Here is a 59679-nt window from a genome sequence, read left to right as displayed (position 1 = left end):
CTATATATATAAATTTAATTCTAATTAGTGGAAAAACAACCAAACCTGCAGGATGGCCAAGAGTATCTTTTTGTCCTGCTACAGATAACCAACTACTGCTGAAATGCTGTGTTATTTTAGTGTAGCTAATGAAAGAAACTAAGGAGGGTTTCTTTCCTTCCCTCTGCCGTTTCCAGGTAGCTGTTGCTAGTTAGTCCAGAGTTAAATGATTTCTTGTGCATCAGGTGCTTGCTTACAAGGGCAGGAACTTTGCTTTGGTACACATCTGTAAAGTGCTATGGGTACTTCTGGTCCTTTAAAGAATAAACAACACTATTATGCTTCATTTAACATGTCTAAAAATATTTTTCCCCCAGGATCAGCATGCAGGCACTCTGTAACTGGCCATAAGGCCAATAAAGTGTGATGCACAGAGACATTGAGGATTGTCTCTCTCCATCTCACTGTCCATTGCTGTGATCCCTGGCTCCTGCTTAAAGCCCTACCATATTGGGAACTGGTTATTCCAGTAATTAATAATCAGGGTTAGGTACTGGTATGATACACATCTTGACAAAGCAGTACTCATTTTGACATAAAATAGCTATTGAACTTTACTCTTCCCCTCACTGAGGTCCTTTGCTAAAACAAAACACACAAACAAAAATTCCTTTTTAGTCCTCAGCCTGGTATATTAAAGAAAAATGCATTTTTTGTAGAAAAGGCAAAAAAAATCCCAGAGAAGGGTATGCTGTGTGTAAAGATAAGTGTCTTTGCACCTTTCTGACACATCACATGACAAAAAAGAGGTTTTTAAACTGTACCTTCCCTGGTTGCCTTTGGCTCCCCAGCACTGACAGGATTTGCTGCTGCTGCCTGTGCTCTCCTCCAGGCTCTCTCCATTGGCAGAGTCCGGCTGTTCCTCCCATGGACACGATTCCCTCTCTGGCCCTCCTGCAGGATGTTTGATCATCATTGACAGCTGCCCTGCTGCTCTCAGAAATGCCAGGAGGGAGAGCTGAGGGGCAGAAAACTTCCAGATTCCATTCCTATAAAGGATGGCCACAAATCCTGCCTCTGCAGAAACCCACGAGCAGTGCAGCATTTACAGAACTAACAGAGCTTCTGCATGAGGAAACCAACATGTGCTTGTTAATCAACAATTTTGCATCTTAATTGCTTCTGATAGAAGTTAGGTTTACCTTGTCACTGCTTTTGGTTGGGCATTTTTGGTTTTGTTTGTGTTGTTATTTATTTTTTATTTGTTATTTTTTTTAATAGACATTTTGTATGAGTTCTTACTATTGAAACCACTTGTTTTCTAGAAAAAATATTTCCTACCAGTCACACAGCACCTAGTCAGGTATTTCTAATGATTCAAGTCCCCTTACTTCTTTGGGAAGCACTCTGAAAGAAAAATCCAGCATAACTAAGATGTGTAGAGCTGCATTAAGATGTTCCAGTTATACAAGGTACATCCCATCCCCCAGAGCCACACTTAGACCCCACAATTATTCCTAAAGGGAGGAAAGGACAGAAAAATTTGGGTTGGTTTTGTTGTGGGGTTTTTTCTCCCCCTTTGTTTCTTAGAGATGAAATGAGAAGAATCATCAGGAGGCTTCCCTGAGAGGTCTTTAAAGCTGGGAGTGGATTCTGCATGAGGAATGAGGGAAGTGTCTGCTTTAGATACCCTGGAGCAGATCAGAAATGCTCTACCCTACTGCTGCATCTGTTTCAACTAATCTCAAATGGAATGGTACTTCTTAAAAAAAGGCAAATCCATACCTAATCTGAGCTGCAGAAGAGCAGCCAGTGGAATGGACAGAAAAGAGAAGTGGAATTAAGGCGATTTTATCACTTTTAATAGTGGTGTTAGTCAAACCATGGGGTATTTCTGTCAGCACAAAGGAGCCATGGGCAAACCATAATCCTGTGATGCACAGGGTCAAACATGGATCTGCCTTGGCTTCTTCATGAATCTCTGGGACAAGGAAAAAGTCAATCATGTAACAGATCCTGTGGCCAATAGGTAATATTTCCTGAGCTCAATTATTAATCCTTAAAAATACAGGTATATTTTTATATAAAATTATTAGGAAATTATTCTATTAAAATGTATAATGAGCAAATCAGTATCCAGGAGCATGCTGGGGACAATCTGTCCCATATACTAAGATTATTTGTTCACTGTGGTTTATTTTCCATGATTACCAATAATTTACCCATCAAAAAGCAGATAAATATAATCATTTGTTTGAAATAAAAATAATTTAAATTTTATACAATGTAACAGGAAAAAAGTACAGGATTAAAACTATTTTCACTGACCTCCAAGTAGAGAAGTTCAAGGCTTTTGGGTGTTTAATGAATTAAGCCGTGGTTTGTTGTTAAACATGATTTTTAGCCACACTGAAAATTGTTTCTTGGTAATAACAGGTTTTGAACAAAATGTGCTTTTTTTTTTTCTTTCCTGTCTCTCATCAACTGTTATTTTGTTTCTCTTTTTCTCCCCAGCTGCTCATGTTTTTACCTGCTTAATTTTTCCTGTTTCTCTTTCGATCTTCCCTCTCTCCAGGTGTTTCAATGCTGGATTTCAACTATTCTATTTGTAGTAGATTTCTCTAGGAGGGATTTGTTTCAATTGTATTGCTAGATCTTATTGTTGCTGTTTCAAATTAAAATAATCTTATCAAATCATGATTATTCCTGTTAATCTTTGGTTGGGATTTTTATTTTGCATAAATATATGAGATTAAAGTGTGGCTGAGCACAGCTTCACTGCACAGTATAATATCATCTTTCTATTTATTGATTATCACCCTAAGTAAAGTAAATCAGCTCACCAAAATCAATACATAGTTGTATTTGTGTTCGAGAAGAATTGCCTGGTAGCAAATAACTTTTCTCTCTTAGTACATATAAGTTGCAGACAATCTACAGACTGGAAACCATATTCAAGTTAAGTAGCAGAATAAAAAATGCACAAAATACATGAAAAAGCTTTTCTATAAAACATATTTCCTTCTGTAGCAGTAGGAAAATCCATTCAGTGACCAACCCTGGTGGACAAGCAGAGCTTCTGTTACTTGGACAGTTCCACTAGTGAAATCAGACATGGACTGAAATGAAACAACCTGTTAGAATTATATGAATTATAAGAATTATATGAATAACTATTTCCCATGCCAAATGTACTCTCTCAGATTTGTTAATAACCAACTGTGTAGAAATAATCTGATTTTCTGTTATGCTTCCACTGTATTTTGCCACATTCTTGTGATGATATATTCACTAAACAACTGCTAGAACCTAATATATTCTGGGGTTGATATCACCTCAGAGTATTTTGACATCACTGAGAACAACAGGCACAAATGTCTGAACCTAGTTTCATTCTTTGCATAGATAGATTGGGGAGCTACACAGGGATGGAGAAAAAAACCTGAACAGCATTAAATTTGCCTCCTTACACAGATTTTATATTAGTATTTTAGCAAATAAAATTTCACCAAAGTAAAAATGTAGCTGGAATTTCACTTTCCTCTATACTGTTGTTTTTGTAGGCTTTACTAAGAAAACTGATGAGCTTCCAGCACCAAGGTCTAACAACATCAGCCTGATAATTTCTCTGTAAGGTTTCTCAGCTGTTTTTATTGAGGAGTTCCTGTGCCAACACAGAGAAATAAGAGTCTGTGAAAAGTAAGTCCCAAAAGTGGTCTTTAGTTACAGTGCCTTAAATTGACTAAAGATACAACAGATATCTGCTGTGACCAGACTACATGAATCTTTAAAACTGCATTCAAATGTTACTTGCCACACACGAATTCTACCCATCATTTCTTAGTGCAGAGGGATTTACATGGACTCATACAGCAAAAGAAACAGCAGGAAAAAAACTGTTTGCCTAAAAAACCCAGCTTCAGTAGAGGAATCCCCTCGTGGTCTGCCAAGGGGCTTCCTCTTCTGGGGAAAAAAACTGCCATCATCCTACCTGGGATTCAAATCAAAATCAGATTACATGCTCACTGTATGCAATGCTCCATCTTTTCTCTTCTGCAAGCATTTATAAGGCACAGGGTATCCTTTACAGAAGAAGAGAACATGTAATGATAACATATTTATGAAACTTAAGTGGTTCAATTATTTTCATCCCAGTAGCTTTATGAGAAAGGTAGAAATATGAAACTCCACGAAATTATATAACTCAGAGGAATTATTACAATGCTTGTGCATCGATACTAATTCCACCCTATTAGATGATACTATATCTTTTCATAATGAAGATTAAATGCAGCAGAAACCATATAATGGCAGAACTGCTGTAGATCAAATTGGGTCTACCATGAGAAAAATGATCGCTGATCCCAAGACGTTATGGAATAGTAAACTTAAATTGTGCCGCTTTTCAAGTTTATGTGACTATGATTATTTAATTTCCCTTTGTGCGAGCTCAAGTGTAGCTGTTATGCGACTACACATGAGAGAACCTGAAATTAATTTGTCTGTATAAGATCAGTGACTGTACAAATTCTTATGAAAACTAACATGCCATGACAATAGTAATTTTGATAAAATTACAGCAAGAACTGCAATTCTCTGCCATCTGGCTGTCTCATCATAACTACTTTGATGTGCTTTTTATTACTTATTTACTTACTTCAACTACTTTAGCAGTTGTTTCAGAGCTTAGAAACGTTAACTGCAGAACAATATTAAAGGAACAGCATTGCCAAAACTGAACATTAATTCCTTACAGAAGGCTAAAGCAGTCTACAATCATCTTTAATTAAAGCCCTAAAAATAACAGAACTACTCTATAATAGATCTGCTTTATGAAGCAGACACATTTTCTATTTCATATTTTAAAATGCAAATACCTATCAGTTTTCAGAGTAGTCTGATTAGTTTATTCAAAAATCTGAATGAACTGCCAGACCCCTTTCATCTTCCTAAATAAAACCTTTCAATTACTTTTGGAATTGAGTTACATATTTACTTAATATATGAACACAATTAACAGACTAAAAGAGAAGTATATCCAGGTACATTTTTATAAATAAGGAACCCATTTACTTGAGGTCAGGGTATCAGTATTGTGCATTTCTAATTCAATCATATTTATTCCAAGGCAAATCATCTCTTTGGTGACTTCTTATGAATACTAACTAGCCACCATAATTTATTTCCTTTATAAGGGGTGGAGAGTGTTGGAGAAGGTCAAATACTGCCTTTATGTTACCACTGCAAATTTGTTTGCTTGCTAAAGGTCCTGATCTGAAAACACAGAACTTTTGTAATTTTATACCATAATCTTGCAGATTCAGGTTTCTGAGATAAACCCCAGCGTGTCCAAAGCTTGAAGAATCTTTGCTTTTTTTCAGGAGCTACACATATTTTCCACATCCCTTAGAGAATTATTAGATCATGGTATGCAATATGGTTCCAAATGTGTGGAGGTATCATCTATGACATGGTAATTTAGCACAGGTAGATTTTATAGAAATGCTGAACTTCTGAAGCCTAAGGCTAAAAAAGGATATTACAGAGTACACAACTACCGAGAGTCACACCGTGACCCTGAGAGAGAAGTCCCAGTGCTCCTTGAGCTCTGGCAGGCTTGGGGCTGTGACTGCTTCCCTGGTTCTGGGCTGTGAGGGGTGAAATCCTGCTCCCACAAAGGCCACATCAGGCTAACCCACATGGATCTGGGGGTTTTTTCCACCCATGAACCCATAAAATCCATTTCCACTCTGGCCAAACCACTCTCCTGGTGTGAAGTGCCAGCTCACAGAGTTGAGCTCAGTGAAACTGTAGGAATTAATGCCATGTTAGAGTTCAAATCTGTATCTTGGTGTCAGGGCAAAGACCTGGAATGGTGCAACTCTGCTAACAATGCTGTGTTTCACCTCCTGTGAGCACTAAACTTGCAGAGAATTAAATTTAAAATAAAAAAAATAGAAGAAAGAAAGAAAAGAAACCCAAAAAAACCACCAAACAATACAGATAGAGCTACCATCAGAAACTCCTTGCAGATGGCATAAAATAGCTTAACTACAATTCACTGGGAGCTAATTTCAGTCATTGCTAATACATGCTGGGTAGAAAATTAGTGTCAAACAACAAAATGGCATGATTTTTTAAAAGCATTTGGATTCAAATTTCAAATAATCTCTATTAACCAGCATTCAAGTTTCCAGATTCAAATCTCCCCCATAGAATTACACAGTAGCAGCTATTGTTTCAGTTTTAACAAAAAATACAGAGGATGTTGAACATTATTGTTAGATTGTAATAATTAGTGAAACATATGGCTATATAATGCAGTCAGATATTTATGTAGTGACTGGACAGATAAAGCATTTTGCTAATTGTTTGCTTATCTGAGATTTTTTTTTTCTGCTGAACAGAGTGGAATGTTTCTGCACAAAGGTTTTCCTTTTACTCTGTATTTGATCCCTTCACAGATTTATTAGCACAGACCTGCCTGAATAGGCCATGATACTGAAATTATGGAGACACATCATGATAATCAGATTTTTTCCTCTGTGTCTGTTTACTTATTTTTGTAAAATTCTTTCTTCCTTTTTATCAGAAGACCTAAAACTTAAAAGATTATCAGTTGCACCATAAAAGGGTATATCAGGCAATCTGCAGATTTATCTTGGAGACAAAAATTAGTCTTATTGCAAAAATACATCTCAAAAGCACCAGAGCTATGCTTTGGTAACACCAAAGACTTAAACAACACACTGCATTATATTTTTATTGCGCTTTCAAACTTCACAGATCAATAGCATGTTGAAAAAGGCAGTAATGGAGGTACTCTGTATATCTAAGATGTCAAACTACAGTTTGCATCTGTATAGAGTTAAGACTGCAATATTGTTAATTCTACAGAGTTTCTAAAAGTTGAGAATTTTTTTTTTTTTAATAAGAAGGTGAATAATTTTTGGAAAGAATAATGGATTCATTAAATAAAACCAAAACCTGTAGGTAATAGCAAGAGTCAAGCAGTGGTTTGCATAACACTGGAGATAGGTACTTGAGATTAAAAAAAACCAAACAATTTTTGCTTTCTGTTACTGTAAAATTAGAGAGCTTTCTGATTTCTTTTGCACTAACACACATTCCTAAACTTGACCTGTGTTTATGACATCCAGAATACATAAGATGTACAGGAAAAAAGCTAAAGACAGAGGCCAGGTAAAGGAACTAACAACAATTTAATCTGTAACTTTCTAAGACCTTTTGAATATTATACATTCTACATTAATCTTGAACACCAGTATTGTTATTCCGTATTAAAACTCAGTATTCTCAAGTCCATGGTTTAACTCTATATTTGAAATCTCTATATTGGGCTTTATATTTTCTCCCAAGCAAACTGCAGAAGGATAAATACTTGTTAGCTAGAAAGCCAAAAATGTTCTAACTCTAAATAAAATTAATTATTTTTCAACCGAGTTTTTGCTATGAAATTAATAATTAAATGGCAAAAACATTCAAACAATTATGCTGGTTCAAAACTATGACTTGGGAGATAATGGATAGAGCCAGCAGGGACTAAAATGTGCAGCATTTCCTGGTCATTTACTCACTGGAAGATTTGAAAATCAGTTTATTCATGGGAGAAAAATAACCTATTGCCACCAGTCCTTGATCCTAAAACACATAGAACTTTAAACTCTCAGCGCAATATTGAAAGGAAATAAATGTGTGTCTAATCAGCTTTGCTCTTCATAGCAGGTATCACTTTGGCAATCAGGTGCACACTGTGGATAGCAAAAATAATGGGAAGACAATATTCTGAGTGGGGAAAAAAAAAATAAAAAGGCCTACAGGCTTTGCAAAATACACAGAAAGAGTGTAACCACAGGTGGCTATTTCTGCTGACCTAAAACAATTCCCTAAAACGGTGCCTGTGATGCTGCCAGAACACGAAGGGCATGTTTTCATTTTAACTTATGCATTCTTCTGGAATCCTGAGGTCTGAGTAAACTGCACCATCCCAAATAACCCCTTCAAGAAGCAAAGGAAAGCTCATACTGACAATCCACAAAGAGGGTGCATGAAATGAGCGCCTCTTAGTACTGAAATCCCAAAGAACCATTTCTCTTTACACATCTATATCAGGAATTTTATTCACTTCCACTTGAGAGAAACCTGACAAAATGAAGCAACCTTAGCGAACAGAATGGTAATTTTCATAAAATGCACAGTCAAACTGGTAAAGGCAAAATCATCTAAATTCTCCAATTTTTACTTCAATTTGAAATAAAATAATGTGAAATACAGTCATTGTGGGTTTCTTATAATAAGACACATTTTACAGGTACTAACACCAATAAGTAATGTATATGAATTTGCTGGCAATTCTGAACTGCTTGTCTTTCATAGGATTTCTTATGGCTATTTACATTTTCACTCAGTGAAAATCAATTACCTTCCTGCAATAAGCCTCATTTGCTACCTTTGAGTATAATAGAAACACCATTAGGATGATGACATTACCCAAAAGAAGGGCACCACACAGTTGGTAGACATAAATTAAGGACCCTTTCACATATGCATTAGAAATACTGCTGTGACTGAAATATGCATAAAATCTGTATCTATTAGAGCTATTAGCGCGTGCCGGTGATGATTTTGAAGGAGGGAGGGGGAGATTGTGATCCGCTACTTCGACAAAATTATGTATTTCCTTTTTTAAAAAAAAAAAAAAATTTTTTTTTATTTTTTTTTTATATTCTCAGGATGTGCCACTGATGCAATAAGCAGAGGCCCCCAGCTGAGCTGCATTTGGAAATGCCACTGAGCATGGCGTGCGCGCTTCACTTGGCTTCGCCGGAGCCGGGCTCTGTCGGAGGCGCAGCGAGCGCGGCCGCTCCTCCTCCCGCCCTGACCTCCGCTGCTCCGCGGATGTACGCCTGGCTGAGGGCCTCGCTCATGTGGAAAACAGCTCCTGCCGATCAATTCATGGGATTTAGGGACATTTAACTTCCATCAGGGCCGCAGCATCTTATTGATATGGGAAGAGTAACTTATTACCGAACGCTAATGGGACTAACGCAAAGGGCTTTGTGTTTGCTTGGGGGGAAGAAACTAATTTAGAGATTCCTCCCTTGGAGTCTGTTAAGCGGAGGAAGCTACTTCTGAACGCAGTTATTTTTACCTGGGTTCTTATGAGCTTAAGCAAAACAAAATTAGAACACAGTGTGATGATGTATTATGTATTAAAAGTGTAAGACGCAATTCCCTCCTTCCTACTTCCGTACTCATCTGACATATCAATGAACCCGTTAGGAATAAGGAAAATATTGGGATGCTGTTTCTCCGACAGAAGAAATCATTTTTGTCATGTGGCTTCTGACAGAAAAGCTTGTTTGTCTTGTAGACATATCAAAAACTATTGGAAGGCAGAGTTTAAGATTGCTCTCACCACTCAAAAGTCAGGATAATCTCAGTCCTACAGCAGGCATTCTGCTGACAGTGCTATGAACAGAGAGTAAATCCACCAAATACCCAAGACAAATGTATGAAAACTTGCCTAATTACCAAAGATAGAAGTATTTAATATGCAGAAGGGTGACCCATAGCTTCTGGCATTCCATGATGAAGAGCCACGTTAGCCATACAACAGAAGCAGTAACCTAGGGCTCCCCTGCCTTATAAATTTGTCAGAAAAAGGTGCTTGGGAAAAGGCAAAAGAAGGGGAGAGGAATCAGATCTGGGCACCACTCTGCAGGTCCAAGTTCCCTGTATTTTGAGCCTCCTTCTCCACTGCAGTGCTACAGCCTGACAGATCAGAGAAAAGTCCTACACCGAGTGCATGGTGCTGAGCAAATGGGTATTGTCAAACAAAGTCTCCCTAAAAATCAAACATTCGTGCTTTTTGCTTAGCCAGATGTGCGAAGGTTTCACGTGTTTTGAAGAAAACTGTGCTGAGAATCTCACAAGGTAAAGCCCTTAGGTCAACAGGAGACTTTGCAAGATTTTTCAGATTGCCATGAGTAAAAAAAAAGAATCTCCTTGTTGTAATTATAGCATCTCCTGGAATCCAACCTATTTTTACTATTATTTTCATAAAGTTGCCATTAAATCCTGACCACACTGGAACAAAATGAACATGGGGAATTTTCTAGGTAATTTCCCTTCTATTTTATTTCATTTTTCCCTTAGGCACAAAAATAATGTTGTTATATGTTTGCCACATGTTATTTCCAAATAAGCATGATGGGAATAAGGTATTACTGAGTTCTTAAGGAAAATTCAGTAAGGAACTAACCTTTTCTATTTTTTTTTTGTCTCTAGGAAAAAAAGAAAGACTAAATAGATGAAAAAGTCATCTTATATTGTTTATTTACAATGTTATCTATTTACATTAAAAATTCTGATTGGCAGAGAAATGGTCACATCTCTTTGGGGCATTTCTATTGCTCCAATGTACAATAGAAAAATATGCAGAATGGATGTGCCTTCAGATTAATCATTTAGACACTATACATTTCATAAGGATAAAGGTCATAACAGCTGAGCAAATAATTTCCATCAACATTCTAAATAAGATTATAGGATACATAGAATTTTTATTCAAACTAGCCGGGCAGAATCTGTGCAAGGTACTGTGGCATTGCAAGAAATTATCTCTCTGAATGAAGAAAAACACTACAGAGGTAAATACAGAAGTTCTTCAAATAAAAAGCAAATAAAAACACACACTTAAATATTAGATGCTTTTTCCATCATCTTGAGTTGAGGCAATTCTAAAGACCTGTTTCATTTTAAGGACATATGTAAATGTTACATTTATTCAAACCCTAACTTAGTTTTTTGAGCATATTTGATCTTTTCTTAAAACACACCTATAGAGTCCTTTAGAAAAGAAAATTAAGCAAAATGTGAATGTCTTCTCAGAAGTCAATGAAAGAAATTAGCAAGAATTTGGAATTACAATAAAATTTACTATTTATTGCAAATTTATGTATCTAAATACAAAACTCCTAAAAGTACTACATATATAAAAAGTACTATATATATATTTTCTTCCTCAGATAATTACATTGTTCTGATCTTTATATAAATATATGTGAAGATAAACATTTCTTGTTTTCTGGTTAATATGTTCTTTTGCATCTAATTATTAGCAATGCTTAATAAATTACTTGATAAATGCCTTAATTAAATAACTGATGGATCTCAGCCTTGAAATTACATAATGATTAATTTTCTTGTGAAATGTACCTCTATATTGGAAACCAGGACCTGGTGAAATCAATGCATTTCCTTCCCTGCTTCTCCTTCATTCCAATCTCTCATTCCCTAAAGTAGAGGAGAATGAGTAAAAATTCAGATTATGAAATAAACAGCCTAAGAAAACATTAGTTCTATCACAAATACATTGCAAAGTCCAAAATAAGTATGCTTGATACTAAAAGCAGGGAATAAGGCAGGAAAAGCCTCCAGGAATTTAATCTTTCCAAAGAATTTGGAAGAAGAAAATATGTCTTATTACACTTACCTTAATTTACTTATTTTATTCCTATTTAATTGGAAGTGTTTAAGTTATTTGTGTTTAGTGTCACTTCCTGCTGAATGGGAGACAAAGAGAGCAGAAAATGGAAAGGGACCCATCCTTCACCTCACTGCCACTTTACAATTTCAATCAGGAGCTGTGCCCAGTCCTTAGAGCTCAGCCAAGCTACCCCATAGAACAAAGGGAAAATGCAAAAGCAATTTTGATGCAAGCCTCCAGTGTTCCAGCAACGCTGGGATCCCCCAAGAACCAAATTCATCACCTTCACAACTTCTCTGCAGTACCAGACAAGTTTAGAGCACAAAGAAAAAAACAGAGGTCTAGGGGCGTAATTTTATAAGAATAACACTAAATTCCTTCATTGTTCATAAATTGATGTAAAATATCATCTACACTCTATGAAAAATTAATATTTTGGAAAATAAAACTGCAGAATGAAAGTTAAGAAACTAATGTTGAATGTGAATTCCAACCTTCAGCCCCTTTGCTTTGTTTTATTTATAATGGATTTTCACTTATTTGTACTAAGAAAATTTCTTCCCAGTGATTTAAAATACCCCATTGATAAGTTTAGTCTGAATACTTTGATAACTTAAATTTCACTTCTTCAGCTTATATATTTTATTCTTTTCCTAGCACTTTAGAGGTGCTGGAAGATTCTGATTCCAGGAAATTGCCCTGATAGTCCTGTAAATCTCATACTGTTCAATATGACTGAATTATTTCCAAAACCCAGCATTGCAGCAGTCCCTTTGAGAAGTATAAAATAGAAAGGAGTACTTGCTGCAGTGTCTCATACTATCCCTCTCCTGGCTTCCATTGCACCCCTCTGCATATCACAGCCATCAGTTTTAGTTTAGATAGATGGTGCAGAAATACTTCTGCAATGTTTACCAGGCTTTATCCTTCTCGGAACAAATCTTCATACATAAAGGGGAAAAAACCCCAAAATAAATTCTTTGTTCTTTGCTGAGGCTTATGCTTCATTAAAACACATTAATGTGTTTTCTGCAGTGTTTGTAATTATTTAACTCTGGCTGCCTGCTGAAGAACCAGTTACTGCAATAAGAGGTCCCATGGAAGTCTCACCTCTGCACAGAGGATTAATGTCAGGACAGTAGACCATAGTTTGGACAGTTTAGGAAAGAAACATTGGACAAAAATGAAAACACCCCTATGCCACTGTTAAACCCATGAACAGAAGCAGTTCTGGTTCTTGCCATATGAAAAATAATGTAGAGGAAAATTAGGAGAAAGCATAAAGAGACACAACAAGAGGTGTGCAGTGTTTTGTTAAGATATTGAGTACAGTTCTTCCACGCAGAATGAGAAAGCAGGGAGTGTCGTGGCAGTGGGTGAGAATGCAGAAGGGACTCAGAGATGAGTGCCTGGCTGTTCACTGTGTATTGCAATTTAAGAAGTAGCAGCTCACCAGATGGAGCGAGCTGGTACATGTTTCAGAACAAAGAAAGGAGTAAGTGCCTAATTAACCTGTGGAATGACTTGACATATAATGCTGCAGCTACTTAAGGATCACAATTTTTGAACAAAGTCACAGTGGGCTTCTAAATTTCTTATGCTAATAACTCCTTGTAACGTTTCATTTCGACAATATGAAGCAAATTGAAATATATATGTTCTAACACACACAACTGCAGCGTTCTTTTGAATTATTTCTGTTATGGATTCATTAGGCATTAAGCAAAATGCTTTTTTTAAAAATTCTTTTTAATGGACTGGAATAAACATAATTATCATCATGAAGAGACACCACCACCCCTCCTCTCAAAAATCCAAACACATTATCTTCATCTGCCTCAGAACATATGTATACACTGTAGTTCAAGACACTGTCATGGTACGGTTATCTCACATTCAGGGTACTAATAGGATGATGGTACTTGTTCCTGGGTCAGTGAACAAGCCAAAGCTGCCTAAAGTCAGACTCAAGCTTTGAGAGAAAAGAAAGAGGGCTTTGCCTTTTTTTTTATTATTATCATTATTTTTTATTTTTTCTTTTAAGCAGAGGAAAATACAGAGAGCTGGTTGGATTTTGCTGGTTCCAGACTGTTTCATCTTTGCGTGCGCTCTGCTTTCTGCCCCAGCATAGCTGTGCTGGTAATATTCCTGCCTCTGGGCCACGAGGTCAGGGGTTGAAGGACAACATAAAAACTTAGGCTCTAATTCAGTGATGACACAGAGGCACAGTGCTCGTAGGGGAAGAGCAACCACACTGTCAAAGGTGTCTTCTTTGGATGAAACACTGAACAGAGGTCCCTACTGGCAAAGTCAAATGAAAAAGGAATAAAAGCTCCACTGTGAAAAATGTGTTTTAAAAATGAATGCCACAGAGTTCAAAAAGAAAGTTCTGATAGCTTTCTTGTTTGGCTAAATTTTTTTTTTTTTTTTTTACTTCCATCTTCAATATTTATGGAGGTCTGGCAAAATTAAAATATTTGTACTTCCAATTTCATTATCAATTCATATTAGTATAATTAAACTATAAAACCTCTATCTTATTTAAAGTGGTTTTCATTGATGAAAATTAAGATATATAATTAAGTAAAAAACAATTTCTATGCTTTTTTTGGGAAACAGATTCAAATGGAGTCTTAGTTGTCCCATTTTAAAATTTTTAACTTACCATCTTCACGTTGGCAGTTGGTTATTACTGCCAAGAGTTTCTGCTGGTAAGCAAATAAATTAACCACTTGCAAAGTGGGATGCAAATGATAAAAAAAATAGATAATTCAGTGAGCACTAAACTAAGCTTTATCTGAAAGCAAACAGCTAGTATTATTTTGAATCTCATAATACTAAGCTGAAAGAAGAAAAATTTTAAATAAAATTCCATACTCTAGCAATCAAAAGTGCATCTGAAAGCACAGTTTAACTTTAATATATTTATAAATAGCTGTAATGATATTGGTCAACAGCAACAAAAAAAAGAAATGTTGAAATTCCTAAAGTTGGGGAAAACCTGATATTATTTTACAGAAGAGAAAGAAAGTCATATTTTTATTCTTAGCTTCGTTCCATGTAGCTGTGGCAAATTCTTTATGACCAGAAAGTAAAGTTATTAAAAAACAAATAAAAATACTCATGATATAATTTCTGAGTGGTTTTCTGTGGTAAAGTGTTATTTGCAATACTGTGATAGACACACCAGCATTGAAATTAAAGCAGAAATTAGGCTTTCATCAGTGGGTTTTTTTCTTCAGTGTGGAGGGAAATTAAAAAATACTATTATGTTGACACAAACCTAAAGTTGTAAACCTTGAGTTGTAATAAATGAGTTTGCACTAGGAATACTCTGCTTGTATGTACAGTTCTCTCATAGGAAGTCATGGTCAGAAAAACAAGATATGCTAAGGCCAAAGTTTATGTTAAAAGAAAAACAGTCCAGTTTATCTAAAGATGTTATCGAATGGCATTACAACAACAAAATATAGGCCCAGGCCTATTAAAAAGACCTGCACTGTTTTTATTAAGAGGTTTTACAATTATTTGCCAGTCCTTACCTTTTACCATTCACTTTGAATATCATGCAAATGTTTAAGATCCCATAGTGTCCTACTGAAAACTCATTCAAGATGTTCATAAGAGTGCTGACCCCACTTCAGAGTACTGAATTTTGGATCCTACATGTTCCAAGTGTATTTGGAAACCTGAGATTTTTTTAATAAAAAAAGCATTTTCTGTTAAAGTTCTAAATATCAGAATTGTCTCTCAAACAAACTTACAGTTTAAAAGAAAAGGGATGTGAGTTGGAGTGCAAAAAAAGAAAAAAAAAGGGGTTAGAGTATTTCAGAATGCAAACTTGGTATTTCAGAATACAAACCTTTTCCTGGTGGAAACACCTGTGGAATGAAACACAAGATTCCCCTGGAAATGAGGAGAGCCAAGGTATTGCAAGCAATTTAGACAGAGGCATTCCTCATTAAACAGGTTTGCAAAACAACCACGTACAACTAAACTAAACTTCACCATTGCACTGAGAGGGATAAATTCCTATCAAAAATATTGGAAAGGTGCAAAGCTATGTAGTACAAAGGGAGTGATGGGAGTAAATTGAGCAGACAATACTTTTTGGCTGAATGTCAGAAAAAATATTCCTAACAGAGAAGATGATTATTATACTGCAGAAAAGACACCCCCAAGGGAAGTGATAGAAGTCTCATTCCTTCAGTCCTTTAAAAAGGAATTAGGTAATGTAGAAGATACTGTAGAAAACCATTCTGTGCTTTGAAAAATATTTTTAATATGACTGTTACCCCTTTCTTTTCTCTAATTTTTGTTATTTTAAGGATATGACTAGGGGAGCACAGAGCACACATGGCAGGGAGGGAAATCTCAGCCTGCCTTTGGTTTCCCTCCCTGCTCACCTCCATTCACACCCTTTTCCATCATCTACAGATGGCTGGAGGAGCAGGGGGCAATTACAAATTACACAATTACAAATTAATCTCTATTATTGTTGCAGAAGCCTCGAGTTGTGCTCAAACAGCACAGAACTAATTTTCCTGTCTTTGGGAGTGGGAAGATTGGTTGTGCATTTGTCAGTTTTAACTTTGTCAGGGTGTTTGTGGGGGTTATGCTCGGTGTAACGAGATAAGTGAGTAAAACAGCATTTCTCTATTTTAATATCCCAAGACTTTTCACTGATATGAGGATTGCTGGCTTTGAAGCCTTCTTTTAAAATTCTTTTGTCACGTACTGCATTATAAACCTATCTCTCCATTTCAGTCACTGACACATTTTCTAACCTTTTTTCCCTTTAAGTCTCAGAGTTTTCACATACCATCAGAAGGAAAACACCCACCAAAAAACCAAAGCCAACCCAAATCCCATCTGTTGCATTTAAAAGCTCTATCTCAAAAGAAATACAGTCCAGTTCCTCAGAGTTTCACTGTCACTTCCAGATACACAGACTTTTAGCAAGAAAAAAGGGTGATATAACTATTTTTCAATCTAATAACTAAATTTTTTCTGTAATTTAGGATAAATTTCATCTTTTACCTTCATCAATTAAATTCTATCTGGATAATAAGATATGTTTACTTCAATATATAAGCTGAGAATAAACATACTTCTTCTCTCTTAATCACTTTATCCAGAAACAAAATGTTATTTTGAAAAAAATACAAATCCAAACACACAGAAAACACCCCACACTTGCATAAAACCCCTCAGGAGAGGGTGTTTGTGCACTACTCCTAAATTTATTTACTGTTTAGTTATTTTGTACTCTGTACATCCCATCCTTCTTCATAATTAAGTCCCTTCAGTATTTTCTATATCTGCGGGTGAGGTTGTGTTGTTTTTGAGGGTTTTTTATATTCAAAAAGAGTTGCTTTAAATGCAAATAAATAACTTGGTGTTGTCACTGCTGGGTAATGAAGTACCACACATCCCAGAACCAGGTGAGAGTAGAAAACCCAATCCTAAAACCTGACTGGCGGGAGATGAGGGGATACAACTCAATATTTATATTTTAATATTTATTTGATCATTCTGAGGATGCAACTCATTTTAGACAAGAGTATGGTGACATTGTTTGTGAGCGTAATTCTCTTCCAGAGTCACCACATAAATCCCTTTCAATTCTGACAGATCAGTAAGGATTCAGCAGTGCCTTGCTTTATACCTGACTGGGAAACCATTTTTTATCCATCTGTTTCCTATTCCAACAAGTTAAACATTAAAAAAGCAGCAACCTTTGCTAACCACAGATTTGTTTGCAGTGACTCAGTTCCTGCTGTGGTCTCCTTTATTAAATTTCATTAACTCAGCTTGTTTTTGTTATCAGCTGATAATAAGTACTTGGTAAACAGAAGAGCCTGGATGAAGATTTCAAATTTTCAAGTACAATTTACCTAAAAAGAATTTGCCTATTTGAAGCTAATTTGAAAGAAAAGTAGAGTATTTCATACTATTTAAAGAAATTACCTCTGAACTAGTGATTGTGAACATGATTGGACTTTGTACAGAACCATGATGAAAAATTGTTTGGAGGCTGAAAAATATTTGGAGGATAAAAAATTGGACTGCTACTTAATCAAGTCATATTTTAGTTCATGTAGACTTATACACTTATCTGTGGAGGAATTGTATCCTGTAAAAATATGAAAAACTGCCACTGAAAGACATTTCACCTTGTGAAATTTTTGAAATTTTATATTACCTCAGATTATATCATCATAATTTTTTGAATAAAGGAAATTTTTGAAGTTAGCATTTTATATGAAAAAATTAATTTGTACACAATGTAGAAATGTGCCCAGTTGTTGTGAAAAAATCCTCTTGTAAATTTTTCATTGAAAATTTTCATTATCTTTTTACCCTTCAAAAGTGACAGATGAAAGAGGCAATTGTTGCTCTTTCTTGGGAATTTAAGGCTGACCTTAAATTTTACATTTAATGTAAATTTAATGCAAATTTAATATAAATTGAATTTTTCATCTAATTTAGAAAAGCTGGAAACAGGTGGTTAAGATTGTTCTATTAAGACAATGATAGCAAAAAAAATAAGTTTATATGAATGAGTGTCCAACCAGCAAATAAAGGTTGCATTTTTCCCTCAAATGTATTCTTTATATAACAATCTTAATTCATACAAAAAAAATCTAATGAAATGGATTTTTTTGTTTCCTTAAGTCCATTGGACATGCAACTCAAATGAATATTAAAAGTCTCTGAAAAAGAAGGGATAGGGTTTCCAAATAAAATAGTCAAAATGTGTAAAAGTTGGTTCCCACCATCTCTGCAACTTTTCAATATGTATTAATATACCATTATTATTTTTAACAGTAGTTTAGTACAAAAAATGCCTTTAACCATCTTATATGCATACAAATACATGTAAATAGATAACAGGGTGATTTCTCTGCTAACAATAAACAAGTTCTAAGATCTGATGGATGTTTCTCTGCAACTCCATGGCTTCAAGCAGCACCTGTGGCATTAACCCCTCTTAAGAGAAATAAAAGATTTCAGTGAGACTGAAAAAAAGCTTTTTGTGCCAGAGCTCTCATTTACTTCCAGAAATAATAATGTATCATTTCAGATTTTGGCAATACATTCACCTTCCTCTCACAAATGCTTGTAGAGCTGAAGAGCTTCATGCAGAGCTGTGGAACTGATGTGTTTTCTCACACACTACAGAGAAATGCCACAGGTTGGAAGGCACCTGCAAGGCTTCCCTGAACTGTGTATGATGTATTAGAGAATTGTGTGTGCACACCTCCTGTTCACCACAAACCTCTGCACCGCTTTTAAGTAGGAAAGGGCACAGGATTGTGTTGGTGAGAAGCACAAACTGGGCAACAGGAGCCATTGTTGTGTGCATCCAATGGTTCCAGCACCAAATATTTGGGCAAGAGGCTGTGATCTGTATTCCAGAGTAGGCTGCACGCAGTTCTACAGCTCTCAAAGGAAGCAATTCACAAACCTGTGTCCTCACAGGTAAAATATAAGTCTCTTTTCCCTTGCATGTGAACACTATTGAAGACAGCTCGAACTTGGGGCATGAACCAGCTAAAGAGAATAAGAAAAGAATGTGTAAATATAAAAAGACAACCTAAACTCCTCCAAACAATTAGTAGTAAAAAGATATCAGTTCCACCACAGTATTCTTTCAGTCTAGAGAGTGAAGTCTTGGATATTCAACTCTACTACCAACCTCCTCCAAGCATATTGCAACTTACAACAAGGTATGTTGCAAGGTGTGCAAAAAACTTACACTTCTTTGAATAGCTTTACATTTTTACATTTTTAAGCAATTTTTTAGCCATTCATTTTTCAAAAGTCATGATTTCACATTGTTCTTAACAATCATCATTCACAAATCAGCTAATAACTCCATTATGAGAGAAGGGATGTCTTCAGTTAATAGTCTCCTACCTGAAAATGTCATAATGTGAGCAAAGTTACCCAAGATTTAGCACTGCTGTACCAGGAAAGACCTGAAGCTTTTGGTCAATCTGCAGTAGTAATCATTGCCTTTAACAGTAAATAAGTGGGCAAGGCTGCTGTTTATTTTTTTTTTAATATATAATTTAGCCATGAATAGCTGCCTAGTTTCATTGCATACTGGATTATTTAAAATGTTATTACCATGAAACTCAGTATTTCATTCAAAATAGTTAAGTATGGCGAAACATTTGGATGGAGGGGTATCAAGAAACACTGAATACTGCTGCAAGTTATTCAGATAAGTATTATAATCATATATGATTATATGAATAGTGATAATAGATCTTGTGTGGATTTAGAGAATATCTTCATTTACAATAACCCAGTGTTGTATTTTAATTTAATTTCTTGTCTTTAGTGATATAAATGCCAAGTAAATCATTAAAAGAAATGTCAGCTCTATCAGTGGCAGCTGCTGTTACTACAGAAAAAGGAGGGGAACTGTAGGAGCAGGGCAGCCAGCAAAGCCCACAGCGGTCTGCAAAGTCACTAGTGGGAAAACAACAAAGGCCTTTCCATGCAACTAACACAGATGTGCCCATAGCCAAACTGTCAGAAGCAGTTAGGATGACAGCTACTCACAGTTCATTATTTCCTTCTCACAGGTCACTGGGTGACAAGCTGGGTCACCATGCTTTGTCGGCTGCTACAAACTTCCCCACACCCCCTCAGCCCCCCACTTCTGATGCCAGTTAAATAAAGGTAAGCTGCTCAAATTAGTACAATAATGTAAACAAATATCTGCAAATGCTTTCTGCAAATGGGAAAGTGATGTTTAATATACCTACATTTTCAGATGGATAGATGACATTTCCTCTCTGTGATGAGCAGGGAACTGGATTTGTTTCTGTAGCAGACGCAGCTATTAGAATAATTTTGTCAAGATGTGACTAAAGCAGATAATGAAAGCTAATTTGTCACCAATTCGGAGTTTTAACCTTTAGAACACTTACATGGCAGATACATAATGAAAAATCATTGCAATTCAGTTAAAAGATGTTTTTCTCAGAGAGGACTTTCCTCAAATACAAATAAGAGGGGTTAGTTAAAATGAACACAGACCCCTAAAGTGCAGAAAATACAGTCTAAAGCACGTTCTCTTATTTATTAAAATTTTTTTTTTTTGTGGACTGTGTATTAATAGATTTTTTAAATACTCCAGTAATAAATTAGTGCTTCTAATACATTCTTATCTGTCTTCACATAGTAACCAACTTACAATACAGACATAGATCATGACTTTTACCTGTGTTTTGTCCATGTGGAGCTTAAAATGAATGAACAGATTACCAAGAATCAAGGTCAAGCATTTGCTTAGCTGTAACAATGGAAGTAGGAGAATATTTCTGTTTCCTTGGGGCTATTCCTTAGTCATTCTCCCTACACTAACAAATCTTACAAAAATGTAACAACTGAATTTGTCCAAGTGATTCAGAAAAATTAAAATGAAACCAAATGTCTCAGATGGAGCTGTCTTAGTAGTAAATATGACAAGGTCATAAACATTCTGACTCAGATCCAAGGATGCCTGTACCTAGCTTGTACTGAAATTGAAGCATACTTAAATGCAGGTCTGGTTCAGAGATCAAGCATCCAGAAACTTGTGAAACCAAGTTTACTTATAGAAACAAATTGATCCACCAAATAAAAAAAACCCAAAAAAAAAAACCCAAAAACTTTTTGAAACCAAAACTGCATTAAAACAGGTGATTAATTTTAGAAAGGTGACCAGTGCCTTTCCCAATTGAATTGAATTGAAGGCAATTCCCAAACTGAATGTATTGCTAGGACAACACAAATCTGTTGCAGCTGATACAAGAACACTTTCTTACTTTCCTCATTGGGCCCAACGTGTAATATCACAACAACAAGAGAAGTAATTTAAAACATTGCCAGAAATTACAGAGGTTACATTTCCACTATGCCTAAAATATTATTATCTTGATCCAGCAAAGGTAGTAAGTCATTTTTAATGAAAGTGTCCATTCCAAACTATTTTTAAGTGGAAGGAGGCAATGGATTAGCCATTTCCCAGACACAAACAGTGGGAATAAGGATGGTAAGGAAATCAGTGGTCATTAGTTAAGCCTCTTGTGCACTGAGGGAAGTGCATAAATCACAATCACACAGCTAAATGCTCTACTCAACCTCATCCTAAAAGCCAAGTCTCAGCAGCTTGGATCCTCCATGTCTAGCAACTACTTTGTGTTGGGTTTTGGTCTGCTTGGGACTTGTCACTTTTTCCTCAATGGTATTTGCTAGGATTGGATAAGTTTTTCACCTCCCACATGGAAACTCAGGGATTCAGTCAGGTAAATCAGGGATGAAGCTCATGTTTTTCTGTCTTACAGGCATCATGCTATCATGCAAAGTGTTAAAAGTGTGAGATGCATTAAGTACAGAACATCAGAAAGAACTCTTAATAAGATGTCTGCAAAGAGATTAAGAACTTGCTAAGACCACTAAGATAAGACACATACAAAAAAAAAAAACAAACCCAAAACCAAGCAACTTCATTTCATTGTTATCTAAACACATATCACAGGATAATGTGCAGCTTGCTGAACAATGTAAGAAAGGGACTGACTGCAGCCTTCAACCAGCAAAAATAAATAAGGAAAGAAAGTCTGAAAGTATGAAAATTATGCAAACAGCCTTACAATATAATTAACTATATTATTTGAAACTTAACCCTATTATAGTGCTCTCCCTATCCCATCTTTCAGATGGGTTTTCAGATAAGGTTTTCTTTGGCTGTTCTTCAGAAACCAAACCAAACACTGACATCTCTGAAACGCACATCCCTACAAAACTAAATTGGAATAAAAACCAACCTGTTTAGGGCAGAACTCAATAACTTTAAGGGAGACACTGGGTGGTATTTGAGACTGTCAGTGTACTCAAAGGATCTGCACAGGTCCCACAAATCCATCACAGTGCTGGCAGGAGACTTTCAGCACTCCCTGATGGTACCCCCTTAAACACCTCAGAATTATTCTGAACACCTGTGTCTGGGCAGCTGAGCCTCCCTCCCTTCCTCTCAGAGAGTTTTACAGAAGAGTTTTACAAAAATCTACAAACCTGTTGAGCAGGGCCATCAACCAAAAGATTTTCACAAGAACCAACTGAACTTTGGAGGGAGAGATCATAATCTTCACTTTATCAACTCATGTAGCTGGACCAGCTGAAAGAGTTCTAGAACACTGATATATTTTCCTCTAACACACAGTTCATACCTCATCTGTGCTCATGGCTGTTTTTCATGTTATTTTGTACAGGAAGACAGAATTTTTTGCTATTTGGAAAGCTTTTCAAATCACAGGAAATAAAACCTTATCTCCTAATCTTACATCACCTTTCAGTCACTGAAAGGATTCTACAAACTACAAAGTGGGATGTGGCAGCTGCTTAACATAATACATTCATGCTTGTTACAGTCTAGTAGAAAATTGCAATTAAGGGAAAAATTGCAATAAATCACTTAGTACCTCCCATAACAGTGGTAACTGTAGAAGTTTTGAATTCGTTATAACTGGTATTTAATGCCAAATATTTCTAACAGCAAAATAATGTTATTTTGGTATTAAAATGTATTTTTCTATATCTAATTCAAGTTCAAGAAAATGCTCCAGGCTGCAGAAGTCGCTTTTGGAAGATCTTGACAGCAAAGAGCTTTCTAAATCAAGTATGTTCATTCTGCAAGAAGAGATTTTTAGCTTAATATTTATATCCTGTTATCTGAGGCTAAAAGCATAGACATTTAGTTGAAAATTCCTTTATTTCATTGCACTTAACTGAATTTAAATAACTTTTAGTGACCCTGGCATCACATGACATATTTAAAGCAGAAAAATCCATGCTCACAGCACAGAGGTGCAAATGATGGTGGTTAAATCCTCACATTACTTTGCAGATGGCATCATTTAAAAGAGTCAATATAGTCAACAATAGCAAATTGAGCTGACATTTTAAACCTACAAGATTATTCACTAGTAGTTTAACCATTTATTTTTAACAAAGCTGTAGAGTTATTTGATTCATTGAATGAAAACAAAACTACCCAAAATACAGGTAAGCTCTCTCTACCTTTGCAGCTCCCCAAAAGCTACAGAGCCAACACTTTTAAATTCCCCAGACGTGTCACAGTCTTCAGGCCCATTTTGCAAAACATTTCAGATACAAAAAGATTTAATATTTGTGAAATAATATTATAAAGGAAACACCTGAAATTGAAGTACTTGAAGGAGGACCAGAGGAGCCAATCTATGGGTTCTCTAAGGGGAATTCTTCCAAGGGAAGAGTTACAGGAATTTAGGTGAACCAAACCCTCTTGTTGCTTGAATCATCTGCAAATTAATGTCATTAACTTACTGCCAATAGTAACAAAGACTTTAGATCAACTTTATTCCTGATAGCAAGTGATGTCTTGTGGCCTTTCATCTGAATGGAAGCTCCATTTTTAATGTATTGCTCTAAAAACATCCAAACCCATAAAGACAACTAGCCAAATGCCATTTGTAAAAGACAGTTTCAGTTATATAAAGAAAGATGAAGTCTTCTGCCAGCTGTAAGTAGAAGCAATTAATAACACTACTCTCTATCTTTTATTGAAATTAAAATCCAGTCCTGCATTGAAAGTTACTGTCACTTAGTATTTTGGCTCAGCATGACTTTCAGGTTTCTAACAAAACCTTTACCATTTAAATATAAGTCTTGTGCCACAAAATATGTCACAATGTTGATACAAGTCCTATTTCTTTATGCAATTTGCACAATGTGAGATTTGTAGATAAAAAATTTAAAAGTAAGCTTGCAATTACTACCAAACATCATCCACATCAATCTTCAAAATAATAAAAAAAAAAAAAAGAAAAGAAAAGCACATAAATGTCACCCCTTTTCATTAATTTTGGTCAAAATCCCTGTTTGCTTATCAGCCAGAGGGTTTCTGAGATATTTCAATAATATCCAGGAAATCAATCTTACATGAAACTGAAGGAAAACATCTAATGTCATTGAACAATAAATATCAGTTCTGTCAGTGGCTTACCTTTGAGCTGAGGCCTTAGGATGTTTCTCTTCTAGTTTCCTCACCAGTGCCACTGTCAGCTGTGTAGTCTCCCCCAGGGGATCTGCAGGCATTAAATGGGCGTCCAAAGGTCCTGAAAGTTGTTTCTGATTGGGGTTGCTGACATTTTTTTGCAGAACCTAAGAGATGAAAGTACAACCATGTAATTTATATATTGCTAATTAAAATAATGTGTGTCTACTTTTTCAAGCAAGGCTGTTGATTAGCAGAAAATGTCAGAAATACAAATAGCTATGTCAAGATGCATCAAGAAGCACAGATCTAGAGATCTAGTGGTTTGGTTTTTGTGGGGTTTTTTTTGTTTCTCTTTCTTCCTTAAGTTTTTCCACACAGAAAATAAGAAATTTCAGTAATTTGTTCTACATGGTCTATGAGCATAAACTGTTCTAAGACATAAATACATGTAATTTTTTATTCCTCTGTAATCCCACATGTAACTATTATTTGCCTAATATACAAATACTTTATTAAATTAAGAAATCAAATGGGTTATTTTTTTTTAAGGAAATAAGCTGACTTCCACACTGATATTTCTCTTTTCAAAATGTGTTTTTGAAAGGACTGTCTCTGACCTGCCTCTGGCTTAATACTGTGACCTCTTCTGCTGAGCTGCTGTCTATCTCCTGATGAGCTGCAGACCAGGCCCCATGGTGAATACAGTTTTCTGTCTGGGTCACCTCCTCTCTTTCATTTAGCTCCTCTAGGTAGGTCAGGACAAACTCAGGGTAAGCCTGAGGAAAGGACAAAGGCAGAGGAATAATGAAGAAAAACATCAGCTACATCAGCAGAATCACAACAGTCTAAACACCAGGGAACAATGGGAAAAGTGGCTGTTGATGTACCAATGTCATAGGAGCTCCTGCATGGACAGAACTTTGTGTTTCACGAAGTTTTTTAAGTCAGGGTGAAATAATGACCTTTTTATATGGACTAAAATGAAAAGCCAAAAATATCTGAGTATTGTAGATATCAATTTCAGAATAAAGACCAACAGTTCTCAAAATGAAAATTCTTATAAATACAAAGAAATAAAATTTTGTATCCCCGTCTTTTGGTAATTCTCAATTAGTTAAAGGCAATATTTTGATACATTTCCATGTGAAAATGACATATTCTGAAATCACAACACATCATGTACAGAAAAAGCTTCCCTGATGGTTTTGAAACCTGAGTAAATTTTACTGTTTTAATTCCTCAATTAAGTCAATTTGCCTTATTAATGCTCTTTTGCTCCTTGCTTATGTGGCAAAATAAAAAATAGACAGACGATCACAAATTACAATCTGTTGAATTTGAGGTGTTAACACCTCTTAACATCTCATTAGCCTTGTAAATGTGTTCAACGTTATTTCTTTACCTCAGTCCCTGAAAAGACATTTTCTCAGGTGCTACTTCAACTCAAGCAGTACTCAGTCCACTGTCCTCATGATGAAACTGGCAGAACCTTTGCTTACAGAAAATATTCTTTATTTATGATGGAAATTTTAGGTTCTGTGAGCACCTGCACCATTTCTTAACAGAAAATATATAGATACTAGATAGACTAAATTAGACCAAGACCAGAAACTATGAAAATGACAGGTAACACTTTAACAAATTGACATCAATAATTTATTAAAACCTTGTGGTTACAGAATGAAATGTACAACAAGTACAAGAAAAGCCACATTTTTCTGTTTCATCACTTATTAGTGAATAAACATAAGTAATTTCATTTACAGGGCAGGTAATACTACAGTAGTTAAACACTTGGGCATAATTTCCAAAGCCAATTCTGAGTGGGCAACCCAAAGATTCAGTGAACATTCTAAGCTCGAGTGGAAAACAAAATAACAAAACTTTGAGTTCTGAGAAGACTTTTTACTTGTATCTTAAAAATACTCATTGATAATAAAATATTTTGTTGTTTTGATCTTGATTTATACTGGAAAATTTCAACAGTTTAGCTTTGGTTGCATGACTTTTTCTTGAGCCTTCTCTCAGACTTTTCTCATGAGTGAAGTTATTTTCAATTTAGGACCACTTATATTTTACTTTAAAATAAATCCCTTCAATAGCAAGAATACAATAAACAGTGGGGCGCTTTTATTTCTTAAGGAAAAAGTTCTTTGCCGATCAATAACAGTGACTATCCTGCTGTTTATCAGCTTGTAGAGACAATATAATCTGAAACATTTATCTCCTGCTGCATTTTTCCACCCACATTTTAATTCTGAACAAATAAACTCAGAATTAAACTAAAATATTCATAGTATGTTTTTCAGTCTTGTCTGTGTGAATAATGATGTAAGATTGGATTTCTTTAGACAAATTCTTCCCCTACAAGCACTTCACACTTCCTTTGCCACAAGTGCTGCTAAGGAAAGTGATTTTGGGTGGTTTCCTCATCCCTTTTCACCATTTCTGCCTGGGCCTGTGGCATCACTGCTCATGTGACAGAAGAAAGCATTTGTCAGCCATGCAATGACTGCAAGCAGAACACAAAATTAACAGAGTGAAATTATACTCATTGCCCATACCAGTACTCAGATGCAGTTCCCTTTGTCAGGGACCAGTACACAGGTGCAGTTCCACCTGTGCCAGGATGCCAGCAGCATCCCTGGGAATTCCTGGGAATGCCTGGCACAGGACCACGTGTCTGCCTTTCCTTTACACTGCACAACCTCCCCAGGTGTTCCAGGGAACCTCACTTCTTCTTCAAAGTGAAGAAACAAAGCAGACTCCCAGTGCAGGATGCAACAAAAGCCTCAAACCTTCCCAGGATAATAAAACTCATTTTCCAGCTTGTTTAACCCTAAAGCAAATGCTATATTTTGGAAATTTCTATTTCTGGCCCAAAATATATTCCAACAGGTCTAGCATATATTTTCCTTTCACAGAACACCCTTATGATGCAATTTATTGTAAAATACGTGTTCAAAATTCAGAGCATGTTAAAGGCCTTGATTAGCTTGCTTGCTTTCTAACGTTGATAATTGACTAATACTTTCATTTATTTGTAGTTTTAAATTTACTTTTTAGCAACTTGTACTTTGTTGAAGTTGTCCATAAGGTTTACCTGAATAAGAGCACGTAACTTGACCTTTCACAAATATGGATAACAGTAAATACTGATATTTTGAGTAAAATGTAAAGGAAAATATCAAGATCAATTTGTTCTTGCTGCTTAAGAATAGCTTTCAAATAAGGAAAAAATATCAGGATTGAATTATGAATCGACATCTCAAAAACACTTGATGATTTTCCTGGCTTTTTTCAAAACAAACCTAGTTTTTTACATAAGTATTTCCACATAAGTATTTTCTGATTGCATGGGGTGGAATGTATGCACAGAGGAGGGGATGCTCATGGCAAGCACAGTAAGCAGTAGGTATTAGCTCCAAGAAAGCCAGTTTCCTTCTCAATCTGGATGTGTCACATATCATTACCCTGTATTGTGCTGCTTTCCTTTATGTCAGCTTTTGTTGGCCTACATATGCTGCAACTTAAAATAACATGACACTACAGATAAAGTGAATGTGAAATATATGGAGAAACACAGCATTTTCCAAAGAGATCTGCTATTAACCATTACCTTTTTTCCTTATAAAAAAACCACAGGCAAGAAGCAAGTAGTGTTATAGTTATTAACTCTCAGAAACTTCACAAATATCTCTCCTTGTTATATGCAAACTACAATATTTTTTTGTATAAATAACAATCAGTGTGCATTGAGAAACAAAGAATGGTGCAACTGTCAATTTTTATTTACTCATCTGGATCATTCTGGAACAATTCCAGATAACAGACAAAACAATGGGAACCATGGTCACCATTTCTTCAGACTGTTGGAGTTAAGCACTCCATCTGACCAAACACACTGGAAAGCAATATATTTTTTCCAGGAAAATATTTTTGTTTTAATCAACAATCTATTTTAAAAGGATTATTTTCTTCAGTCATGTAAGAGTAAGGACAACCAAACCTAACCAAAGAACCTTTCACTATTTACTACAGTTTGACCATATTTGTTCAATAAATGAATTCTCTGTATTTTGTGCTTGTTAACTGCTAATAGAAGGTGTTAATAACATATCCAGTTTGAGCTCAGTGGTCTTAATTTCTACCCCAGAATGAGTTTTAAGCTTTTGTTAATAAAGATGTATAAAAGCAGAGAAGCAAACAACTCATTTTTGACACTGCTCACTCTTTAGATTTTTCTAGTGGCCTCACCTCTAAACAGTGACCCTTTGTTATTTCACAGATTAAAGAATAAGGCCCATTTTTGCTACATAATTGAAAAAATAAATAAGAAAAGCACTGCAATTCAAGAAACAAATCATTGAAACCAAAATAAAACAAAAAATTCTCAATTAAAATTATGAATAGCATCTGTTCAATTTTACAGGCTTTTAATAAAACACAGTATGTTTCTGTTCTCTCATGAAATGAAAAATATTTATGAAAATAACATGAAAAACAAACAATGCAGTAACATCACAAGACCAAAACAGCAATTCATTGAAAGCTTCATTTTGAAAAAGGAAACACAAAAACAAATGAGAAAAAAACCTCACAAAAATCCGTTACTTGGGAAATGCAAATGTAATGTAATACTTACACTGTTTCCAAAACCTATATTTTACCAGAGCTCAAAAACAAATTAGCAGATAGAATAGTTAGTATTTATACTTCAAATAGCATGATTTCACCAGGAAAGAACACTTGATTTCTGAAGCTAACATGATAAATAAGCATCTAATGTAGTAAATAGAGATGCGGAGAAGAATAAAGTCCTCTGCAGCTAATTCTATTGAATAAAAGAATTGGGAAAGGAGTCATTCCTTAAGACTTTTTGGAGTGAAAATGAATTAATGTTAACAATAGTGCAAATTAAATCAGATAAACTACCTCAACCAGAACAGTTTTCCAGCTCTATATGATACTGATAACATTGGAATTTTTAAATCAGGTTCAATATTATTATATTTCCCATTATTCTTTTACAGCATTTGAACGCAAACCACATTAATTAAGGAAGAACAGATTTCTGAAAATATTTTTTTGTCTAAAACAGACCAGTTCTGTTGGAAATTACCTACAATGCAACTCCATAGCACTTCTGTGCTGACCAAAAGTCACAGCATATGATGAAGGGCATTGTCCAAATGCCTCTAAACCGTGCCAGGCCTGGGGCATCACCTGCCTCTCTAGGAAGCAGCTCCAGCACTTGACCACCTCTCCATGAAGAAATGCCTCCTCATATCCAGTCTGAACTTACCCCAGCACAGCTTTGAGCCATTTCTACTCATCACTGGATCTCAGGGAGAAGAGATTGCCATTGTCTCCTCTCACCCTGCCCAGGAAACTGTGGAGAGCAATCAGGTCACCCCTCAGCCTCCCTTTCTCCAAACCAGACAAGCCCAAACTCCTTAGTGGCCCCTCACAGCACGCCCTTTCCAGCCTTTCACAAGTTTTGTTGCTCTTCTTGCATTCAAGGAGATTCCCATGGGATCTGTGGGGCCCAGAACTGCACAAAGCCCTCGAGGTGAGGCCCCACCAGGGCTGGACTCAGCAGGATCATCAGCTCTTGTGCTGGGCTGGCTGAGCTGTGTTTGATCCCCCAGGATGGAGTTTTCCCTCCAGGCTGCCAGGGCACACTGCTGGATTCTACCCCCAGACCCCTGTCTGCAGGGCCAACCCCAGACTCTCCTCTCCCAGTTCACACCTGTGCCTGGTGTCACTCCATCCCAGATGGAGAATCCAGCATTTGGACTTGCTAAAATTCCATCACACCGATCTTCCTCCAATTCTCCAGTCTGCCTGGATTCCTCTGCAAGGTGTCTCATCTTTCAAGAGAGCCAAAAGCACATCCCAGTCCGGCATCAGCTGCAAACCTGCTCGTGGTGCATTCAAATCATTGCATCAAATCATTGCATTTGGATCATTGATAAGGATATGGAACTGAAATGGACCCTCAGGAACATCACTGGTGACTGCTCACCAGCCTGATGGAGCCTCATTCATTTTCTCAACATAATAGATGAACACTTGAAAATCCAAAGATATATATGTAGATACATGTGTAGCATTTTACTTCACTATCTGTGTTAACAAAATACTCATTACATACATCAGAAAGTAATAAATTTCCCTAGAAGAATAATCTAAACGTGATTTTCAACCTCAGAATTGCCTCTGTCTCTGAAGGTTTACCAAAAATATTAGAGTTTTGAAAGCCTAACATAATGGAATGTAAAGATTTTCTAGTAAGGTTCTTGAAACCAGTCCAAATTTCATTTATTTCTAGGTTAAAGAAAAGGTGAAAATCAGCTCATGAGTCAAACTACATAAAATGAATAAGTTGTCCCTAACTAGTTTCTTCTGGTCACTTCTTCACTACAACTAGTCTTTATAAAAGAGAGACAAGATTTTTATCCCAGATCTGAAATTTGGGAATGAGACATGCTAAGAAGAAGACACAAAGTAGGTATTCCTGACTGTAAGGCAAAACTGAAATCTCCCTGTCAGTCTGACAAGTTCTGCAACCTTAAATAAATTTTAAATTATTTTATCTCTATCAGCTAAACAAAAAAATCAGATAGTTACAAAATTTAATTTCCACAGACACATCTGCTAAATTTGTATGACATAAAGGTTAAATTTATCTTTACCTAAGCTTTTTTAAACTGAAAAGCAGCTTCAAGAAATGAAAAGGCACTTCACACATATTATACCCATATCAACATTTATCATCCCAGTGTTTAAAATACAACTTACATTCCTACTTTCTCTGAGATCTACATAACCTATGTAACAGGTTTTTTTTTTTTGAACCTTGGGTGAAAAAATATTCATGTAAAAAAAAAAATCTTTAAAAATCCCTGGAAAATTCAAAAGTCCAAATTTTAAATAAGATTTGGTTTATGCTGGTTTATTTTTTCTTAATTTCAGTTCTCCAGATTTCTTCGTTCTCTGTGGATTTTGATGTTCTATGGCTGTATAAATAATTTCTTTTTAACATGACAGTTGAACAGAGGTTTCTTAAATAAATGCAATTTTATCAAGCTTCAAATAGAAGCTGTTTTTGCCCTGTAGTTTCAGGGTGTTTACAAAAACACATTTCCAAAGTAGTGTCCTACATCAGGCAAGAAAGAATTCTTCACATGCCAATATGCAGACAGTTGCTTAAGGATATATCAGCCAGCCAGGATCATGCGTGTCTGACTTGCATAGCACTTGCTTTAAATGTAAATAAATCAAAACTAGGTCCAGCACACAATCTTATTCAGCTGGGACACATCTAGAGAATGTCTGGCAGAGGTGGGGGGTTATTTTTCCCCCTAAGTGTCAGCAAGTGACAGATCTCAATGACACCCCACGCTATTTTTCTACAGGGAGTACCAAGAAGCAGAAAGATACAGACTTCCTACAAATCTTGACATGTCTCAAGTCCCAGGGTATCACATCAGCCCCTTTAGGTTATTTCAATTTGATCTACATATCCATGAAAATAAAAATCAATGTGCCCAATGGTCTAGTAAAACATTCATCCTATCCCATGCAGCCATTTCTTTTCTGGAAAGTCCAGGCATAAAAGGCACAGTGACCCTTGGAGCTGTGCCATTGGGAACACATCCATCCTAGAAAATGATGGCATGCTGAATGAGGTAATAGGTCTAATTTATTAACAGATCTTCCCCCTTGACTCTTCTGGGACAGCACAGGCCTAGCTAGAGTGAATATTGTAAATACTTACAGGTGTTTTTACAGGAGCCACATAGAAAGAGAGTAGGTGGATTGTTTTTTCAATACCTAAATGAATATATTCCTTCCTATTTACTTTTTTTTTTTTAATAATAATTTTGTCACATCACAAAGACTTCAATTCACCAAAAAAAAAAAAAAGTCAGAACATTTCAATGTTTGAGACAAAAATATTAATTGATACAAGGAGAAAAGCCTTCAGTACTGAATATTAGATCTTTCATATTATTCAATATATGGGGCCCTGGTTGTGAAGTTCTCTGAAAGCAGTAAGTATTTTCTTCTATCACAACAGTGAAATTTGACAAGATTCACAGATTTTAATGGGGGAAGAAGCCACAGAAAAACACTTCACAAAAGAGAGCCAGCAATGCTGAAGATGAGCAAAATATTTATCCACCTGATACATTGCAGGTATACAAAAACACACTCTGCTCTTTGTTGGAGGCAGATAAAGTAGTCCTTCAAAATGTAATTTGCTTTCTACAGGGCCAGAGAAAACTTGGAGCTATCCAGAATATACTGTGCAAATAAAAACCAAATAAACACTGTTCTTTTGGAGGGGAACTAATAGAAGAATAAACAGGCATGGGTCCAAACCTGAGATAAAATTTTGTATTTCCACTAACTTAAAATCCTTATAAGTTCAGAGGAAGCCAGGTCTGTATTTAGTTCTGGAAACCAAATGCTGTACATTGCATATAATCCCTGTTTTCATATTTTGAACTATCAAAGTGGTTTTTAAGTGCAAATCTTTATAAACATTTAAAATATTTAATACCCTAGGTTTGAGATGTAATTTAGTGACTAGTTATAAAGCTGGAATTTCATTCCTATCAGTTTAAATATCGAATGTAAGCTGTAACATAATATAGATTGTTGTAGTATGGATTATTTACTACATCAGAACTGATGAAATCAAACTACACTGCAGATACATCAATTTTATCCAAAACACATATGTTACCCTATATAAAAGAAGGGTTAGTGCAGATGTAGAGCACCTTCCTTTCACATTTTTGTGTTCATTTCCAGATGTGCCACCACCACGTATTTCAGCTGCAGTTGGCTGACCAACAGCAGGCAGCTCTGTACTGCAGCTCAATTCAGAATCCTTCCAGCCTTCCGATGAATGGAGAAAAAGAAGGAAGAAAAAAAAAAAAAAAGAAGGTTTGAATAAGTTAAAAGAACCAGAAAATTCAACAATGTGTCACAAATAGAGAGGTCATTATGCCTGGATAACCCAGGATATTAACAGTTGCAGAAAGTGAAACACTATCCACAACTTAGCAGTCAATGAGCCCTGCTCAGAACCAGTGATCTGCTGTACAACAAGGGTGGCATTTTACAGTTCAGTGAGAAATGGAACAGACCCTTGATATCTTCATTTGTCCTTTTTCTGTGCATATTTCACAGTGCAACGATTTAGGGTCCATAACGTGTCACTTGTTATAACTACAGAGTTTACTTGAAATATGTATGCACAGAAAAAAAAAAGTTCAGTGAACTGCAAAGATTGCAACAAATCCATACTCTTCCAGCCAATATAAAGTTTTACTCCAAGTCTGAAACAATGTTGGTTAAACATGCCAAAAGTCCAGTTTGAACTATTTTTGCTTCAAATGTGCACATTTATTACAGAATTAGATCACTTAAACCTTGGCTACAGGTCAATAGCTCCAAAATATTTTTTAATTAAACCCCATTTTAAAATAGGAATGGCTATAGCAATAATATAATTAAAGTGCTTAGTCTTCAGCTTTTACTACACTGACTATAAGGTGAGAAAAATTAGGATGGAAGGAATTATTTTAATAAAGAACATAGTCAGTGATAAGTGATAACATTGTACATTTCAGTCTTTCTTAAAAAGCTGGAGTAGAAAATGCCACTAACAGCTGTTGTAGATTGGGAATACTGGTGGGTATTTCTATATACATATTTCTAAGAACACTTTCTGCTTGTACATTTTTTTCTGCACAACCATAAGTAACCATTCTGAATCACTGATTAAGAAGTTACATTAGGAGAATGTCAGTCTGCAAAGATAGTTTCTAATTTCTAATATTTGCTGTATGAATACACTTGGAAATGTTTCAGACAACTTCATGCTACAGAACAGCAAGGGATAAAAACAATTATAATTGAAGTTTACTGTGGACTGTAGAATGACAGAGAAACATTATTTTGATCAATTAAGCATGAAAAATAAATGTTTCAGCAGTATATCCAAGAACTGGACTACATGATTTTACAAGTCCTGATAAAGATTAGTGTCTAAACTTTCACAGGTTTCCACAGTCTCCTGCTACCAGAGTCCAGAAATGAAAACATCTTAAGTTTGTCCTGAGTTGCTGATTTGACCAGAACAGGAAATACTGAAAATCATAAAAATGCCAGTTTCATGAGTTTTCCATACAAAAACATTTTAGTTGGATCCAAAGGAGCTTTCAGACTGCCCTGTGCTTAAGTAACTCAACTTCTGAGGGTTCTATGCTCAATTTCAGCTTCCTGTTACATGTTCTGTGTACAGGTTGCTTCACATAGCTCCATAAATAAAAGTTTTCATGCAAGAGAAAGACAGGTGAACCTCAGTTAAGCAGTATATTAAGATGAAAACAGAGACCTTGAAGTATTTGGAGGGGAGAAGGAGGAGCAGGGAAGAAAGCTTTTAAACACAATTAGAATTTTCATTACTCAAAGACTATTGGTCATATTATACTCAAGTCTGATATGGACAACATAGCTGGAGAATGAAATGAGACATTGTATTTTGGGTCCCTAAAAAGAGCTGTATTACCAGATGAACTCTTCCAAACACAAATTTATAAAAGAAATCATCTACTAAAATGAGTTTAAGTCATTTTGCCAGTAGCACTAGATACTTCAGAAAATGCTTGGGGTTTTTTTTCCCCCCCTCCTAAATAAAAATCAAAAGAAAAAACAGATTGTGCTTAGGTCATTTCAAAAATCTATCAATATTCAGTTTTGATAGGATCATTGGAAACTAATCCTGTTTACTTTATATGTTTCAAGAGTAATGTGAATGTCCCTCTTAAACTGCAGAGAAAATGGAACTAAAAGGAAACATTTAGAAAGCACACAGACTGAGCTTTCAGTGACTTTGAATGGTCAGTCACATGAGGCCAACAAGGAGAATGTTTCCATTTAGGTGTATCAGTCTCCTAATAGCAGAAATAAACAATTAGGAGTTGAACTAAAATCTGCAAATCACTTAGACACATAACTTGCTGTGTACACACACTACACACCCAGAACAAGCAGTTTGTCCCGTAATTCTTGGCAGGTATCAAAACTCCAAATAATGGTTAGTGTAACACCATCCCAGGCTGAAGCAGCTAATTGGGTAAATATTCCTTGTGCTGAGTGAATGATGTGCTACTCACAGCATCAGCACCTCCCTTCAGATGGATCCCCCAGCACGAGGAGCTCACGTAGAGCAGGGAAGTTGGCAATATGTTAATGCACTCGATGAGTGGGGAAAGGTTCTGTTGTTGCCAGACCTTTGACTTGAACTTGATAGGGCTGATTTGGCATCCAGAGACTCGTTACATTCATCAGGAGGTGAAGCTTCACAACAAAGATAATGTGGTGGAAGCAATTAGTATTCACAACATCAGTAATAGGTCTTCAGCATCTGACTGTGGGCTAAGCAAGGCTTTAATAATATTTGGTATGTAACACGCTTTTTAAAAGTAAATCATGAAACTATTTTGATTTTATGCTGAAATATCACCTGGTTTACATGTAGAATTTTTTTTTTTAAATGTACTCCGGTTTTTTGTTTAAGGTTCACAAATTTACATTTGAAAGCTTTTCTAAGCTTTCAAAGAGGTTAAATACATTTGCTTTCAATTAAAGTGCATGATAAAGTGGCACAAGCCAAGTTTCTCCTTTTCTTCAAGAGTTCAAATGAAGTTCTTCACGTTTGCAATTTATGGCATCCAATTCTGCTATATAGCTCAGCCAGAAGTCAAGAAGAGGATAGCAGTGGCAATTTCTGTCCCATTTCCATCTCTCCAACATGGTCCCTGCCAAGAAATAAAATTATTACTCGGTGCTAGCTGATAACTTGGTTTCCAGGACCATGTTTTGACCCTTCTCCCTAGAATTTGGATCTCAATTTCCATTTGAATTTACTCCCTCTGCTGTCAGTCGAGAGAACAGCCAGCAATTCTCCCCTTTTGGACGGTAATTCTCCCTGTTTGGTCCATGTGGGCAGTCCAGTTCAAGGTATGGCAAAGGCCCTGCTTTACCCCATTCACATTCTAGAAGAGTGGAAAGCCAACAGGGAAATGGAGGATCTCATCAGCTCCATGGCTTCAGAAAATGTTTCATCAAGAAAATGCTTCTGTAAGGCTGTGGAGAAATGGGAGGAAAGAGAGAGAAAAAAAAAGAAAGATTAAGTCACAGAATCATTCATGGTGCAAGGTATAACTTTTTAAATTCTGTTTCTTTTTTTTTTCTTTCTAGTTTTGATTCTGTTGTGTTTCTGCTGCACTTCTCTTCACTCCTGGATTTCTCAGCTTCTCTGAGCTGAGCTCCTTCTGGATATCCCTCATGGGTAGTTCTGTTTATCTCAGTTCTCTGGGTCAGGACAAAAACTCCAAAGCCTGTTAGGATCTTGTTCCTTGTGTTTATTAGGATGTTATCTCAAAACTTGGCAGGTCTCTCCAGACTTTTGCTCAGGTTCAATTCATTCTGCCCTTTTGGATCACTTTGGGCTCTGAAGGCACAGAATGGCCCTGAACTACGCAGTTCTTTTATTCTTATACTTCTTTTTATTCAATTAACAATAGACCTGTAAATTATTTTTCTTAATGACCCAATGACCCAACACCTGTGTGCTGCACTGTGACACTTTCTATCCAATTACTCTACTACCCAAAAACCTCTAGGAGAAGAAGATGAAGAAGAAAGAAGAAGGAAAAGAGACAACATTCTAAATCTTCCATCTTGTCATCTGCTTTCTAAACTAAACTCTAAACTAACTTTTTCACCCAGTGACTTAAAAAACTCTCTAATTTACACACTCACACTTTTAGCTTTTCTATCTAACTTTCACAGTTGTTTTCATGTAACGCCATGAAAACATGCCCATAAATTTCATGTTCTATGAAATTCAGTGTTCTCCTGGATCTCAGAGTCAGGTATCAGAGACAAGGGCACACACTCTGTTTTAGACTCCAACGCAAGCAACTTTAGGAGTTTATCTACTCCAAAGTTCTGTTCAGAGCTGGGACAGCCCTGACTTCAAACCTCGTTGCTCAGTCATGAATTCTTTCATGTCCTGAGAATCTCCAAGGTCTGAGATTCCATAATTCCCTTTTGGTACCTTGTTTCAATGTTTAATCATCCTTAATGGGAACACTTTTCATCCTACAATCACTAAACATCCTCTTTCAAACCTCATCTTTCATTCCTCCAGCACTGACCTCCAAAGAGCCTCACTATTAACCTCCCACAGGTAATGCAAGGCTCCATTAGGTGTTCCAAAGCTACCCAATGAAACGGGACAGGAACACAGGGCTTCATTACAGAGGGGAAAAAACTCTTAGAAATTAAATCTAATCATTGAATCCTGATTTTGAATGAAAGATATTTGGAATAAAATCCTAGAACCAAGTGATTCTATGCTAATATAACCTGTTCTAACTTCAGCCTTGCCTGGGAAAACCTACTGATGGAGGTAATTTATCAGAACATCTGAATAGCTGTAAAGAGGTATTTTAAGTGAATAAAGTTTAGAATCAGATAGAAGTGGTAGCAGTTTCAAACAGGTTTATAGTTTAGGAATTGACTGTTATTCAGTCATATTTCTATATAATATTCTGATATCATGTATTTCTATACAATATTTCTGATATTCAGTTATATTTCTATTCCTTAGGTATTTACAAGGCATTCATAAGGACAGTAAATAGTCTGAAATTCCAGTGTTATTTTCTGCCATGTCTTTTTCAAGGAAGATTAGTCAGAAGTTTTCAGTTCTATCTTTACTTTTCCTTATGACTTTCATTCAGCACCTTACACTTCCATGACCACAGGGCATAGACATCACAATTCCTTCCAAGCACAGTAAAGATTTCTCTGTCACTTGATCAGAGTACAGGGATATAAGGCATCTAATAAAAGCCCACAGGGAAAAAAAAACAATTAGAGAATAAAAAGGGTTTATTCACTATTTAGCAGAGCAAAACCTTGTAATATTCCAAAGTATATTTGTATATAATGTATATAATATTACAAATTTGTATATAATATAATGTATATAATATTACAAAGGAAAGGCTTCAAAAAGAATGCCAGTGCAGTCAAATCAAAACTGTAGGCAGTAAAAGTTTTTTCATATTTTTTTATATTAACAAAAATGCTCTGGTTAATGTGTTTAACTCATAAATGGGTCTTAATTATTTTCCTCTATTATGCTTTCTCCTGTTCAGAATGCCTTGACTGTTGAATGATTATACATAAAATGCAACAGCATGATGGAAAATCAAACTTGAATTTTGCAAAACACTGAAAATCTCCTGGTATAAATGAAATTAGTAATCTTCAGGGAGAAATTTAAATTGTTCCACATTCTGCAACAGATCAAGAACACAGAGGTGTACACAACAATGCTTCTAAATCTTAGCAGAAACATGCTGAACTCTACAAAAACCCAAAAGCAACTCTCCCCCCAGGCCTCTAAAAAAGCCCCAAAACATCTGATAAAATTCTGAGAGATTATATCAGCTGATGATTGTCTATCCCAACTTGCTGGTTTAGAGATGATCTTCCTCAGTGACAAAAGGACAACAGGCTGTAATTGTCAAGGTTAGCTACAATCCCAGGCTTATACACAAGGATTATACATCCTGAATTCTCCTCTGCTGGATAGGTTTTATTTGGCAATAAAAGATTAAAAGTAACAGCCAGGGGCTCAGCTCTAATACCTAAATCTGAAGACATTTTTAAAGTACACACATCCAGAGCATGCATCGGAGCCGTTTCCCCTCTTAGTGTAATCCTCTTAGTGTTTTCTGTACCTCACTGAACTTGAAGCTTCTGAGAATAAAAATGTATTTTATCTGGCACCTTTATCCTAAATTTAGCTTCAAAGGGTCCCTCTTGAAGATACCACATCACAGTTTATGATACAGTGCTAATTCCAGATGCAAATCTGTTGGATCCTTTCATCCTGTTTTCTAATATCAAAGCCAGAACATACAAGAAAAATTTCTGGTTTTAAGTTTGTATTAGCTATTACTTTCATGGTATAACATATTTGAACTTGGAATATTCAAATGTTCCAGATCATAAAATGGCTCTGAGATATATTAAATCACAATGAGGTGATAAAATATAAAACTACTGCATAATAAACAGTGTTTAAGTTGACTATTTTCAAAAACTTGCTAAGCAAATTTACTATTCTGCTTCCAAAATGAAGTAAAACTCAAATATTCAAGTAATGGAGGTACTAATCACTACTTCTGTATGCATCCTCCCTGTGTCCCACTGAGAAGGGGGCCCAGCAGTCCCAGTGCTGCCTACCAAGATGTACAGTTATGGAATCAGACTGGGAATTTCTCCAAAAGGGATTGTGTTGATGTGGCCATGGTGACAAACTGCTGGGTAAAGACCCTCTAACCAAAAATGGGCACATTCCTCCAAGACAAGTCAGCTGGCTTCTCCACTGTGGTCAGGAACAGCCATGGAAGTGAGGCTCACCTCACATCACTTGAGACAGCAACCTCTGAGCCAAGCCAGCTCTCCAGCTGCTGAGAAATAAACACCAGTGGAGTGCACTGCAGAAAACCTGCCCAGAAATTGACTTCAGGATGAAATTGATAGCTCTTTACAAATGTGTACTCACCTCAGTTAAATATAGAAAAAGCCCAGATAACCCACAGTAGAGAACTACTTTATGCCACTATGGTTATCAATTCTAGTTCAGTACCTGTTAGGGATAAATGGCCTCTTAATTTGACATGAGTTTAATTTGTAACTAAGAAACATTGTGACTACCTGTTACACGTACAAGTATGAGGCCAAATAATTGTATAAAAACCATATTTGCTTGTGCAAATCTCAACTGTTCTTAAAAAAGACAGCCAGTGAGCAATAGCAACAAAAGACTTAAAAATTAATTTGGGTTATTACTGTGGTAGATAATTTTCTTTCTTGGCTAGTACTTAAGACTCAAAATGTACATATAATAGTACTTATATAGATCCTAATTCTCCAAAATCACATGCACTTATGGCTGCTTGTCATCCTGGAAATGAGTGAAGTTGCTCAAATGCCTGGTGTTGACTGCTCAGAACCTGGATGCCCAAACAGAGGATCGAGGTTGTATCAGGGACAAAAGCACACATAAGATATCACAAGGCATTAATAAACTCGTGTAGCCTCAGGTTTATCCTATTGGTAATTTTTGCTCAAGATAATTTTTAGCAAATGCCAAAGCAAGTGTCATTTTGTATCTCAATTTCCATTAAGCATTGAATTGAAATAACCTATTAAACTGCTGTAATCAGGAATGGAGATCACATTCCTATTTATTGTAGGACACACCCTGTTATAAATTTAGTTTTTAATCAGATTTTCATTGTTTCAACAGGTATAAAAATTAGTTGCATTATGATACATTCTTTCCAGTCACCAATTAGCACCAATAGGGAAATTCATTCTCGAGACCAGCTTTTCAGTGTTTGAATTTTTTCTTTTAAGTTTCTTTCTCCCCCCTGTTCCCCTAAGCCCAATTACTCTATTATATCAGAGAACTTTGACAAAGTAAGAATTAATGCACTTGTCACATCCAATCAGCAAATAAAAATTAGGGCTCAGAAAAGTTGTATAAATAAACTGTAACATCACCGTTTCCAGGCACAGTTGCTCTGCCAAAGGTCATCCTCAGAACATGATTTAAGGGAGACCTGGATATAGAAATCACATCAAAGCTGACCTTTGAGTAAAATCAAACAGCTGCAAAGCCAGTAATGAGATTATCTGTACAGAGCCAGTCCACATGGCAGCGAGTGCTCTGCAGAGTGAATTAAGAGAGGAAATACCAACACCTGGATTGCATTTTTATGTGCTGGGCAGAGAACTCACAACCTGATACTTGTCTGAGATTAGTTCACGTGCTTCCAACTCACACACCCAGCAGCCAGGTTTCTGTCTTCTTGAACCTATAGGTTGTGAGGAATAATTCCATGAGATTGATATCTTTGTGCTAGATTTATACTGTCAGAAATGAAAACTGTTTGTAAAGAGACACATTTGAACTATATGGTGGTGTTTACACCAGTGATAAAGGTGATGATTGGCTACTACTTATGATTTATAAAAATCATAAATGTCTTTAGGGAATTATGAATATTCTAGAATTATTTACCTGAATTCAATGAAGAAATTTCCACTGAAGACTGTTAGTGTTCAGTGACCTATTACAGTTACATATCTGAAAATATTGAATCTGTTAAAAAAGTAGGAACAATGTGTTCTCTTTTAATTAAGGGATATTTTAAGAGATTTGTCCTAAAATTCATTGATTTGTTTCAGATACAAGTCAGAGCTATGAAAAGTATTATTCAGATAAATTCTAATAAATAATTTTCTATGTCTTTTCCTTTAACATTTTCCACTGTGTACATTTTATTGTATTTTGTGCCTAAATTATTTCCACCACACTGGCATTTTTTTTCCTGCTGTGGATTTGGGTATTTCAGGCAGATAATCAGAAAATAAATGTTTTGGGAGCTTCTTTGGGTTTTTTGGGTGAGGAGGCTTTTTGTTTGTTTTTAAATCCTCTTTTTTTTCCCTTGTAATTATGTGGTATGTTTGATTTTTACTGCAGGAATACTGTGAAAGCAGCCTAACTTAAAAACTAAACAAACCCACTTTTAATTAGCTGTGGTGAAATAAGCCAGTATTAGTTGTCAGTTTGACCTTACAGTAAGATTCAATGGACTGAAATATAATTTCATAACACACTAAAAGAAACACAGCAAAATGTGTAAAACATAAATGTATAAATTGTACAAAACAGAACAAGTTATTTGCTGAATACATGAATTTCCTTCTGAGTAAATTGATGGGATAAGAGACAGGAGAGACAGGGAAAGACTGTTTTTGAAATTAGAATACTATAACTACTCATTATAAATCATGTAATAGTCCACCTCTGATTTTCCATTGAGTTAGGAACTAATTTATTTTATTGCTTTAACACAGGTCATTTGAGTATGGATAACAGAACATCCAGAGCAATCCTTTCCTGATGTAAGAAAGAGTCAGACTGGCTTATATCAATTATGAAATAAAAAAATAATTGTTTCAGTTAGAATCTGTTCTGAACAATGTCTGGAAGATTTGCCACTGAGTAATTTTTATCTTTCTTTCCAATTCTAATTAATTCTGAATTTACCCATAGGATTACTGAATGTAGATTTAGGACAGGAATTAAGGAAAAAAAAAAATCAATTAGCTTGATCATTTGTGTGATCAAATATTCAGATCACAGCCAGGCTTTTAAAGGTAACTCATTGTCTAGGGATTCAGACAGGTACCAAAGAGCTCCTTCAAAAGTGCCTTGTTGCTTAACACATTTAATTTCAGCAGATGTAGGCATTTCACTGCAGCACTAAAGATTAACAAACAGGAAAAACCCTCAAAAAATAAAACAACTAAAAATTAACAAACAAACAAAATACCTCAAAAAATAAAACAAACCAGCAAGTGCCTCTCACCCCTCATAGAGTGCCATTTTCATTTAAATGGACCACCCTACAAAATTATTTAATTGCTTCTCTTGAACTTGCTTTCATCCAAGATTTTAAGAAATTAACTTGGCTTTGATGCTTTTCTTCACTTTCATTCAGCTTCTGAGGAACAATGAAGATAATTAGTGTATGATTCAATTTCAACCTAAGAAAACAGCCAAAATATTAAATGATTAAATACTTCTGAAGCTGGTAATACACACATTTAAAAAAAAAAAAGTATTTGGGCTAAAAAACTTCTAACATTTAAATCTAAAAAAAAAAAAAAAAAAAAGGAATATTACTTCTGAATAGCAGAAGGGACAGTCAAATCCATGTACAAAGTTTTCTTCACACCTCAGAACTGGTGTCTTTGCTGTAAAACATCACAGTCCTGGCTTTCTGAAGTTTATTTGTGACCCAGTAAAAGTGAGAGCTTGTAACTTTTCCTCTAGAGATATGAAGGGTATTTTAGTATCAGGTGATATTAGACAGAAGTTTGTACACAGCTAAAATTTTCTTTGACTATTCCATTGACATATCACTTTTTTTAAGTTGTAATGATTTTAAGGCTTTTTTTAAGCTAAAAATTATTACTAAAACCAAAACCTAATTTCTCACTGATTGTAATTTAACACATTACATTCTAGAATCCTAATAAAAAATAATCTTAAAATAATACAGAAAAAACACTGAATTTGTGAGTTTTCACAACTAGAGTTTTAGACATGAGCCTAGAAGTTTCTTGTCAATATGCATGACCAAGACATATAGCACAGCAAAGAATTGATAGTGCCTATATACATGTCCTTAGGAAATAGATAAATCAGTGCAAATCAAAGATATATTGAAGGAAATAAACCATGATAAGCATGTAGCACAGCTTGGATTTATCCCAAGGAGGGAAAGGAAAAAGCTTTAGTAGGCCAATCTTTATAAAGCTTTACCAATTTAGCTTGCTTTCTACTCTTATTGGTGCTTAAGAGGTTAAGACTTTATTTGTGAAAACAGAGAGAGAGAGCGGGGAATCGTGTTGTCTGCAGCTTCCTAAGTCTCGCTTAAGATCCTTTTCAATTACCATCCATTTCTCCTTTAAAAAGGGACAAAAAAATAGAGGAGTGGAAGCAGGTCAGGGCAGCCTGTGACAATGACAGTGTGATGGGCTCGGGCCCCCCGTGGCGTTTCCATCTGCTATCATTAAGGTGACTATTCAGACATGAAAAAATCCCTCTCGCTGTGCTGACAGGCAGACATCAAGAACTATGACAAGGCATTAAGACAGAAAGTAGAGACAGAGATGTCATATCCCGCAAACAATCCTGCCTCAAACAAGACCTCTAAAATTTTATTGGAATTTAAAATCAAAATCAAAGGGCTTTTACCTGGGGGTTATCAAACTTCCCCTCGCATTAGTTTGACAACGAGGATGCTGCTGACAGCCACAGCCACACTTAGCTCCTACCTAGATTCTCTACCACAAGAAAACCAATTTTTAAATGGTTTTCTCTTTTCTCACTCTTCGATTAAAGCGGAGCTTTAATTCCTGCCCTTTTCCCTCCGGAAAGCTGAGTGAGAAGGAGGGCTGGCGGTCAAAAGCTCGTTAAGAGCCGAATCCAACAGTGATGATAATAATAAAAAAATAAACTAACAAGGCGATATTTTAACTTCCGTGATAAACCGGCTCTGCTTCCCGCCGGGACAAACGATCCCTGGATTCCCGGGATTCCCGGAGCAGGGAGCGGGCGCTGAGGCGCGGGCGGGCCCGCAAGGGGGAGCGCCAGGACCGCTCCGCTCCCGCTCCTGCTCCGGGCGGGAACCGCGCCAGGCCGGGCTCCACAGCCGCGCTCCACAGCGCCGGGCCGGGCTCCACAGCGCCGGGCCCGGCTCCACAGCCGCGCTCCACAGCGCCAAGCCTGGCTTCACAGCGTCGGGCCCGGCTCCACAGCGCCGGGCCGGACTCCACAACGCCAAGCCGGGCTCCACAACGTCAAGCCCGGCTTCACAGCACCAAGCCCGGCTTCACAACGCCAGGCCGGGCTCTACAGCCCCGCTCCACAGCGCCAGGTCCGGCTCCACAGCGTCGGGCTCGGCTCCACAGCGCCAAGCCGGGCTCTATATCCCGCTCCACAGCCGCTCTCCACAGCCCCTCTCCACAGCCGCGCTCCACAGCTCCAGGCCCCGCTCCACAGCGCCGGCCCCGGCGCGCCCCTCACGCAGCCCAGCCCCGGGACAGGGACAGTGTCACTGCAGCCTGCATCCCACACCTTTCCCCCGGCAGATCCCGCCCTGCCGGCAGCGCCTGCAGCCACCCTCGCCGTGCCGCCCCAGCAGGCGCTAAGGGAGCCCAAGGCAGCTCGGCCACGGTGCCGCCGCCCTGCCCCTGTGCCACCCCTCCCGGCGCTGCCACCGGCTGTGGGGGCCCAGTGCCGGGACACGGAGCTGCGGGAGCCGGGCCAGAGGAGGCCACAGAGGTGCTCGGAGGGCGGGAGACAGGCTGGGAGTGTTGGGGTGGTTCAGGAGAAAAGAGGGCTCCAAGGGGACCTTGTAGAACCTTCCAGTCCTGAGAAGGGCTGTAAGAGAGCTGGAGAGGGACTTCTGACGAGGGGCAATGGCTTTAAACCTAGAGAGGGGAGAGGTTTAGATGATGTATTAAGAAGTTGTTCCCTGTGGGGACGGTGAGGCCCTGACACAGGTTGCCCAGAGAAGCTGTGGTTGCTCCATCCTTGGATGTGTTCAAGGGCTGGGTGGGGCTTGGAACAACCTGGGACAGTGTGGAAAGTGTCCCTGGCCCTGGAACAAGGTCACTTTTAAGATCCCTTCTAACCCAAAACATTTTCTGATTCTGTGATTATCCTAAATCCTCTGGAATGATACTTTGGATCTTAAATCCTCTTCCTTTTGCCACTCTCTTCTGACTAAAAGGCAATTTCTTTGCAGCTACTACAGTGTCTTGAAGCATGACTACTTATAATTTGAGTTTCTTCAGTCACGGTGCTGGTGCAAGCTCTCGTCTCCCTTTCTGCTCTAGGTACCCACATATTGACTTCCAATATGTTCTTTACATCTTCACCTTCGTAACTGTTTCTTTTAGACATGAAATGAATCAGGCTGGAAAACTGATGCTTTGCCATTTCTTACTTAAAATAAGAGAAAATGGGGAAATAATATGTGGATGAGGCGTTAAAGACAGGGACTACTTAAGCTTATCTGTCACTAAAAGAAATATAAGTGTGTTATCATGCCCATCTTATCTACTCACACTCCATTTTACCACTTAATTAAATTGTCTCCTAATCACACTTAGCAGAGGCACATTGGGAACAAATGTGGGAAGGCTTATGGGGTAGAAGAATATATTAAAAATATCAATTCTCATTTGAGCTCAAGAATGGAGGGTATATACACACATATAGAGTTTTCTGTATTTTTAACTAATCCACCCACATGCTGATAGGAAATATTGGATATTAAATATTGGAGATTAACTAGACAACAAACAATGTTTTCCACATTGTTATGCCAATTGTCTTGCTATTCCAATACCCATGAATTAATCAAAATCAATATTATGTTCAAATATGTATTTAAAGTATGTAATGATTGATCATGGAAAGATAAAGACAATATCCTAACAGTTGAAGTTTCATTTATTGTTCACTTAATCTTTCTTTTTTGGCTTGTAGCAATATGAAAAAAAAATTAATTTTATTGTTTGAAATATGAGATTTTCTATAAACATATTTCTAAGTTTAGTTGGATCACTAATTTACATCATATGTGTATATATATATATATTTATGTATATGTTAGACACAGTAAAAAGAAAAAATATGGATAGTGCATTTTCCACCATCCAGTTAAAGAATGGAGGCTTAAAATTTTAAATTTCAGTAACCACAACAGCTTCAGCCACCAATTTAAGTTTTGGTTTCATATAGAAGAAATGAGACTTTAGAAGTCATCCAGTCTAAAGTAGTGGTTTAGGATTTTTCTATAATCTATAGGTTGAGATAAACAGCAGCCTGAGGCAATTCACACTGGTTTATGATAAACAAGGAATTTTGCATCATTCTCTCCTTTTATGGAGAAAAATCCAGTTCAGACAGCTGCCTAGTTTACATCAGGAACTTGATTGCTATTAGCAAGAACAAAAACCCAACCAGCCATCATGGTCTGTTAAATAAGGAGGATTGTAGCATAAATTTCAATGTAAAAATAATTTCCATGCAAAAACATCTGTTTATAATGAAAACACTGGAATAATGGGATATATGACACACATAGGAAAAGCATGAAAGTGCCACTTCAAGACTGACTGATTAATTCTTAGAGGTCCAAGGCTTGGAGGGAAAACAAGTAGTTCTATTTGTGATTAAATAAATTCAGGAAAAAAGCAGGAGAGAAATCTACATCTAGCACAGGAAATCCCTGAGCCAAACAAAGAAACAACCTGCAACATTTGGAATGGCAACCACATCTCCAATAGCAGCCAAAGGACTGGGACCACAGAAATCCCAGACATCATATTTAATCAGTAACAGAGCTCTCAGCCAAGCTCTCTGGAAGTTTGGAACCACAGAGTGGGAGAGCACTGAAGCTTCATCAGGCAAAATTTATGGGCAGAGGGCTCCAACCCTCACTCACTGTGACTGAACTGGAATTGAGACCTGAGCTGAAGAGGACCTGAATGCCAAGACCACTGAAACCTCCAGAGGCACTTCCAATTCCTGAAATCCTGAGCAAGGGGATGGAAAATAGGTGCAGAGAAGGGAAAAATAAAAGAGGAGAAGAAGAAATTCTCCAGTGGGAGGGGGTATGGGATTGCCAAATGCCTCCCTTCTCCCTGCTAGACAGGACTGACTTTTCCCACAGTGAATGTAGGACTGAAGATGGCAAGCATTAAAATGTTACCAAAAGCTTGAAGAGTTGGAGGAAACCATGAGGGGAAGTCAAGGGAATGTTGATAAAAGCAAACACACCAGCAAGGAAACATGCAGGCCAAGAAAGTGTGTGTTACACACAGAATAGTAAAGAAGCTGACATGAACTTCAAGAAACCATCAAGAAAAGATCAAAGTGTAAATAAGATCATAGAGGTCCTGCTTTATTTTTACAACAACTTGTTTTATGTGTCTTTTATGTGTGGAGAAAATAAATAAATAATCTTTCCTTTGAACCTTAATCAACTCACAGATCCCAGGAACAAAAGGGCTGATAGGTAGCAATCCTTGTTGTTTCAACAAGAGAAACAAGGGGTCTGTCCCCAGAGATTCCTCCTGGAAAATGTGGGATCATTCACCTACAGAAGCACGGGCTGCACCGACTCTGAGTGGAGCGCTGGCTCCCCGTGGAAAGGAATGTTTAATCTAGCAGATAAAAGTAGAACAAATCAGGCATAATTTGAAAAGCAAAGCAGCAAGTTTGTTTTCTCTTAAATGACTACGTACTAATATGATGGATTCTTTAATACACAAAAGCTGTAAAGTGACAGGTATCTTTCCAAGGGGAGGACTGTACTTCTAGTAGACATTGAGGTTCATATATCTGGGCAAAATTCTGAGCACAGCCACCTTTCTGGTCTCTGAATTGAGCATCTGAGGATGATGAACAGTCCCTTAAAGCATCTAAAAGTATTTATATGAAGAGTACCTTTACTCCTAAACACAACAGTTTCCCATCATGGCCATGCAGTGTAGTTGTCCTGTTCCCCATCCAAAAAGAGCAATTTAGGATTTGATAGTCTCCAAATGATTTTGCTCTCTGATGTATGAGAAGCATTTGAAAGCTCTGGGTTTCTGTTCAGTGTGAAACAGGTTTGTCTAAATGTGCAGAGCCTTCACATCACCACCCCCAGCCCAAGCAAACGCAGATACTGTTGGCAATCAATGGTGGCAACAATCCAGCACACAGTGTTGTGCGTCACGCAACATGATTTTGAGCAGATCTACTTAAAGCAAGCCTGACACTAATGGCCTGCAAAAATAGACTTCCACTCTTTACAGTATTGATAGGGCTGAATTGATATTAAGAGTGGCAAAGTTTAAAAATTTCCCCAGTGAAATTCATAGTAAAACGTCATAGGGGAAACTACTGCAAAAATGAAGACCAGCAACAGAAACCAAGAAATGGTGAAACATTGATAAAAAGAAACAATCTGGGACCAAACTAAAGGAATATGCATTTTCACAGTAAAATTCCTGGAAGCCTATTCACAAGTAAAAAGGCATGATTTGTAAATGGACTTATTTTACCTCAGACCTCAGAACCTCAAGTGGTTCTTATTTTATAGAATCAAAGAGTCATGGAATGGTTTTGGCTGGAAGGATCCTTAAAAATGATCCAGTTCCAATTCCCTTGCCGTGGGTGGGGACTCCTTCCACTATCCCAGGTTGCTCAGAGCTCCATCCAACCTGGCTTTGAACATTTCCAGGGATGGGGCAGCCACAGCTTCCCTGGGCAACTGTGCCAGGGCCTCACCACCCTCACAGTAAAGAATTTCTTCCTAATATCCAATCTAAACATATTCTCTTTCAGTTTGAAGCCATTTCCCCTTGTCCTGCCATTACACACCCTTGTAAAAAGTCCCTCTCCAGCTTCCCTCCAGGCTCCCATCAGGTACTGAAAAGGCTGCTATTACCCCAAAAACCTTTTTTCCATGCTGAACAAGCCCAATTCTCTCAGCCATTGCAGAGTGCCACTAGGCTGGTCAGCTGTGGACATGAATATGACACACTTGTGGAGGAGCTCTCAGTGGTTAATCTCAATTTAGAGAAATAGAATTAAACTACAGAAGTCAGGCATGTGACAAATGTTTACCAAAACAATTTTGAAAATAACAAACAACCGCTTTACAAAAGCACTGTAACAATGTGACCCTGGACAGGGCAAAGTGTTTTTCCATAAAGCAAAACAGGAACAAGCAGAACAAAACAAAGAGCCTCACTGGTGAAGGCATGAAGAGCCCAAGACATTCCAAACAGAGTATTTTAAAAGTACAACTACAATTTCTTTCTGATATTACCACACATTTGTTGAATTCAGCAAGAAGTTGCTTTCAAATATCTTAAAGTAATTGTTTATTAGATTATTTTACCCCTTCCAACAGATCTCATTTTGTGTATGGTGTTTATTATAATTTACTTAGGAGGTCTCACGTGTCACTTCTCAGTTCACCTGGGCTTTGTCTGTTAGAAAACCATTTAGTATTTTCACCTGGCTAAAATAAATATTAGGCAGACACCTAATTCTGAAGAAGCACAAAACAGAACTACTGACAAAAATGACATTTATAACCAATGTTATAGTCAAATATGGATATAGCCCTGAATGCAATTTAAAAATTAATTTTGGACAAAATTTTGTAGTTTGACAGAAATGAACTGGAAAAGAGTCTCAGAAGGAAAAGTGAAATTTGTCATGAGTTTAAAGAGATTTTCAGTAAAGAGCTCCAGGAATAGAGACAGATTCTATCATCTGCTTTGGAAGCAGTTGAATTTTTAACATCTAGCTAGAATGATCACTAGCTAGCTCTTATGCTTTATGGTGTTTCAAGAGCAATTTGATCCAAGTTTTAATTCTTTAATATATATATTAATTCCATTTTTTCAGTATTCATACCTGAGCATAAATCAGATTTGAGAAGATTTTACCAGACTTCCCTGGAGCCAGATATTACTGATCTGACAATGACTAAGGAAAATATGACTTACAGAAAATATGGAAATTTACACAGAAGCTGCAGGCTGACCAACTTTGTGCCTGGACTGACAAAATCTGACTGACTCTGTAGTTTACAGATATCTCTGCATGAGAATTGGCAACAGAACAGGAAGTACTATCAGAACTACAAGAAGAAAGTATTATTGTTATTAGGAATGTGTAAATAATTTGTCACTTTTGTAAAAGCTGTTGCCAGAAGAGGCACAAAAGGGAATCCAAACATTTTCAAAACCGAACACATTCATCTCTGGATACAAAATTCCAATTAATTAAGAAAGTGATATTATATGCCCATCTGGTCAGACAAGGGATGGAATAAAGAGATTTTTTCAATGTTGTTTTCACCACAAAATATGCTGGCTATGTCAGGAATGAGCTAAAATAACATGGCAGGAGATAAATCAGCTGCTCTCTGACTCGGAGGCAGTTGAGAGGGGCTAAGCCCATTATGCTCCTTAACTATCTACAGAGGAGAAATGCCAGTGCAAGCTTGTACCAGGGACTGGTTCCATTGTCACTCAGGATCCTCAGAGGATTCTCCTGCACATCAGTGTCATGGCTGGGTCTCAGAGATGTCTCAGCACAGGGAGTTTGCAGCTCTACCTGGCACTTTTCCAGTTGCACAAGGGGCATTGCTATGGGACAGGCCCTGCATGTTGAGCCCTGTGGGGATCAACAACCAAAGCTGTAAAAACCCAGTTTCTCTGAGTGAAAACCTAAAATCACTTAATTCTGAACAAGATAATTCGTGAATTTCGAGTCATCACTTACTTGGTCTTTTCATAATAGCTCTGGATTGGTTCTCAGAATGATTTCCCTGTTCTTTTTTGTTAATAGAGAACTGTTTCCCCTGTGCCTTCATCACCTTCATATACCCACAAAAATATATGCAAGTTAAGGAAGCAAATTAAACATTTCATTCTCAGTAAATGCATCTACATTTTAATTTAGATCTAGAGAAGCACTGTCAAGGCAAATATCTTAGCCATCCTCGCTTTCCATACTCCATTTCACCCTACAGTTTTGGAACTGGATTCCTTTCCTCTGAGCAGCAAGACACCTGATATTCTCCAACCACGAACAAGATGTTCTGCCCACAGATCACATGTGAGCCAGCCAAACACAACCTACCAAACTGCACTGAGTGCTGCAGAACCAGCAGCATCCACTCCTTCACTTTCTGGAGCCTCTGGGTGAGTCTTTGCTAGACAAAGAGAAACTCTCAGAATTTCTCCAGTGCTTTTTGGCTCAAAAGAAAGCAAGGATGGGCTTGAAAATGCCATAGATGATGTAAATTAAAGCAAAAGTTGATATTAAAATACTCTTAATATTTAGTTCACTTACAAAGTACTGTACTACTGTATAAAAAAATACCAAGTGTAAAGAGGCTTCTTGTTTATAAGATAAATATTCTAAAGTATGTCAGTTACACGAGCCTTACATTCCTTAAATACAGCAGATATTTCACAAATTTTAACTTCTGTACCTCATAGTTCAGGCTCAGAGCAACTATTTCCTTTTCATATGAAAAAACTTCAGTATGGTGTTTTAAGCAGGATGACTGAAGCAATGCAGGCCAACAAAAATTGGGGATTTGAGCACTGAGCTTCAAAATCAGCATATAAATGCTGACACCTTTCGATGTTCTATAGATAAGGATTATCACTGTGCACAGCACTGCCTTTCATAAATGCAATGCACCCTTTTTCTTTTGTATTACACAAATAATATCCAAAAATATATTTTTTGTATTATTATTTTTTGTGCTTTTTGTATTATTATTATTTTGTATTATTATTTTGTAATTTTATTTTATTTTTTTAAATTTATTTTATTTTATTTTATTTTATTTCATTTCATTTCATTTCATTTCATTTCATTTATTTTACTTTTGAAACATACCAAAATGGGAGCTACATTTCAGTTGTGTGCACCCTGTGATTTTATTCTGCATCACTTCACAAAAGCTGTAGCCATGCCTTAGAGTAGCACATCCCAGAACCTGAAAGGGCTCTGGCTGGAAAACAAGGAGGTGTGTTCAGCCTTAGGACCATCCTGATCCAGGACCTTCTGCAGCCCAAACCAAAGGATCCAAAGGAACATTTCCAGAGAGAAGATAGAGCTGTTAAAAAAAAACCATGCACAGGATTTGGGGAGTGCTTCAAGCAAGCACATGGGTTAAATATTGGCTGTATTTTTGCCACAACAATCCACATACTGAGAGCTCTTTAACATTTATCATTTCAGTCAATGAGAGGATTCTTTTAGGAGAGGGTAATCAAATATTTATTCTAACCAATTTAATTTTATATTCTGTTTTCCTTTCAGATTACAGCATCCAGGAAGAAGAGAAATTAGATAAAATTAATCCATCTGCTGCTAGACAGAACCTAATGTATTAAGAAAAGGTACAGATTATTTTCTATATAAATGGCCACATAGAACAACAAAAATCTAGATCTTTTAAACGTACTTTTTGATTCAAAAGAAAATTTAAGCACTTCATGAAGTCTTTCAAGTATCCCTGATCCAGATCATGACTGTGTGTTTAAATCCCTTCCTACAGAACAAATTCCTTCAAAGTAAAACTTGTTTAAGGGACCCTTTTCTGTATAAGGTGAAATACACAACCCAAAACAGGCACCCAGATCAAACATAAAGTTCATTCTTCAGAGATAACTATGTATAAATAAAGTGAAAATTCAAGCCTGAAGGGCAGTTTACAATCTTCAAATTCATTTCAGAACTGAAAACTATGGAAGTGGGATGTAGATAATTTCTTTATTGCTTTAAATAAGTGCGTACCACACACAAATCTACACACGCATTTGTATGCCCATAAAACCAGAAAAAGTGAACTCCATTTTAAAATGAAGGTCTAGATTCTTTCAGCTATATGTTCCAAGTTTAACTTTTCAGTTGTAATTGATGAGGAGAATGAGGGCATTGCATGGAAATGATAATCAAAATTTATACTCAGTGCAATAGATTCATTAATGAAACAATGCCACTTCTTGATGAAAAATCCCAGATAAGCAGTGCAGGCCTTGCTACATGAAGAGCTATGAAGTTTGAAACTTAACTCTGCAACTTCTGGGTGTTTGGAATTCACCTAAACCTCTCTGTATAGCTATAACTATCCTTTAATGTCATGCAAAACACAATGCTTTGTATGGGAATCAGACCCAAAGCAGGATCCCTATTCCCCAAAGCAGGATTCCTATTCCCAAATCAGGGTCCCTATTCCCCAAATCAGGATTCCTATTCCCCAAAGCAGGATTCCTATTCCCCAAAGCAGGATTCCCTGCAGACATGAGCTAATGTCTTGGCATTCCAGAGAAACCCTGGCACTTGAGCACACTCCAGCCTGTGAGAGCAGGCTCCTGAGGATTACAGGGGCTGTGCTGCACAGCACTTATGACAGGAATGCTTTGGGAGCTTTGCTCTTCCTTTATCTCCCTCCTTTCTGACCACACCAAACGCTGCTCCACCTATGGAATGGTTTGGTCATGTATGATCTAATTAGAGTCAGGCTGCACACACACAATGCCCGATTCAATGATGATTTGGGATGAATAGCCAGATGTGTCTGTGTTGGGGAAGTGGTTAGACAAGATTTACTGGGGATTGGAGGGAGGGGAATGCACAGTGAAATAAACTTTTTACCTTATGTAAAAAAAATACCTCTATTTTATGACATACTAAGAAATAACTATGAACCAGACAACAATGGCATAAAGAGCAGCCATAGATCAGAAGTCAAACTTGCACCAAAACTCAATAAATAATCTCATTTAGCAGGTCAGCTCACATTTCCTCATCCACCCACCCACCCACCTTTTTTTATTATTATATCTTTATTATATTTATTATTATACATACTGTATTATATATATTATATTAATAGCTTTATATTATATTATATTATATTATATTATATTATATTATATTATATTATATTATATTATATTATATTATATTATATTATATTATATTATATTATATTATATTATATTATATTATATTATATTATACTATATTATATTATATTATATTATATTATATTATATTATATTATATTATATTATATTATATTAATATATAATATTTATTATCTATTATATGTTATCTATTATCTATTATCTATTATCTATTATCTATTATCTATTACTATTAAAAAATTGACCCTGTGAGGTGTTAGCTACCAGAATAATCCTTATATGGGAGTTTTCTTAATTTTCTATGGAAAAAATTCTCAGGAGAAAAACATTTTGAAAACACATATGTTGGGACTGGTTGCTGCAACATGCAAGTCTGATAGAAGACATTTTTTATAACTGGATATATTTTTAATAATTTTAGAAAAAAATTATAATTGAAATTCAGTGATTGAACATGGATTTTAAACAAAGGCTATTCAAGCCCTATTCCTACTAAAGTCAATAGCAGGGTTCTCTTGTAATCCATAAATAAGTCCAAAAATGTAGTATTGATGCTTGTGTGAAATACATTTGATTCAATCTGGGTTCCTTGTTTATAATGTGAAATATTTTTCAGCATATTACAATGTCCCCATCATAAATACCTCAAGAGACTACAATCCTAAAACAAAACAAAATCATACGTGTTTCTTGATGGTGGGTTTTTCTTATTGATCATTTCAGGTCATCTGAAGACTGAATATTCACAGAAACAAAAAAGCAAAGAAAAGTTTCCTGCCTGCTGACTTTACCTGCTGACAGGTAATCTTCTTGTGCAGTTTTGAGATTAGAAGCCTCCCCCTGACAAAAAAAAAAGGGAAAACTTTTGACAGAGAGTGTTAAAATTTTTGTAAGAATATTCACACTCAAACCTGAGGTACACTGAAGTCATCTCAAAACAAAAAAAATAACTGTAAGCTTATTTTCTTACTGAATCACAAAAGAAAACATAAATGTTAACAAGCTATATGTGTATTGATAGGTACATATTTTAGCTTCAGCCAACAGTTCATTTTGAATATCTATAAAGAGTAAACTCTAATTATGCACTGTGTTTATTTGCAACAAATATCCAAATTTGACAGTAGAGGTCTAATTTCCAGTCTGTGTTGCTATGGGGTTGCCACAACCCCATGAAGAAATATTGCAAACAAAAAAAACAGATATTTAACTTGCAATATCTGCACTCTCTATTCCTCAGATGTTCCCAGACTTGTTCTGATAGGCACCATCACAAATTTCCTTATTCTCTCTGAAAAATTTCTTAAACCCAGAATATGAAAGAAAACTCCAAAACTGAGCACTTGTGATTGGTTTTAACTCTGAGGAAGAGCTCACATAATAAATATTTCACTCCCTGTTACAGCTTAGCTAGAGCATTATGATCAGATATAAGGAGGTTATCTCCATTTTCTGAGTGTTCACTACCAAGTACTTGCTTTCTAGAGACTTCACCAGAAACAGCTGTCAAACACTGCCACACTCTTGTATAAAACTTCTTGTTGTCTTCTCGAGTCAAGAAATGAAGCTTTTTCTTCAAAACAAAGTCTGAAATAACTACAGTTTCTGATATAGCAAAATGCCCTAATAGCAAAAGGAAAAAAATCTGCTTTTAGAACTAGGCTTTGCTGGAAGAGATAGATCATAGGGCAAGTTGATTTCCTGAGGGATAAAAAGGAATTTTGAAGGCTTCCTGTAGGTGTAAAATAAATAATAATATAGGTGTAAAATAAAAAATGCCCAGTACTCAGTACAATCATTTGCCATAGGAAACAATTAATATCTAAAACTTGGTTATTCACCCACTTTCTCTCTGTGGAAGACTGAGGAAAGCAAAATAAAACATAAGCTCTGCTACTATGCAAGAGTTACAGAAAGAAGATTTAAGAGTTCTCACTACGGCAATGAAAATGCTGAAATAATGAAAGGCTAAGCTAAATTAAGACAGCAAATTACAAAACTGCTTCCACACTGGCAATAAAGTTGATGTAAATCCAGAAAAATGCTCCTATTTTCTTCACCTGAACTTGATAAACTCCACAGCAGAAATCTAACACTGTTTTAAGCACTGCTTTGTAAAATTCACCTTGGATTATTTTATCTCTCCCACAGCTATCCAGTGGTTAAAGGGGGTAGACATACCCACATCTAAAGTGCTGTTGGTCAAAGAATTTCTTAGAATAATTATCTTGATAGATAGAATATCTATCTTGATATCAAAAATTGATTATAGGACAGGTTAATAGACTGTGTTTTCCCAGATGTATTGATAAATTTGAGGATTACCATAGAACTTCAAGTAGTTCTTTTAATGTCCTGGGAAAACCTGTGGGGTGTTGCTGTTGAATTTCGTAGAATTTAACTTTCAAAAGGGAATTTAAGAATATATATATATATATGTCCTGCTCACTGACTTTTAAACTAGTAAACTAGTTAGTGAAATGAATTGATAACTTTTATATATTTTAACAACTTCAACTTAAAATATTTTTCAAACCCTCTCAAACTCCCAAAAGATGAGGAATTCAGCCTAGCTTTGAACAAATTCACTTCCACATTCATAGAGGTGTACATGATGTTACCAAACAGAAGCCAAGATACTTTTAACCAAATTATGAGATCATGTCAATATTGAAAGATACTCTGGAGAGAAATCTTGCAATGTTTTTGTGCTTGTGGGACACCCTAGAGCTGCACAAGATCCCTGTTCCTGCTCTGCCTGTACAAGTGAAGGATTTCAGGAGATGATTCCAGAGCTTTGGGCTTGCAATTCATCACTCAACCTGAGCAGTTAAATTGAAATAGGAGGAGCTGAAGTGGGTATCACACCTCTCAGATTTCTCCTCACAAACCTACAGAACTATGGGGGGGATTTACTGTTCCAGGTTGGGGAGGATACATAATTCAAATGTGTAACTTCTACACAGAAATGAATTTCTAATCTAGATGCATGGTTATGGTTTTCTCTGCAGAGAAAAAGAGGCATTACCGTGTGCAAAACCACAATTAAGAGTAGCAAACACAAGGAGTAAACACAGTTTTCCTCCCCCTTTATTTTGCATTTTATAGGCAATCACATAAATCACCAGTAATTATACTCTTATAATGATCTTTAATAACTGGAAAAAACACATTCATTACTTCCAGAATTTGTAATTTACCATCTCTGTATTGACAGAAAAATGGCATAAATTCAAATTTAAAAAGAGAATTAAGTTCCAGAGGAGTTATATGTATTAGCTATTTATGTCTTTAATGATATTTAGCATATATTCTTCCAGTTTTCATTAAAATATTGAAAATATTTTTATATATGTATCATGCCATATTTTCATTGCGCAATGAAATTCAAGAGCACAATATATATATGTTCTTTATATAAGAACATATATAATATGTTCTTATAATAATATTGATATATAATTTTTATATATATATATATATATGTTCTTGATGAGTTTGGGAAGGACAAGAGAATGAAGAGAATGTCTCAGCTCAAGGAAGAGATCTAAATACAGTAAAAATCATCACTGCCATGCTTTCAAATATCAAGCATATCCTACATGTCCTTAGAACAAAATAAAGGAAGCCTTTCCCATGGGCAATGTTTATATCTCACAGTGACAGTAACCACGTAGTTACAGTTTAGGATTTACATTCTTGGGGCTTTTAAATATAGCTGGTCATGTTAACTCTGTGATCATCACCATCATAATGTTCAATTTTGTGAACCACTAAGAAATGCTAAAGGAATTGGCCTCCAGAAAGGACAAACGTCAGCAAAAAAGAGGGGTACTTACAAAAAACCAGTCCAAATTCTCTCAAAACTTCTGCTTGCAGAACTTTCAAGTTTCAGAATTGCAGCCTTAAGTCACACCCCAGTTATACAATTTAAGCAGAGGAACACAACTAAGGAGTTATGTTTTAACATGGAAACGTAAAACTTTGTTTTATATAAGGTTTATCTTATGTAAATAAGGTTCCAAACCTTATTTGGAAATGTGAGCTTTACATTTCCAAACAAAATAACTGGGACCACAGAGTGTTTGGATTGATGCCTCCAGCCTTCTCCATTTGTGCTCCTAAATTCATTTCTCATGAGTAATTGTGCATCTAACTCCAAGAAAATTAGATTACATATCCCATTAGTTTTAATGGCTTAGGAGAAATAACTGGGATAGATTGTGCATGGCACCTAAGGAGTTATAGCTGTGCATTGTGTGGGCAATCACATGATTTCACTGCAGAGGGTGTCTGTACACACAGAAAACCATATTCACACCAGAAAGGCAGACATGAAGTCCTGGATTGGATGATATATTTCACTTTTATTCTCTCTGTCTTTTTTTTTTTATTATTAAAGGACAGCCTATTACATATTGAAGTTGAAATGTTTTTCAACTGCTTGAACAGATTCTTCTTCTTCATTACTACATTATTATGCCTTATTCTATTCCCTTACAAGTAAAGTATATCAATTAAAAACTTAGAGATACCTGCATATCAAAAAGAATGTGAACATTGATACAAAGTCATCAACCCAACCCAGCCTAGCTGAGTCTCTGGCACTGACCCTTGCCACAAAACAAAGGTAACAGGTCTCAAGGATAACTTGCAAAAGTGAGTTCTGGCATTTCTTTAAGTACTCAGAAGGAAAAGAATGTAATGAGCCTTGTGTTGAAATCCTGTTGTTTATCTATTTTATGCATGGACGTTCTTATAATGTTTTATTTTCATCTCACTTGAGCCAGTGTTTGTCATTTTTACTTTAAATCAAATATCTGTACTCTTTTTGAGGACAAAGCTTTAAGCCTTTTTTTTACTATAGCTTTCTTTCCTATGCCTGTGGGAAAAAAAATGAAGTTGTTCAGATGTTGATATAAAAGCA

General features: G+C 36.4%; 1 protein-coding gene and 1 long non-coding RNA gene across 2 annotated transcripts; both read right to left on the bottom strand.

The window, feature by feature from the left end:
• Positions 1-16998: 16998 nt before the first annotated feature.
• LOC111930444 (doublecortin domain-containing protein 1-like) lies at positions 16999-33728 on the bottom strand. The gene is made up of 6 exons (XM_086893266.1): positions 33695-33728; positions 33289-33443; positions 25148-25306; positions 24537-24694; positions 20275-20348; positions 16999-19048 (listed from the first exon to the last, which is right to left on the bottom strand). The coding sequence occupies exons 1-5, from the start codon at positions 33726-33728 to the stop codon at positions 20279-20281; spliced, it is 576 nt and encodes a 191-aa protein (XP_086749392.1). The 3' UTR covers positions 16999-19048; positions 20275-20278.
• Positions 33729-33931: 203 nt separating this feature from the next.
• LOC147652376 (uncharacterized) lies at positions 33932-41523 on the bottom strand. The gene is made up of 4 exons (XR_015288695.1): positions 41445-41523; positions 40586-40654; positions 36599-36701; positions 33932-36373 (listed from the first exon to the last, which is right to left on the bottom strand). It is a non-coding gene; the product is annotated as an uncharacterized LOC147652376 (long non-coding RNA).
• Positions 41524-59679: the final 18156 nt, after the last annotated feature.

This window comes from Cyanistes caeruleus, chromosome 6 (genome assembly GCF_971803275.1).
Source record: "Cyanistes caeruleus chromosome 6, bCyaCae1.hap1.1, whole genome shotgun sequence".
Classification (NCBI taxonomy): Eukaryota; Metazoa; Chordata; class Aves; order Passeriformes; family Paridae; genus Cyanistes; species Cyanistes caeruleus.
Note: the sequence above shows the minus strand (reverse complement) of the source record. Positions and strands in the feature narration are given on the sequence as shown.

Excerpts from the sequence above, each read along its gene's own strand:
- LOC111930444 (XM_086893266.1), bottom strand. The coding sequence starts at position 33,728 with ATGCACAGAAAAAGGACAAATGAAGATATCAAGG. Across the intron at positions 33,444-33,694 it reads GACAAATGAAGATATCAAGG|GCTGGAAGGATTCTGAATTG; the intron begins GTCTGTTCCATT and ends ATTCATCGGAAG. Across the intron at positions 25,307-33,288 it reads TAACCCTTCTTTTATATAGG|GCTTACCCTGAGTTTGTCCT; the intron begins GTAACATATGTG and ends TCCTTTCCTCAG.